This window comes from Mustelus asterias, chromosome 1 (assembly GCF_964213995.1).
Source record: "Mustelus asterias chromosome 1, sMusAst1.hap1.1, whole genome shotgun sequence".
NCBI classification, from domain to species: Eukaryota; Metazoa; Chordata; class Chondrichthyes; order Carcharhiniformes; family Triakidae; genus Mustelus; species Mustelus asterias.
Window position 1 is genome coordinate 86,253,874 of NC_135801.1, and position 72,089 is coordinate 86,325,962.

The following is a 72,089-nucleotide window of genomic DNA, read 5'->3' on the forward strand; positions in this document are numbered from 1 at the left end:
CATTCTTATCCAGGTACTCTGCTATTTCCTCTTTAATGATGGACTCCAGCATCTTCCCAACTACGGACGTTAAGCTAACCGGCCTGTAGTTACCCGTCTTTTGTCTACTTCCTTTTTTAAATAGCGGCGTAACAGTAGCTGTTTTCCAATCAGCCGGCACTACCCCAGAGTCCAGCAAATTTTGATAAATAATTACTAACGCATCTGCTATTACCTCAGCCATTTCTTTCAGTACCCTGGGATGCATTCCATCTGGGCCCGGGGACTTGTCTACCTTCAGTCCCATTAGTCTATGTATCACCAGCATGCATTGAAATTGTGTTCTGTACACACAAGGTGTACCAACCTGGGAGACAATGGCATAGACCCAGGGTAATGCTCTGGAGACCTGGGTTTGAATCCCACCATGGCAGATGGTGAAATTTGAATTCAATAAAAATCTGGAATTAAAAGTCAAACTATGAAACCATTATCAATTGTTGTAAAAACACCATCTGGCTCACGAATGTCCTTTAGGAAATGAAATCTGCCATCTTGATCTGGCTTACATGTGACTCCAGATCCAAAGCAAAGTGTTTAACTCAATGCCCTCTGAAATGGGCCAGCAAGTGACTCAGTTCAAGGACAATTGGGGATGGGCAATAAATGCTGGCTCAGCAAACGGTGCCTACATTCCCAGGAATGAATAAAAAAAACACCCAAGATCTAGGTCATTAATATAAATCAGGAAGAACTGTGATTCTGACACCATTTCCTGGGTAAATCCTCCAAAACCTTCCTCCAGTTTGAAAAGCAACCATTAATCACTACCTTTTGTTTCCTGTCATTCAACCATTTTGTATCCATACTGTGCAAAACTTTCTATTGCTGAGAAATGTTGCTTTCACTGACAGCTTTAATGGCACCATTGCCAGCTAATCCTGTTTGTTTTTTATTCTTTACAGGCTAGATTTTATAGTTAGTTGTGTAAGTTGCACAGAGACCAAACTGAGGTGGAGAGAAATCAGGAAATTGGGACAGCAGACCTTTAGGTGTATTTCTCGTCCAATTCCTTTTTGTGAACAATTTTCCAGCCGGCTGCATTTTGTGTGCTGGAGGGCTTCTGCATATTTCATGTCAGAGCCTTTTTAATATCAATGTTCCTGCAAACATGTTTAAAGGAATACCTTGTTTCATTTCTGGAGACAAACAATATAATCCTGTGGAAAAGCTGATCGTCCCTGTTGGTTATCTCGACTTTTCCACAAAATTGTATTGTTTGCTTTTTAAAGCTCGTTTTGAAAAAGGTTAGGACAGCCTCATTTGTAATGGAGTTCTGAGAGATATGTTTATGTTCCAATTGTTACAGTGTAACTGGAGCAATTCACACTTGCAGCAAGGAACCAGCTTTTGCAGTGTTGTAGCCATATCTCTGACTCTGGTTCTCATGAAGTATATATCCCCATTGGGAGCAATGATCTTACTCTTTCATTTTTAGCACGAATGCTTTCAACTTCAATATTTCAGTACTTTTAAAAAATATTTTTTGGGAAAATCTGGTTTATTTTACTCATTGTGCTCTACATTCTTTTAACAAATTGGTTCGTACAACAAATTGCTTACTCACTGAAACAGGATGACAAGTGAATTGTTGACAGACTTCACAAGGACAGGAACAAGTGAAAAGAGTACAAGAGTACAAAATTAAAATGATTGTCAAAAGCACCAGAGAAACTAAGAGCTTTTTAAAAAACATAACAGCTTGTTATGATCTGGAAAACACTGCCTGAAAGTGTGCTGGGGGCAGATTCAATAGCAATGGGAACATAAGAACTAGGAGCAGGAGTGGGCCATCTGGCCCCTCGAGCCTGCTCTGCCATCCAATAAGATCATGGCTGATTTTTTTGTGGACTCAGCTCCACTTACCCGCCCGCTCACCATAACCCTTAATTCCTATACTGTTCAAAAATGTATCTATCCTTGCCTTAAAAACATTCAATGAGGTAGCCTCAGCTGCTTCACTAGACAGGGAATTCCACAGATTTACAACCCTTTGTGTGAAGAAGTTCAAAGAGAACAAAGAACAAAGAACAGTACAGCACAGGAAACATGCCCATCGGCCCTCCAAGCCTGTGACGCTCATTGGTCCAACTAGACCATTTGTTGTATCCCTCCATTCCCAGACTGCTCATGTGACTATCCAGGTAAGTCTTAAACGATGCCAGCGTGTCTGCCTCCACCACCCTACTTGGCAGCGCATTCCAGGCCCCCACCACTCTCTGTGTAAAAAAAGTCCCTCTGATATCTGAGTTATACCTCGCCCCTCTCACCTTGAGCCCGTGACCCCTCGTGATCGTCACCTCCGACCTGGGAAAAAGCTTCCCACTGTTCACCCTATCTATAACCTTCATAATTTTGTACACCTCTATTAGGTCTCCCCTCATTCTCCGTCTTTCCAGGGAGAACAAGCCCAGTTTACCCAATCTCTCCTCATAGCTAAGGCCCTCCATACCAGGCAACATCCTGGTAAACCTTCTCTGCACTCTCTCTAAAGCCTCCACGTCCTTCTGGTAGTGCGGCGACCAGAACTGGATGCAGTACTCCAAATGTGACCTAACCAGCGTTCTATACAGCTGTTCCTCCTCAACTCAGTCCTAAATCTGCTTCCCCTTATTTTGAGGCTATGCCCCCTAGTTCTAGCTTTACCCACCAGTGGAAACAACTTCCCTGCTTCTATCTTATCTATTCCCTTCATAATCTTATATGTTTCTATAAGATCTCCCCTCATTCTTCTGAATTCCAAAGAGTATAGCCCCAGTCTACTCAGTCTCTCCTCATAAGCCATCCCTCTCAACTCCGGAATCAACCTAGTGAATCTCCTCTGCACCCTCTCCAGTGCCAGTATATCCTTTCTCAAGAAAGGAGACCAAAACTGTACACAGTACGCCAGGTGTGGCCTCACTCCATCCCTCTAGCAATGAAGGACAAAATTCCATTTGCCGTCTTAATTACCTGCTGCATGTGCAAACCAACTCCTTGAGATTCCTGCACAAGGACACCCAGGTCTCTCTGCACAGCAGCATGCTGCAATTTTTTACCATTTAAATAATAGTCCATTTTGCTGTTATTCCTACCAAAATGGATAACTTCACATTTACCAACATTGTACTCCATCTGCCAGACTCTTGCCCACTCACTTAGATTATCTATATAATCTAAGTGGCACACTGGTATTGTCACTGGACTAGTAATCCAGAGACCCAGTGTAATGCTGTCGGGACCCAAGTTCAAATTCCATCATTTATTGAACAAAAACCCATCTAGTTCACTAATGAAGGAAATCTGCTGTCCTTAGGATCTGGCTGATATGTGACTCCAGATCCACAGGAACGTGGTTGATTGTGAAATGACCCAGCAAGACACTTTCCCATCCTGTCCCATCAGCAGAACAGACCCAGCAGAGATGGCAGTATTGTTCCTTGTATTTGGGAGGGAGTTGCCCTGGGGATCCTCAACATCGAAGTTGAAATATGGGCAAGGAAATCTCCTGCTGATTGCCGCATACAATGAATCAGTACTGCTCCATGTTGTACACCACTTGGAGGAAGAACTGATGAGTGGTAAGGATGCAGAATGCACTCTAGCTGTGGGACTTTAATGCTTATCTCGAGTGGCTCGGTAGCACGACGACTGACTGAGCTAGTCGAGTCCTAAAGGATAGAACACCAGATTGAGTCTGCATCAGATGGTAACTAATAAGAAGGGAAAACAAAGTTAACCACATCCTTATCAACCTGCCTGCATCTGTCCATTACAGTATTGGTAGACGTGACCACCACACAATACTTGTGGGGACAAAATCCCATCTTCATATTGAAGATGGCCTCTGTTATGCTATGTAGCACCACCACCGTGCTAAATGGGATAGATTTCAAACAGATCTAGCAATTCAAGATTGGGAAACCATGTGAGCCATCAACAGCAGCAGAATTGTAATCAACCACAATCTATAACTTTATGGCCTGGCATATCCCCCACTCAACCATTACCACCAAGTCAAGGGATCAATCCTAGTTCAATAAGAGTGCAGGAGGGCATGCCAGGAGCAACACCAGGTATATCTAAAAATGAGGTGTCAACCTGGTGAAGCTATAACACAGGGCTATTTGCATGCAAAACAACCGAAATAGCGACTAATGGACCGAGTTAAGCGATTCTACAACCAACAAATCAAATTAAAGTTCTGCAGTCCTGCCACATCCAGTTATGAATGATGGAAAATTAAACAACACACTGGAGGAGGAAGCTCCATAAATATCCCCATCCTCAATGATGGGGAAGCCCAGTACTTCAGTATATCAGGAGTTCCTCAGAGCAGTGTCCTTGATCTGACCACCTTCAGCTGCTTCATCAATGATCTTCCTTCGATCTTAAGGTCAGAAGTAGGGATGTTTGATGACTGCACAATGTTCAGCACCATTCATGACTCCTCAGACACTGAAGGAGTCCATGCCCAAATGCAGCAAACCTTGGACTATATCCAGAATTGGGGTGACTACTGGCAAGGAACATTCTCGCCACACAAGTGAGAGAGAGAATCTAACCATCATCTTTTGACATTTAATGGCATTACCATTGCTGAATGACCTAAGTAACCTTGGGGGTTACTATTGACCAGAAACTGAACTGAACTAGTCATATAAGTACTGTGACTACAAGAGCTGGTCAGTGGAACCTCCTGACTCCCCAAAGCCTGTGCACCATCTACAAGGCACAAGTCAAGAGTGTGAAATACCCTCCACTTGCTTGAATGAGTGCAGCTCTAACAACAATCAAGAAGCTCGACACCATCCAAGACAAAGCAGCCTGCTTGATTGACACCCCATCCACAAACATTCACTTCCTCCTCCACACAGTGACAGCAGTGTGTGCCATCCACAGAATGCACTTTGCAGGTAAACTCATGAAATTGTAATATTTTTCAGTTGGCAATATTCTTGTCATTTTTTTTAAACTGTTGGGGTATGCATGTGGTAACCAAAGCAAGAGTGATTGTGTGAATTTAACCTATAGGTTTGATATGATAATGAGCCTACATTAGGTCATTTAGCAAGGGCTTTTACCGAACAGGAGTAGTTTTGAATGGGTTTTGTGATTCAAAGGAGAAAAGGTGTGAAGGCAATTTGTCACAGATAAGTAAGGTCAGAATGAGTTTTTTAAGTTCTAAAAGCTGAAGTAAAGAATTGAAGTTTAGTCAATTCTGGGAGAGAGCATTTCTAAAGACTTGATGAGACAGCACGGTGGCACAGTGGTTAGCATTGCTGCCTCACAGCTCCAGGGACCTGGCTTCGGTCACTGTCTGTGTGGAGTTTGCACATTCTCCCTCTGTCTGGGTGGGTTTCCTCCGGGTGCTCCGGTTTCCTCCCACAGTCCAAAGATGTGCGGGTTAGGTTGATTGGCCGTGCTAAATTGCCCCTTAGTGTCCCAGGATACGTAGGTTAGAGGGATTAGCGAGGTAAGTATTTGGGGTTATAGGGATAGGGCCTGGGTGGGATTGTTGTCAGTGCAGACTCGATATGCTGAATGGCCTCCTTCTGCACTGTCGGGTTTCTACGGTTTCTATGAGACAATGGAGAGATTGAAGGGAAATTTAAAACTATGGGGGTAGCTATTTTAGATCTCAGCAGACAGTAGGAATAGCTGGTCAGCTTATCAAATGCATTGCAAATGAAGACCGATTTTGATAGTCAGCTGCTGTTAATCTCAGAGGGCACCCATGTAAAATTAAAGGCACTGTGTGGTAAAAGTTGCTGAATATCTATAGATTTTAAAATCTAAAAGGTGTTTCTAAACAGATATGTGGAAGGTTAGCTTTGAAGGTAGTTAAATTTGTTTGGAACTGTTTTAAAGTACTGTGTGAAGCCATTTTTGTATCTTGTAATTCAAATTTTTTATTTTTTATTTTCCTATTAATCAAAATTTACCTTGCTATAAAATCATCACTTGTAGCCAGGAACATCATTTTTGGTTTTCAAAACCTCTCTCCATACTATACAACTTGCAAAAAAAGCAAATCTGAGGCTGTTTTTTCAAGTTCCCCTTCTGGGATTTGAACAGCATAGCATTTATCAGCAATCATGCCTTAACACACGACAGGAACTCACCAAAGCTCTTGGGCAGTACCTTCCAAACCCACAACCTCTGCCTTTTGGAAGGACACTTGGAAACAGCACCACCTGCAAGTTCCCTTCCAAATCACACACCATCCTGACTTGGAAATATGTTCCTTCACTGCCAATAGGTCAAAATCCTGGTATTCCCTCCCTAACAGAGACAGCATGCCACCACCTTCACAAAGACAATTAGGAATGGGCAATACATGCTGATCTTGTCAGCGAAGCCCACATCTCATATGCAAATGAACAGAACTTCCACAAAGGAATTGGATATGTTTGAAAAAAGAATGGAGATCATGGAGAAAGGGGAATGGGACTAATTGGATAGCTCCTCAAACTGCAGTCTGAGGCATGATGTCCCAAATGGCCTCCTTCTATGCTTTGAAGATCTATAAGAAGAAAGTTGTTCCAGTCATGCTGCTCCAACCAGTGTTAAGCAGATTACATATATTCCCCAGGCAGTCTCATCAGCATGGGCTGCTATTTACGTGGACTGTTGTTCTGCAATGGTATCAATGTGAGCAATGCAGCCGGTGGCCCAATACGTCATCGGCCCATGGAGAATCAGTACATGCCTGCTTGGTGTCACTAGAAGCAATGCCAGTCAAACAAATTACCCCCTCTGATTTTGAAGAGTCCTGTGAAGAGGAGTTTTCAAAGAACAAAGAACAATACAGCACAGGAACAGGCCCTTTGGCCCTCCAAGCCCATGCCGCTCCCTGGTCCAAACTAGACCATTCTTTTGTATCCCTCCATTCCCACTCCGTTCATATGGCTATCTAAATAAGTCTTAAACGTTCCCAGTGTGTCCGCCTCCATCACCTTGCCTGGCAGCACAATCCAGGCCCCCACCACCGTCTGTATAAAATATGTCCTTCTGATATCTGTGTTAAACCTCCCCCCCTTCACCTTGAACCTATGACCCCCTCATGAACGTCACCACCGACCTGGGGAAAAGCTTCCCACCGTTCACCGTATCTATGCCTTTCATAATTTTATACACCTCTATTAGGTCACCCCTCATCCTCCGTCTTTCCAGTGAGAACAACCCCAGTTTACCCAATCTCTCCTCATAACTAAGCCCCTCCATACCAGGCAACATCCTGGTAAACCTCCTCTGTACTCTCTCCAAAGCCTCCACGTCCTTCTGGTAGTGTGGCGACCAGAACTGGACGCAGTATTCCAAATGCGGCCGAACCAACGTTCTATACAACTGCAACATCAGACCCCAACTTTTATACTCTATGCCCCGTCCTATAAAGGCAAGCATGCCATATGCCTTCTTCACCACCTTCTCCATCTGTGACGTCACCTTCAAGGATCTGTGGACTTGCACACCCAGGTCCCTCTGTGTATCTACACCCTTTATTGTTCTGCCATTTATCGTATAGCTCCTCCCTACATTATTTCTACCAAAATGCAAATTTCCTACAACAACTTCCACAGGATCAGTTTCTGTAGATTCTTGCGATCCACATCATTGGGGTCTGTCAGTCCAAATTCATTCTGAATTTGAACCTGTTTGTGAGTTGTGACCAATGTCTCGGTGCTACTCCCCCTCCCTTGTGTGTAAGAATGTTTCCAACTTGCACTCCAACTCAATGACTCTGAGCCAGACAGACAGCTACTGTAGAGCTCTGGACAATCTCAGTCCACATACTCCCACATAGTGCACTCCAGATGCACAAATTTAGTTAAGATTATTTATATATACTTTTTAGTTTCTTAAGTTTTTTTTTGCTGAGCACTCACTTTCACTAAGAACTAAAACTCTGGATGGAAATGATAAACACTTATTGCCTGAAGCTTATATGAGCCATTGCAACTGTTGGAGCAAAAAGCGAAGCCTCTTTCCTTTTCACTCAATTCTCACTCTCATCAAATTCCCAACTTCTGCAATAATGAAAAAGAAATGCTTGAAATGCTCAGCAGGCCTGACAACACCTGCGGAGAGAGGAACACAGTTAACGTTTCAGGCCCGTGACCTTCCATCACAGAGCATTATCATCCCAAGTTTTGTAATCTTTGGTTTCTGATGTGCTCCAGTTGCAAATATTCTGAGTGAACAAACTCTCCACCAGCAGATGCTGTTTACTTTATAAATCTTTGAGTCTCACCCAAGTTGGAAGTGCTCACTCAACTTGGGCGGCACGATGGCACAGTGGCGAGCACTGCTGCCTCACAGCCCCAGGGACCCGGGTTCAATTCCGGCCTTGGGTGACTGTCTGTGTGGAGTTTGTACATTCTCCCCGTGTCTGTGTGGGTTTCTTCTGGGTGCTCCGGTTTCCTTCCACAGTCCAAAAATGTGTGGGTTAGGTTGATTGACCGTGTTAAGTTGCTCCTTAATATCAGGGGGATTAGGAAGGTAAATACATGGGGTTACGGGATAGCATAGTAAGAAGTCTCTCAACACCAGGTTAAAGTCCAACAGGTTTATTTGGTAGCACAAGCCACAAGCTTTTGGAGCACTGCCCCTTTTTCAGGTGAGTGAGGAGTTGTGTTCACAAACAGGGCATATATGGACACAAACTCAATTTACAAGATAATGGTTGGAATGCGAGTCTTTACAGGTAATCAAGTCTTAAAGGTACAGACAATGCGAGTGGAGAGAGGGTTAAGCACAGGTTAAAGAGATGTGTATTGTCTCCAGTCAGGACAGTTAGTGAGATTTTGCAAGCCCAGGCGAGTCGTGGGAGTTACAGCTAGTGTGACATGAACCCAAGATCCCGGGTGAGGCCGTCCTCATGTGCGCAGAAATTAGCTATCAGTTTCTGCTCAGTGATTCTGCGTTGTCGTGTGTCGTGAAGGCAGCCTTGGAGAATGTTTACCTGAAGATCAGAGGCTGAATGCCCGTGACTGCTGAAGTGTTCCCCAACAGGAAGAGAACACTCTTGCCTGGTGATTGTCGAGCGGTGTTCATTCATCCATTGTCGTAGTGTCTGCATGGTCTCCCCAATGTACTATGTCTTGGGACATTCTTTCCTGCAGCGTATCAGGTAGACAACGTTGGCCGAGTTGCAAGAATATGTACCATACACCTGGTGGATGGTGTTCTCACGTGAGATGATGGCATCCGTGTCGATGATCCGGCACATCTTGCAGAGGTTGCTGTGGCAGGGTTGGGTGGTGCTGTGGTCACTGTTCTCCTGAAGGCTGGGTAGTTTGCTGTGGACAATGAGGTTGTGCGGTTGTTTGAATGCAAGAAGTGGGGGTGTGGGGATAGCCTTGGCGAGATGTTCGTCTTCATCGATGACATGTTGTAGGCTCCGGAGAAGATGTCGGAGCTTCTCCGGTCTGGGGTAGTACTGGATGACGAAGGATACCCTGTCTGCCGTGTCCCGTGTTTGTCTTCTGAGGAGGTCGGTGCGGTTTTTCGCTATGGCGTGTCGGAACTGTCGATCGATGGGTCGAGCGCTATACCCTGTTCTTATGAGGGCATCTTTCAGCATCTGGAGGTGTCTGCCTTGATCCTCCTCATCTCATCTGAGCAGATCCTGCGTACATGGAGGGCTTTTCCGTAGGGAATGGCTTCTTTAATGTGTTTAGGGTGGAAGCTGGAGAAGTGGAGCATTGTGAGGTTATCCATGGGCTTGCGGTACAGTGAGGTGCTGAGGTGACCGTCCTTGATGGAGATGCGTGTGTCCAAGAATGCAACCAATTCTGGAGAATAGTCCATGGTGAGTCTGATGGGATGGAACTTGTTGATGTCATCATATAGTTGTTTCAGTGATTGTTCACCATGAGTCCAAAGGAAGAAAATGTCATCAATTTATCTAGTGTATAGCATCGGTTGAAGGTCCTGTGCGGTGAAGAGATCTTGTTCGAACCTGTGCATGAAGATGTTGGCATATTGAGGTACGAATTTGGTCCCCATGGCCCCATGACAATCACCAGGCAGGAGTGTTCTCTTCTTATTGGGGAACACTTCAGCAGTCATGGGCATTCAGCCTCTGATCTTCGGGTAAGCCTTCTCCAAGGCGGCCTTCACGACACACGACAACGCAGAATCGCTGAGCAGAAACTGATAGCCAAGTTGCGCACACATGAGGACGGCCTCAACCGGGATCTTGGGTTCATGTCACACTATCTGAAACCCCCATGACTTGCCTGGGCTTGCAAAATCTCACTAACTATCTTGTGTGGAGACAATACACATCTCTTTCACCTGTGCTTAACCCTCTCTCCACTCACATTGTCTGTACCTTTAAAACTTGATTACCTGTAAAGACTCGCATTCCAACCATTATCTTGTAAATTGAGTTTGTGTCTATATATGCCCTGTTTGTGAACACAATTCCCACTCACCTGATGAAGGAGCAGTGCTCCGAAAGCTTGTGGCTTGTGCTACCAAATAAACCTGTTGGACATTAACCTGGTGTTGTGAGACATCTTACTGTGCTTCCCCCAGTCCAATGCCGGCATCTCCACATCATGGTTACGGGATAGGACAAGACCTGGGTGGAATTGTTGTGATGTGCAGGCTCGATGGGCCAAATGGCCTCCTTCTGCACTGTAGATTCCATGATTCCTGCTCACAATAAGAATGGATAGATATTCAAGTGATTTGTACACAACTGTGATGGGGGCTTTGTTCCTTTAAGTATACTTGAGGTTGCTTTGGGTTGTGTAAATCCATAGTTCACTCCTGTTCTATGTTCATCGAGAGCATGGCTGAAGACCAGGGAATTAGGTCAGGCTGTGTATGGTGGATCCTGGCATATTCCTGCCAGATCAAGAAGATCTTATTTGGGTTAATATCACCATCCACACCAAATAAGGTCACTAATAGAAAAAGTGGCGGACCTGGGGGAATGTGACTCACATGTTTTCTTGTCTCTGGCTGCGTGAAAGAGGATATGCTGGTCAGCAGATGTGTATAAGTGTGAAACAGATGTGATTCAAAGACTGACTCGTTGCCTGAATGTTAACTATTCTTTTTTACTGACAGTTTGTGCATATAGTCCAGTATTTGAGGGCTCTTTCAAATGGCACAGTGGTTAGCACTGCTGCCTCAGAGCACCCAGGACCCGGGTTCAATTCTGGTCTTGGGTGATTGTCTGTCTGTGTGGAGTTTGTACATTTCTCCCGTGTCTGCATGAGTTTCCTCCAGGTGCTCCGGGTTCATCCCACACTCACAAGATATGCATGTTAGACGGATTGTCCATGCTAAATTGCCCCTTAGTGTCCCAAGATGTGTAGGTTAGGTGGATTAGCTATGAGAAATGTGTGGGGTTGCAAAGATAGGACGGGGGAGAAGGCCTGGGTAAGATGCTTTCTCAGAGTTGGTGCAGACCCAATGTGCTGAATGGCCACTTCTGCACTGTAAAGATTCTATGATCCCATTCTTCATATGGGAAATCATGACATTGGGCATTTACAGTACAGAAAAAGGCCATACAGCCTATCTTATCTGTACCAACTCTCTGCAAGAGCAATATACCTAATGCCACTCCTCTGCCTTTCATCTTTAAATAATAATCCAATTCTGCCTCCACCACACTCAGGCAATGCATTCCAGATCATAACCGCTCTCTGTGTACAAACATGTTTCCCCATGTCAGCTCATCAGATATTACTCACTGGTGTCATAAAGCCAGTGGGAAACAAAATCAAATTTCAGGAAAATAACTTAGCATGATTTGGACAATTTGATTCTGCTGAATATTTTGATAAGCTGGAGGTAAGACAATGTCTCAGAATCCATGCTATGTATATTTTAAGATATCCCAAGGGCTTCAAGTTTTGACAGTAAATTGAACTTTCCCTTTTGCGGCAAGTGTCATTTAGGTTGCTTAAAGGGATGTTAAAATATAAAAAGGTAAAATATAAAGAGAGTAGGCACCTCCTTACGCAGATGTCTAGATTATCTTGAATTGTCTTCAATCTTTTTTGTCTCTTAAAGAATAATAATGGAAGCAGGATATTTCTTTGTCTTTCTTTAGACTCCTCTTAGTTTCTCCTTTGTTAGTTAGGAGAGGGTTTTGCTTTTAGCGCAATTGTAACACCACTATTCATGATAGGAAGGAGAAGGCAAATGGGAAACTATAGGCCAGTTAACCTTCTGGAAAGAAAATTACCTGATTGAATTAACTATCTAGTCAGTAAAGGGGAACCAGTGGATGTAGGATAGCTGTATTTCCAAAAGGCATTTGATGAGCTGTCACACAAAAGATTAATTGGCAAGATAAGAGCTCATGAAGTTGTGTGTAATATGTTAGCATGGAAAGAGTATTGGTTAACGGATAGGAAGGAAAGAGGAAAAAATGGGGCATTTTCAAGTTAAGTTAAAATGCTGCAAGGATCGGAGCTGGGGCCTCAGCTATTTACAATCTAATCCACCACTGGTGTCATGGAAAGGTAAGTGAGGGGGTGACAGGCTGCAAAGGATATAATAGGATAAGTGAGTGAATAACAAGATGGCAGATGGAGTATACTGTGAAAAAATGTGAGCTGGGTTACCTGTGTAGGTAATAAGAATAGAAAAGCAGAATATTTTAAAAGGTGTGAAACTTGTAAATGTTGATGTTCAGCGAGAATTGGTTGTGCTTGTACAAGGAATGCTGAAAGTTAGCATGCAGCAATATGGAAGGCAAATGCCATACTGGGCTTTATTGCAAGATGATGGGAATACAGGAAGAAAGAAGTCTTGCTACAACTGCACATGGCTTTGTTGAGACAACACCTGGAATACTGTGTGCAGTTTGCTCTCCGTGTTTAAGGAAGGATATACATGCATGGGAATTTATGGTGATTGTCCCTTTTTAAGGGCGTCACAGCAGAGTTAGGGTAACCTGGCTTGGGGGACCAATTGGGACAGAGTGGGTAATTACCGCAAGGAGTGGAGCCCTCTTTTAAGCAGAAGGCTTTTAGGGAAATAGGGCAACTGGGTGGCTGCTGTACAGTTTTTCTTATTAATAAATGTGTTTTATGTTTCTAACGAAGTCTGTGAAAGTGCATCATTACAGAAGCAGTACAGCTATGTTCAGTAGATTGTACTGTGCGATGAAAGGGTTTGAGAGGCTGAGTAAATTGGGTCTACATTTCCTGGAGTTTGGAGTCTCCTTGAAACATACAAGGGGGGCAGAATAGATACGAAGGGCAGAATTTTCCATTCTGGAGACTAAGTTTGGTGGTGGGTGGAAAAGTCAGTATGACCCCTGTTGGGTGATGGGATGGGTGAACATGGGCGATCTTCCGCTTTTCAGTTTTATAACTATGTATCTGCAAGGAGCTTGGTGAATCTCATGGTGGGGGCCGGCAAGAAATAGCTCTCCCTGCTGTTACCTCATGCGATCGGATGTCCTGGCACCATATTTAAATTGCATCGGGACAGACATTTACTTATTGCAGGCCAGGAGCTCTGCACTAATTCTCCAGAGTCCTTGTGGCCAAAGCTTATACCAGAGAGTCTGGCAAATGTGAGCAGCTACATCTCAGGTCATATGAGGGCATTGCCTTTCATTCAATTCGAGTTAAGAATTCCTCCTGTGATTCACCCAAGATTAGGCCAATGCTTGATGTTGTCGTGGATCCCTTTCGCCAGCATCTTGACCTTTATCAAAGTCCCACTGCCTCTTGCTGCTCAGGCCCTTGCTCCTACTGGCCCTGTGCCACCGGAAATGGGCCCTTCTCAACTGGATGAGAACTGTTACCAAGGCAGGGATGCCTGAAGCCTGCATCATCTGTGAACAAATTGAAATGATAGATCAAGTGAGCATGTCCTTTACACGTTTCCCTCCATCTCAAAGCCAGCGGACAATTGCTAAGCCCTTCATTTGACCTCTGGCTAGACATGGCCTTCCCCACCTCACCTCACCCCTTCCAGTTAAGAATATCCTAGCTGACCAGAGATGGGAGTTCCTCCCATTCATACATGACTGCGTATGGAGACATTGCTCTTTGACCAGAGTGAGAGAGTTATGTGCAAGAAGCTTCAAGTGGACACTTTTCTGCTTGTCTCCACTACCTTCGTAACTCTATAGAGAGATGATTGCCTTGACAGCATAGAAAGACTAACCACATGATCTCTTGCCCGTGACAGCAGCTGATGGAAAATGGCACAGAACAAATGGTATCCCCACACCACGCTGAGATCTCGATGTTATGCGGCCGAAGAGTTGGGAACAAACTTGCTGCTATGAGGTCTGCAGTATAGACAGGAGAACATAGTTGAGTACGGACATCTTTGACATCCAGTTGCCTCATAATTGTCAAAGAACAAAGAACAAAGAACAGTACAGCACAGGAGCAGGCCCTATGGCCCTCCAAGCCTGCACCGATCATGATGCCTGCCTAAACTAAAACCGTATACACTTACGGAGTTCGTATCCTTCCATTCCTATCCTATTCATGTATTCATCTGGTTGTCCCTTAAATCATACCTGCTCCCACCACCTCCCTGGGCAGCGAGTTCCATACATTCACCACCCTCTGTGTAAAAACAAAACTTGCCCCAAACATCTCCAGGGTGTCCTTTTAGTTGGCTGCTTGTGCTGACCTGGATCTCCATCCACCTGAACAGACCCTCCTCCCACTTTGAAGGATTGCACTGACTGACTAACTTTGACAGGCAGCGAGAATGGTGACACGGGAGCAAACTCTGGAGAGAATGTGGGTGACATAAATCCTGGCCATGAGATCATCCAGTGAAACCAGAAGGTCACGAACCTCATTTATATACATTAACATGTCATTAGTGAGCCCTCCTGTTGGGACTTCCTGGAAGATGAGCTGGCCCAGCCATCCCCTCCGCTGTAGGCACTGGTCCTATCCGATGCAGCCACATTGGGGATTGTCGCAGCTCCTGTTTGATTGCAGTCAAAAGAATTGCCAGCTCGAGTGGCTCCATGATTGTCCGGAATCATTCACTTGAAAGGAACAGAATATCAAAGTGAGCGATTGAGGAGTCCTGATGATGCCCTGACCCACAGACCTCTCAGGATCGGGGACGTCCATCCATGCGCTTCCCTCTGTGTGAGCGCCTTTCCAATGATCCTCACTCCCTCCCCCGACACAGCCAATTCCTCACAGTTGCTCCTTTCAACTCCACCTGAATAAAGCGCTTTGACCCTTGGGAGCCTCAGCTCCCAAGAATGAAGAATGAGGACAAAACAAGTGACTGATGAGCGCATTCACCATAACGCCATGCATTGGGAGCCACATCTGTGTCCTCTCTCTGTGATGGAGACATGAGTATTAGCCTTGAAATTCAATGCTTGGGGACTAAGCTTCCAACTCTTGAGTTAACCAATTAAACTATATTAAATAAACTGAGGGATAAAGCAGCCCTTTTAAAGGGGACCTACCCGAAACAAAAACAAATCACAGATGAAACTTAAAACATAAAACCAAAAGGTGATTAAGAGGGTTAAAAAGGCAAGCTAGGCACAGCTGATGGATGTGAAGATTGCAATTTATATTTTGCAATTTAGATGGCACCATCATTCCCTTCCAGCATGAACAGCCAGCCACCCAAACACTAATCCCTGACAAGTATATCTCCATTACCAATGCTTCCGGGCAGCGCATACCCTCAAACTGCCCTCAAGTACAGCGTGAGGATGGGAGCTCATTCTAACTGCACTCTTCCTCCCCCCTGTGTGAAGGTCTTCAACCCTCATGAGGCCTGGGAACCACCCCTTGTCAAGAGTCTTCCACTCTGCCCATGCAGCCTGGCATCTCAAGGGACCCCATCCAGGGACCTCGCAGTCGCCCCCTGTGCTGACTCTGTGAATTCACCTGCTCCCACCCGCTTTCCAGCTACTACTCTGGAAGGGTAATCCCTCAGCGATGATATCACCGCAAGACAGACACAGGAAGCATTGCCTGTATACCAGTCCCCCTTTTAAACCAAGGATCTCAGCCATGAAGGACCGCTAAGGTCTGCGAGTGACGCCACCCACCGAGATGCAGAGACTGAACCCCGGCGCCAGATTGCATTTATCTGGGTGCCCTGCGTCCTCTACGGTGCCCTCTCTGCAATTGGCATCCTGGAGGGTGATGCAGTCCTGAGCGCTCACCTCTGATATCCTCTACGGAGGTGATGTTGCTACATTCTCAGTTTTATACAGCTGCTGTAAATGTCAGCATCCAGGGAATATTCAGTGATGGTGAGGGGAGGTCCTGGCGGGAAGGCTTGCTCATGATATGTCGATGTATTTAAGTGAGATTCCTGACCGGTGGGAGGCTCTGGAAAATTGGGAAACACGATTCTCACTGGATTTTAAGCCCACGTCAGCGTTTTGCTCATGGCTAATACAGGCTCAAAATTGCAGCCTCCGTCACGCCCCAACCCCTTGCATGCAGATACTGAGATGTTCTGAATTCTTGTCAATTAGGTTCAGCAAAAAACAGTCCTGTTCCTCCAAGAACTTTCCGTCCATTGTTTCTTCTCCTTCCAGTGGGCAAAACACCTGGATTGTCAGAGAGTGAGGGCATTGTGGCTGTTTCTTGGATAAAGGCCACTGGCGTAATGATTCTGCAGTAAGATACCACTCAACAGTCATTGAGTGCAAATGCTTTCTGTTCATGTAGGGTTGAGGTTGATATAACAGCTGTTAGTTCATATGGCTACCATCTGAAATATCTTATATTCAGGAAGATATGTAACTCAATAAAGGGTGTGTTGTTGCTTCCTTTCCACAGGAAAATTGATTGGAGATGTTGTGCTTTGCAAACATAGGGGTATATTCCCCCCCCCAGTGCAGTTTTCAGTTGGCCAGAGCCTGCCAATTGATTGTTTGATAGTGCCGATGGGGTGGTGGGAATTGGGCCCATTGTAGCAGCAGAGGCAAGAGGAACCGTCCTGCTTCTCTGTCCCACAATATAAATTACAACTTAAATTCTGGGCTCCTGTTTGGCTGGCTCACCAGTTAATTGCAGCATGTACAGTACATGCTCTCTCCAGTTTTGTGCAAAATGGACATCTCTTTCGAATCTAAGTCATGCACCGTGTTTGGAAGCTACCAAAGGAAATTGTTTCTTCTTGCCTGGGGATCTGGGCTGAATGATAAACCAGCGATGGGTGTTTTCCTGAGTCCTGGTGTATCTGACCATGCTTCTCATCTGTCGACCAGCATTTAGCACCACAACTGTCCTGCAGAGTCAATGGGACAGATTTCATTGCACTGGATACCAAGGTTTTCCAGAGAAAGCAGCTCTGAAATATAAATGCAACTTGTCAGGTATTGTGGATACCGTGAATATCCAGTGCAGTTGATGTTTGCACTGTGTCTGTCAATAAACTTGCTGCTTGCTTTGTTTGCACAACTATGAGATGTTTTTTTTCTCAGCTTTCATGCCCCTGCAGAAGCAATCAACTTATCTTCTTCCTTCAAATGTACAGTCAGTATTGAGCAGTAAAAACAGGCTTGGAAAGAAAAGCTCCAACAGATTCAATTTATGATGTCTAAGTGCTAAAATTAACCCCTATTTGTTTGCTGGGGTTCTGTTGAATTTTGAATTGGGAAGGTCGCCTCTCTACTCAGTATGTAGAGACAGCACTCTAATTGTACTTTGTGTCTGCTAAATTGAGGTGTGCTACAGTGGAAAGCATTAGAGGAAGCCTTGAGTTAGAAACTGAACAAAAGATAACTTTAAGTTGGTGTGAGTGAATGGTTGGCTGTTGTATCTTTTCTATATTCAACTCACCAGCAATTACGTTCTGGAATATAAAATAAAAGTTCATTTTCAATTTTTAAAAAAAAATGTAACATTAATATTCTGCTATTGGATCAAATGCTGCTTATGTGCAGAATTCCAATTTTGCAGAATTGCAAAGGAGCAGGCAGTGAGCAGTGTGTTTTTATAGAATTTGGAAAATTGTACATTGAAGTCAAAGTACTGGCATGGAAGTAGTTATTCATCGTAAAGCAAATATGTAAACCAGAAAATGTTTAATCTTTTTTCTGTCCTTTTAATTTGTTTGCGTTTAATTCCCTTCTCCTCTGACACCCAAGGTTCAGTTCATGGACCAGGACAACAGTCTGACGGTACCTCAATACTAGGATGTACTCACTATGTGATTCATGGGTCCAGACACTGCAGCTCTCAAAATCCAGGTAACTTGTCCTATATGTGATGATATTTCTTATTTGCTTCTTAGCCTGGTTGAGTTCTGTAGATCTGGAAGAAATAGCTTTCTTTATATCGTCATCTCATTGATTGATCTCTTAAATCAGAACACCCAGATCTGCAGCAATTACTTGATATACATGACAGTTAATGGGAACAAGTTATACGTCATGAGTGATCCCGAACCTCCATTCTATGCATTTGTAGGTTCCACAAAGACACCCTTACTCTAAGTGGCATTATTACTTGTGATTTTGAACAGTTTGAATGAGATTTAAATCCAGAAACAGACCTATCAGTTTAACATCAATTGTCGAGAAGCTACTGGAATCATCAGATGTAGAGTGACTAGAACTTGAACAAATGGTAGCATTCAAAGAGAGTGAGCATAACTGCGCAAAGGTTAGGTCTTGCCTGACTAACCTAGTTGAACTTTTCTGAGGAGGTTAGTAATAAGGTGGACACGAGAATGTCTATGGGTGTTATCTAAACCATTGTTTTTTTCAAACTTTTTTTGGCGACTCACTTTTACCAAATGGCCGTCCCACGTGATCCATGCCACAATCACTTACTATTTAATGTGACAGTTGAATCTGCTTGATCCTCACCATTTCATAGATTGAGAGTAAGAGGGGGAAAGTTTAAAAGAGATGTAAGGGGCAAGTTTTTAACACAGAGGGTGGTGAATGCTTGGAATATGCTGTCGGAGGAGCTGGTGAAAGCAGATTCTGTAACAACATTTAAGAGGCATCTGGATAGATAAATGAATAGGCAGGGAATAGAGGGATATGCACCAGGTAGAGGCAAGAAAATATTAGAATTGAGAGGCATCTGTGCCAGCCCAGACCTGGTGGGCTGAAGGACCTGTTCCTGTTCTGTACTGTTCTTTGTTTTTTATTTCACTCCAATCAGATTCACAGGCTTGTTAGTTTATTGACTGTTTCCTTACATTCAATGTTAAATTTCTGCTAAGAACTTGAGCTGATGATTTCAGATCTTGCTGCATCCCTAGAAAAAACTCCACAGGTTTTTTTCTCGAGATCGCCATTCTTAGTCTTCAGATGTCTTTGCAGGTTCAAGGGTTTTAAACTCTCATTCACCAATATTTCCCCATATATAACACACATGGGGTCTGCATCCTGATTTGCATTCACACAATTGACAAAACCATATCTCAAGAAATCATCTTTATACTGCTATGTTCCTGAATTCAATTCTTTTGTTGCAGGCTGTTTACCGGAGACCCTTGCGCTCTGTTCACAGCTAACATCAGTACTGTTCTGTCCTCTTGTGGACTCGAAGGAGCAGCTAATGCTCTCTCCGTCAGATTCGGATGCGAGGTCCTGGCCAGTAGGTTTATCAGCTATTGGTGTCTCTGGCCCTCTCTTTCACGTAACAAAACAATCCATGTCTACAATTGACTTAATAAAAAGGAAAAGAAAATTGGCAGCAAGTGAATTGGCGCTAAGTGCATGCACATACAGGAAACTGGCACTAAATACATGTACAGGGTGTGCTGACCTGTTTATTCTTGCCTCATGTGGTCGTACTCTGTACGGCAGCGAGAAATTATCCCGAGAGAAAATGGAATAAAAGATCAGGCCGTTTTAGGGGTTCATTTTTGGCAACCCATTTTTCAACATTGCATGACCCATCCACGAACCGCGAACCTCCACTTTGAAAAAACACTGATCTAAATGGATTTCAGAAGTCATAGAATAGAAGAAGTCACTTGACAAGGTTTTACACAATAGCAAAAATTAAAACACACGGGGCGGGATTTTCTGGCCACACTCGCCCCAAAACTGGAAAATCCCGCCAAAAGTCAACAGACCTTTTGCATGGTCCACACCATTCCCCCCCTCTCCCCCCCCCCCCCCCCCACCCCCCCACCCACCCCCTCGCCCACTACAATTCCCAGGAAAATTCTGCCCTTAGAATTGGAAATGACCTTATGACATGGATTTTATAATTGGTTGGCAAATTTGAGGAAAAGGGTAGGGCTTGGAAGGGAAGAATATTGACAGCAGAATATCCCCAGGATCTGTACACAGAGCTCTCAACTCTTTGCCATATCGAGTTATATGTGGCTTAAACGATTGTGAAATTAAAGGGAGAAATCAGCCATGCTTGTAACTGTAAAATACCTAAATCTGCTCCGTCTTTTACAGCTATCAATCGAACTCTCTATCTGAATATATATGCTCCTTCAAACCAGACCATTCTTCTAACGTTCAAATGTGAGCTCCTTCAGTTGCCACAAGGTTCTCTTAAGTTTTAATAAACTTAAGTTTTTCGGGCACAGCAGGAAACAAAATAATTTTTCTGATCTTTTAATTGCAAATTTTAAAAGCGATTTTAAAACTATTTACCCTCCAAGATCTGTTCTGCATTTGTTGGTTCTTAGAATGGATTTTGTGGCATAAGTATAAGTCACATTAAAAATGAAAAGCTTCTCTAATTGATAGTTCTTGAGCATGCTGTGTGTGACGTACATGAATGGTAGTGAAATGATTTGAATTTTAAATTTCAAAAATCAAAGAAATATCCAGCCGTGGGTTCAGCAATTCCTTGGGACCTGATTGTTTACACTGATTTATGCCAATTTAAAATTTGGGTGTATTTGAACGTGATTGGGAAGTGGCTTTTCTGCAACTAGATGAATCGCTGCAGTTTTGGGCACTTAAAAGAATTCATTTACAGAATGTGGCTGTTGTTGTCGATGCCAACATTTATTGCCCATTCCTAATTGCCTTTGAGATGGTGGTGGCGAGATGTCTTCTTGAAATGTTGCTGTTCATCTGGTGTAGTTTAAAGTTTTAAAGTTTATTTAGTAGTGTCACAAATAGACTTACATTAACACTGCATTGAAGTCGCCACACCTCGGCACCTTTTCGGGTACACCAAGGGAGAATTTAGCATGGCCAATGCACCTAACCAACACATCTTTCGGACTGTGGGAGGAAACCGGAGCACCCGGAGGAAACCCTCACAGACATGGGGAGAGCGTGCAGACTCTGCACAGACAGTGACCCTCACCAGGAATCGAACCCAGGTCCCTGCCGCTGTGAGGCAAGAGTGCTAACTACTGTGCTGTCAGGTAGATAGATGCCAGTGTTGTAAGTTGGCTGGATGCGTAGCTAATTCTGGAGTATAAATCTTCAGTACTACACCTGGGACATTATCAGGGCCTACTGCCTTTGCTTTATCCAGCACACTCTGCTGTTCCTTCATATGTAGTGGGAATTAAATTGGCTGAAAACTGGCATCTGTGATGTTGGTAGCCTCGAGAGGATCCACTCAGCACTTCTGGTTGAAGATGGTTAAAAATACTTCACTTTGTCTTTTCACTGATGAGCTGGACTCCACCATCATTGAAGATGTAGATGTTCATTGAACTTCCTGCTCCCATTAGTTGTTTAATTGTCCACCATCATTCATGATTGGATGCATTAGGAGTGCAGAGCTTTGAGCATACCCATTAGTTTTGGGATCACATGTTCTGTCTGTCTCATGCTACTTTTGCTGTTTATCATAGTTGAGGTGCTTTGTTGTAGCATCATCAGCTTGGGCACCTCATCTTGAGGTGCTGCATCCTGGCATACTCTTTTACACTGAACCAGTGTTGGTTTCCTCACTCAGTGGTAATAGTCGAGTGAGGGCTGTGCTGGGCTGTGAGGCTGTTGTGATATGCCTTTAAGGGATATCAACATGGTGGCTATGATTCTCCCAACACAAATGGACAGGGAGACGGGAGAATTTCCTGCCCGTTTTTTGGGCGTACTTACCTGAATAAATCTCCAACATTCTGTGCAATGCAGAGTGCCTTAGAGTGAATCACGCTGAAAAGTGAGGGGGTGAGTCCTCATTCAACTGAAGAGGCCGGCAGCATAGTGTTGAGCGGGCCACTGCGTATGCGTCAATCTGTCATGTGCACTGTGATCAGCGCATGTGCACTGGCCCCCCCATCGCCGGCCTCCTCTATGTTCCTCAACCACCGCCCACCACGCCCCCCCCCCCCCCCCCCGCCCACCCCCCCCCACCCCCTCCAATCACTGGTCTAGCCAGGCTAGCACCCAAGGGGTACCTCCCCCTTATCCCCAACCTCCCGGGCTGGGAGAATCCTGGCGGATATCATCAGAGGGTGAGGTATGTGGCAACCAGCCAAGGTGACAAGGATTTGTTTAGAACAAAAGTCCAATGGAGTCATTACACACACAAACACACTATGAGACATAACCAAGGACAAATCAGAGCTCGTCAACTACCCCAGAGTCTGATTACATCTAGGACAAGATCCCAAATGCAATCAGGAATGACAATTCCATGAGTCATGATGAGCAATTAGCATTCTCCAGACAAGGGTACCAGCACAAGTTCTCAGCGAGCCAGCAAATTATCTTTACACTTTTGAAACTCTTAAAATAAATCTGTTCAGTGCACTTATGTAATGATAACTAAACATGAACATGTCTTGTAAATAGTTATACATCTGGGAAGAGGGAAATTATCTTTAAAAAGAAAGGAGGATCTTACAATATCCTTTATGGGACATCAGCATGACATCATTAAAAGAGAAAGGTGTCATGTAATCCACTCTTAGTTTCCTTTTTGTTTTGAGCTGAGCACACACTCACACAGCTCTGATGCCATCAAAGCTTTTTACCTCTGTGTAATTGTCCTCATCTGCATAGTTTTAATAAATGAACCCACAACGATTTAACAAATTCCTTCTGAGCGTTTGGCACATTGTGTACAGTAAATAAGCTCAGGGCATTATATCATTATAATAACATGACAGAGGTTATAGATCAGTTGAGTACAATTCTACAGCTGCTGATGGCCCACAGCACCTCATGGATATTCAGTTTTGAACTGCTATATATCACCTACAAATACATAAGGGCTTCTACAAATACATAAAAGGCAAAAGAGTAATAACGGAGAGAGTAGGGCCTCTTAAGGATCAACAAGATAATCTATGTGTGGACCCACAAGAGATGGGTGAGATCCTAAATGAATATTTCTCATCAGTACTTACTGTTGAGAAAAGCATGGGTGTTAAGGAACTTGGGGAAATAAATAGTGATGTCTTGAGGAGTGTACATATTACAGAGAAGAAGGTGCTGTAAGTCTTAAAGCGCATCAAGGTAAATAAATCCCCGGGACCTAATGAAGTGTATCCCGGGACATTGTGGGAGGAAATTGCGAGTCCCCTAGCAGAGATATTTGAATCATCGATAGTCACAGGTGAGGTGCCTGAAGGTTGGGGGGTGGCAAATGTTGTGCCTTGTTTAAAAAGGGCTGCACGGAAAAGCTGAGAACTACAGGCCAATCACATCTGTGGTGGGTAAGTTGTTGGAAGGTACTTTGAGAGACAGGATCTACAGGCATTTAGAGACGCAAGGACTGATTAGGGACAGTCAGCATGGCTTTGTGAGTGGAAAATCATGTCTCACAAATTTGATTGAGTTTTTTGAAGGGGTAACCAAGAAGGTAGATGAGGGCAGTGCAGTTGATGATGTCTACGTGGACTTTAGCAAGGCCTTTGACAAGGTGTCGCATAGTAGGTTGTTGCATAAGGTTAAATCTCACGGGATCCAGGGTGAGGTAACTAAATGGATACAAAATTGGCTTCATGACAGAAGACAGAGGGTGTTTGTAGGGGGTTGTTTTTCAAACTGGAGGCCTGTGACCAGTGGTGTGCCTCAGGGATCAGTCCTGGGTCCACTGTTATTTGTCATTTATATTAATGATTTGGATGAGAATATAAGAGGCATGGTTGGTAAATTTGCAGATGACGCCAAGATTGGTGGCATAGTGAAGAAAGTTATCTCGGATTGCAATGGGATCTTGATCATTTGGGCCAGTGGGCTGACGAATGGCAGATGGAGTTTAATTTAGATAAATGCGAGGTGATGCATTTTGGTAGATTGAACCAGGGCAGGACTTACTCAGTTAATGGTAGGGCATTGGGGAGAGTTACAGAACAAAGAGATCTAGGGGCACATGTTCATAACTCCTTGAAAATGGAGTCACAGGTGGACAGAGTGGTGAAGGCAGCATTCAGCATACTTGGTTTCATTGGTCAGAACATTAAATACAGGAGTTGGGACATCTTGTTGAAGTTGTACAAGACATTGGTAAAGCCACACGTGGAATACTGTGTACAGTTCTGGTCACCCTAACATAGAAAGGATATTATTAACTAGAAGATTTACTAGGATGCTACCAGGACTTTGAGTTATAAGAAGAGGCTGGATAGACTGGGTCTTTTTTCTCTGGAGTGTAGAAGGCTGAGGGGTGATCTTATAGAGGTCTATAAAATAATGAGGAGCATAGATCAGCTAGATAGTATAGGTTTAAGGTGAGAGGGGAGAGATACAAAAGTGTCCTGAGGGGCAGTTTTTTCACACACAGGGTGGTGAGTGACCGGAACAAGCTGCCAGAGGCAGTAGTAGAGGCGGGTACAATTTTGTCTTTTAAAAAGCATTTAGACAGTTACATGGGTAAGATGGGTATAGAGGGATATGGGCCAAGTGCAGGCAAGTGGGACTAGCTTCGGGGTGTAAAAAAAAGGGCTGCATGGACAAGTTGGGCCAAAGGGCCTATTTCCATGCTGGAAACCTCTATGACTCTGACTATGACCTGAATCAAACCCTTTTAGCATGGTGGGTGTCCTCAGTTTAAAGATAGGATTTTGGCATCATAAACTGGCATATTTTCGATGATACCAAGAGGAATCTTTAAGCTCAAAACGATTTTCTCAAGTGGGGGAAATCTAGAACAGTTGGTCACACTCTTAAAATCAGAGCCTAGCCATTGAGGAGCAATTAGGAAATACTTCTTCACAGATAAGGTTCTGAAAACCTGGAATTTTCTGTCCCAAAAGATTTTGGATATTGGGTCAAATAACATTTTAAAGATTTTTATTGGCAAACCTTTATTATTTACAAGCATTATGGAATAACAATCAAAGACAGTTAAATGGAATTGAGGTACAGATCAGATATGCATTGATTGAGTGACCAAAACTATGTTAGTTGGAGTTTAATTTGGGACAATGTGAGGTCATCCAGTTTGGACTCCAGAAAGACAATTGAGATTTGTTTTAATAGTGAAAAGTTAGGAACTATGGAGGAACAATGCATTAAAATCTATTGCACAAGTTTAAAAGTAACCAAAAAGGCAAATGGAATGCTAGCTTTTACCTCAAGGGCTTAGAGTACAGAAGTGAAGCTTTAGCTGTACAGGGCTGAATTTTACTCTGGGGTTGGGGCAAGGTTCCCTCCTCTGTTTGGTCAGCTTGTTGGTGGCTATCATTCTGTTAATTGGCTTGAGACGTGACCATCACCACCATCAGGGAGGATGTCCCATCTTTGAGCACTGCCAGCCAATTAAATGGTACCAGAAGTCCACAGGGACCGGTGACCACTGCTGGCACAGCAGCAGTCCCCGAGGAAGGCCTATAGTGATGGAACATGCACAAGATTAAGGCTGGAGTCTCTCGGGGCCAGGCTGGCCACCTCTGGTGAGTGTAGTGGTGAGTCAGTTTTTATGGGACAATGGGATGGGGGTGAGCATACCTGGTGAGGAACCTCCATTTGGCACAGGAGGCTTAGAAAACAGGTAACCCAATCAGGCACCACCAGTCTACCAAGTTTCACTTGACAGGCTGAAGACTTGGTGCCAACCTTCCACGCTGCGGGTAAAATCGCAGTAAGGGAGGAGGCCCTTAAATTGCAATAAGTTGCATTAATTGGTCTCTTGATATTCTCAATTGGCACATGGATGAATGGACACCTGATCCCTGCCCTGACTCCAGTAGAATTGTAGTGGGGATGGGTAGTTGGTAGATTGTGCACAATCTTACATGCCCAGGCTACTATTCTGTTTTCCTGAGTTTTGACAAAGGGTCATCTGGACTCAAAACATCAACTCTTTTTTCTTCTCCTTCCAGATGCTGCCAGACCTGCTGAGATTTTCCAGCATTTTCCCTTTGGGTTTCAGATTCCAGCATCAGCAGTAATTTGCTTTGATCTAATATTCTGTTGCTGGGGGAGCTGTAAAGTTTTGGTCACAGAATCTTGGTCACCCTCCCTTGTTTATATGTTCCTATGTTTATATATGATTTATTCAACAGCGGATCCAAAATATCTCTTTTAAAGTTTGTAATCAATCAACATTTCTATATAGTGCAGAGCAGTGACAAGGCAATTTCCATACAGAAAATCAGAGATTGGTGGCACAAATGTAATTACTTTTCCTTAACACCGACCGAGAGTCTAGAAAATTTACCAAGACATTTGGGACTGTGCAGTAACAAGCTCTTGAAAATGTAAGAGCACGAAATTATGCTTTTCCAAAGCTGGAAATGGTTATTTAGCATCATCTAAAAATCTAGCCCAATATGTACTGATTGAAACCGCAGAAGAACACCGCTAACTGCACCAGTATGACTTTTCCCAGAAAATGTTGGCCTCTTTTCAGTGAAGTTGACAAATTACTACCAAATGCGTGTGAAGGGACTTTTGTTCTGCAAGTTGAGTCCACTGAAAACTGGCATGAGGCTGCCTACATTTTACATTAATTAGGATCCGAAAACTTTCAGTTACATTCAAACCTGGCTCCAGAGGAAAAAGCACTTTGTTCTAAACCACTTCCACCCAATCCTGTGACTGAGTTACTTTGACAATGTGCCAACAATGTGTAACTGTTTCACTTCACCCTGGAGTTACTGCTTCTTAGTAACTAATCTATGCATAAACAGCCCAGACAGAAGGTTCACTGGCATGAATGAAACAAAAGATTAGGGAGTAGAATTTCTGTTTGAGCGCAGTTGAGATTTTGGTTGTTAGGTTATAGTTCAAATCCCTGTAAAAATTCTTTTGTATACTCACAATGTTAAAATCTTCTCATGAGTAATGAGATAATTTAATCATTTATTATTTAATTTCCATTAAAAGTAATCCATGACACATTAAGAATTATAACTGGGTTCTGTTTTATTGATGTAAATAAAAATGGGTTTATCAGCAAAGATGCACATTGGTATTAAGGGTGTCCAGTGCACCACCAGTGATTATGTGATTAAAAGTCGCTAAAAATGACTTAAAAATGCTAAACTAATTAATAGTTTAATTATATTGTTCTGACCTGTAAAGACAACTCATCTAGTCCCACCCCTCCACCCCTTTTCCGTCTCACCCTGAATTATTTTCTCTTCAGATAATGGTCCAATTTTCTTCTTGGACGTCCTCATTTGAATCTGCCTCCATCACACTCTCAGACATTGAGCATGCGAGCAAATGTTCACCAGGCTGATTCCTGGGATGGCAGGATATCGTATGAGGAGAGATTGGGTTGACCAGGCCTGTATTCATTGGAATTGAAAAGAATGAGCGGGGATCTCACTGAAACATATGACATTCTGCTGGACAAACAGGAAGCGGCGATGTTGTTTCCTGTGACTGGGGGATCCAGAGCAAGGATCAGTCTCAGGATATGAGGCAGGCCATTTAGAACTGAGATGAGGAGAAACTTCTTCACTCAAGAGTTATGAACCTGTGGAATTCTCTACCACAGAAGGCTGTGGCGGTCAAGTCACTGAATATATTTAAGAAGGAAATAGATTTCTAGACTCTAAAGAGGAAGGAGAGAATGCGGGAGTATTACATTAAATAGGGAATTAGCCATAATCATTTTGATTTGATTTATTATTGTCACATATATTAGTATACAGTGAAAAGTATTGTTTCTTCCATGCTATACAAAGTATACCGTACATAGAGAAGGAAAGGAGAGGGTGCAGAATGTAGTGTTAAAAGAGTTAGAATAGAGTTTTAAAAGCAGAGAATGAGAGTAAAAAAAGAGGGTATGCTGGGCACAGCTTGCAAGAAGTCGCCACGCCATGCTTCTCCTTCAGCCTTGTCTGGAGGAATAGCTAAGCAGGACCGAAGGGCTGAATGGCCTATTGCTGTTCCTATTTTGGGTGCTTCTATGAAATTGTGAGCAGTGCTGTCATGGATAAAACTTAAAGGAACAAGTTAAAACTTCCAATAATCAGACGTTATGAAGTATAAGCTACTGAGTGGTTTATTTGGTGTCATAATCTATATTGACAATTTCAGCGTGTGCTGTTCACTGTGAGTTAAATTAACAAAATGATGTAAAATTAGTCATATGGTCTTTGTAAATATGGTTGCTTTTAACTACATTAATTGATGCACACATTTATATCAAATGGAGGATGACAATTTATTGGCAATTCAACTGACATTTTTAAGATGAGAATGGCATTTAAATAGTCTATCTAAATCACCTGAGGTTCTGAGTTATTACAGCCTCTGTATACATTTCCAGGCAGTTTTGTTTCTTAGATTGCCCATGTCTGAATATGGGTTATTAGAAAAGCTATTCTGGAGAATGTGGTGGCATTATGGTAATGTCACTGCAATAATAATCCATCAGGGACAAGCTCATGCTCAGGGGACCAGGGTTCAAATCCCACCACAGCAGCTAGTGGAATCTGAATTCAGTTAAAAAAAATTCTGGAATGGAAAACTAGTCCCAGTACTGTAATGGTGACCATGAATCAATTGGTGTTAAAGCCTATTTGCATCACTAATGCCCCTCCCTTTATCAGAAGAAATCTGCTGTCCTTTCTGCTCTACGTGTGAGTCAAGCAACTGTTTGATTCTTAAATGCCACTCAGTTGTATCAAACCACTACAGGAAATGATGATAAGGAGTGAAACCAGAACTGGGTGGACCTCCTGGCATCAATCAAGGCACTGGAAATGACAACCCAGCTCTGCAGGCCATGCAAAGTACTCCTTACTAACATCGGGGGGGGGGGGGCTTGTGCTAAAAGTGGGAGGGCTATCCCACAGACTAGTCAAGCAACAGTCCGATATAGTCATCTCCTTCAACTGCACCTTCTAGATCTACAAAGGACAAAGGCAGCATATACATGGGAACACCAAGTTCTCCTCCAAGCCACACACCATCCTGACGTGGAAATATATTCGCCATTCATTCATTGTCACTGGGTCTAATCTTAGAACTCCCTTTCTAACAACACTGTGTATGTATCTAAATTAAGCTTCAAGGTGGCAGCTCACCACCTTCTCAAGGGCAAATAGGGATGGCCAATAAATGCTGGCCTAGCCAGTGACATCCACATTCTGTGAATGATTCTATAAGAGTTTTAACAACACCAGGTTAAAGTCCAATAGGTTTATTTGGTAGCAAATACCATTAGCTTTCGGAGCGCTAAATGTAGAAACTTGATGTCTGTGTCGATATGCGCGATCTTCTTGGAGATCCTCTCCACATGGAGCCGGCAGTTTGCGGTGTCGATGGTAGTCATGATGTGGAGATGCCGGCTGTGGAGATGGTATTTGCTACCAAATAAACCTGTTGGACTTTACCCCAGTCCAACGCCGGCATCTCCACATAATGATTCTATAAGACAGTGAGCAGAATTTAATGCCTTTTCCTGTGGAAGTTTGTTGGGGAGGGATGGGGGGCATTTAATTAGCCAGGAGAGAGGTGGGTGAGGAGCTTGCCCCCTTCCTGCCTTCAGCCTGACTGAGTCTGTGGTGAGAAGGCTTGTGTTGGCCCCATCAACAATTGTGGCCCTTAAGTGGCCAATTAATGTGATGGGCTGGCAGCTCTAGCAGGCAGTACTCTCTCAAGTTGTGTTCTTGATTCTGGGCAAGGCCTGCCACTGTCCAATTAAGTACCTGAGTGGGCCTTTCTTAAAAGAGGCAACACAGGGCTTTCACCAGCTCCCAACATCTTCAGTAGATCCGGGAAATGTCACCAACCACTCCTGTATTTGGACCTCATGTCCCCGACAATCTGGAATGCACGTTAACTGCACAATAACTGGATGAATATTCCTTTAGTTCAGGGACCGTAAGAATAAGCATTTAAAGTTTAAAAGTTTATTTATTAGTGTCACAAATAGACTTATATTAACACTGCAATGAAGTTACTGTGAAAATCCCCTCGTCACCACACTTTGTTACTTGTTTGGGTACTGAGAGAGAATTTAGTATGGCCAATATACCTAACCAGCACGTCTTTTGGACAGTGGGAGGAAACTGGAGCACCCGGAGGAAACCCAGGCAGACACGGGGAGAATGTGCCGACTCCGCACAGACAGTTACCCAAACTGGGAATTGAACCTGAGTCCCTGACGCTGAGAGGCAGCAGTGCTAACCACTGTGCCACCGTGCAACCCGTTTATTCTGTACTACTTTCTTAATGGTGAGAGCCTCAAAGCTGCGAAGGAGAAAAGAGGTTGGGGAGTCTATATACACAGATCATTGAGCCTTATGGACAGACACAAAAAGGTTAAAGGTTTTATCTCAATGTGGTTGACTTTCATAGAATCATAGGATGGTCATGGCACAGAAAGAGGCTTTTCAGCCTATTATCTCTATGTCGGCTCTGTGCAAGAGCCACTTAGTTGATCCCACTCCTTAGTGATTTCCCTGTTGCCCTGCAAATCTTCTCTTCAGGTGCTTATCTGATGGGGTACGGTGGCACAGTGGTTAGCACTGCCACCTCACAGCGCCAGGGACCCGAGTTCAATTCCGGCTTCGGATCACTGTCTGTGTGGAATTTGCACATTCTCCCCATGTCTGCATGGGTTTCCTCTGGGTGCTCTGGTTTCCTTCCACAGTCCAAAGATGTGCAGGTTAGGTTGATTGGCCGTGCTAAATTGACCCTAGTGTCAGGGGGATTAGCTGGGTAAATATATGGGGTTATGGGAAAAGGGCCTGGGTGGGATTGTGGTCGGTGCAGACTCGATGGACCAAATGGTCTCCTTCTGCTCTGTAACAATTCTATGATTTCCTTTTGAAAGCCACAATTAAATCTACTGCTATCTCACTCTCTGGCAGAGTATTCCAGATCCCAATCACTTGCAACATAAAAAAGCTCTCCCTCGTGTCTTTTATTCTTTTGTCAATCGCCTTAAATCACTTTCTTCTGATTCTCGGTTCTTCCACTAATGGAACAGTCCGTCTGTCTAAGCCCCTCATGATTATGAACATCTCGATCAAATCTCTACTTTCAAAAGTGAAAAAGGCATAATAAATTTAATAAAGAGCCTCGGTTAGACACCACCTGGAGCATTGCATTTAGTTCAGAAAAGATGTACCTTGAAAGGAGAATGGTACAGCTTCTCAAAATGAAAGAATGAGTACAGGCTTCACAAACTTTGCACTCTTTTTGAGTTTAAAACTAAAGGGTTGGTCTAATCAAGATCTTCAAATGGTAAAGGGTTTTGATTGTGTCGATGCAGAAGGGCCAATTTACTATGAGATGGGAAATTGCATAAGGCATCAGACTCAGGAGGTTTGAACTTCCAGGCCTTATTAACATGCCCCAACTCTGACAGGAACCCAAAGCTGAAGGGAACAATGCCCACTGTCAATGGACGATAATAAAAATTGGAAGAAGGTTAGGCCACCATAACAGATGCACCAAATAAGTAAGAAGGGCGTGAGAGTGTGACAAATCTACAATCTGAAGTAAGGGCCAGTGCAGGCCAAAGGCCCAGTTGGTGGTTTCTGTTAGGCGCAGAGAGAATTTAAAATGGAGGCAGGACAGTTAGTTGCCAACTTTCCCTCCCCATGTTAGTCTCAGATTAAAATTAACATCTGAATCCAATCTGCAGATCGTGTTCAGGTGGGAGTCCAAATCTGATTTATAGAAATGAAATCTGGGAGTTAAAATCTTTCCAGGCCTCAGTATGCAGGCTTGTTAGTGGATGCAGTTTCTTGCATGCGCCAATTCCACCCAAAATTTAAAAAAGTTAAAATTGAAACAAAATACTTCAAACAATAAATTTTTAAATGTATCTTTGATGAATGAAATGTGTTCAGTTTTGGAATACATGTTTCCCTATATATTGGAATATATAAAACAATAAATATATCACTCTCTTTCTCTTCAGACCTGAAGTAGAAATCCAGTTACTGTAAACTTTATTTGGTTTAACTCCATCCTGGCTAAACTGCCTTAACCTTGTAGAATACAGGCTGCAAGGTTCACAGATACCAAGTGTTCTCACTCCAAAGACTGCTGAAGTAACTTTACAAGATGAAGTCTCTGCCCACCAAGCTGTCAATTAGAAAGTGTTCTAGTCAATAAAGGGCTCTGCCCTTCTCAAGTATCCCAGAAATAACTGTCAAATCCACTACTTCAGATGGGAGGCCACGCTTTGAAGTGTGGCTGGGGGACTTCATGTCATGATAGGCAAATTGAATACAGCAATATCTTAAGCAGGAATAATGTGGGTCATATTTGACAATACGTCAGATGTTTGGGATGGTAAATAATGGCTTCTCATATTGATTAACTAATTACACTTAGGGCCACCATTGTGAGGGACAAAACAAAAATTTACCTTAAAACAAACCATTAGTCTAAAGCCGATCATTTTCTGTTGACGTGATTCCTATGTGACCTTGAGTCTTAATTCCTTACATGACACTTCAATTTAAGTGGGTGTGTGGAGTACTTTGGGAGTTTGTGAGTGTAAGACTAGCACTATACAAATGAACGGCACTATATAAATGCATGTTCTTAAGTTACTGCTGGCAGTGCAAAATATCTATTCACACCTTGGAGAAGGTGCGGCAGCATCACCTCTGGCAGAAGAGTGTAATTACAGTGTGACAGCTTTACTTCAGAAGTTCCCATTATCAGTGTGGATCTAGAAATTTATAATGAAAATAGAAAAATAAAGGACAGTGTGTAAAATTTTAAAACTGAGACTGAGCTATGTCTGTATGCCCTGGTTTAATTGCACCCTGGTCTCTAACACTGTTTTCATCCGAAGACCACATCTGGTTTACAAAGTCAAGGGAGGACATTCAATGATTTAGAAAACTGAGTATCAGCAAATACCACAACTCAAAACGCAGATGACTAAATTTTGTCTGGGGAAAATTGTGGAAGGGGAGATGGTTATCAAACAGTCTGCACTTTGTAATTTAAGGGACTACATAATTTCATAGTATCATAGAATCTCAACAGTACAGAAGGAGGCCATTTGGCCCACCGAGTCTGCACCGACCACAATCCCACCCATGCCCGTAATCCCACGTATTTACCCTACTAATCCCTCGGACACTAAGGATCAACTTAGCCTGGCCAATCCATTTAACATGCACACCTTTGGAGTGTGGGAGGAAACCCACGCAGACAAGGTGAGAATGTGCAAACTCCACACAGACAGTGACCCAAGGCCAGAATTGAACCCGGGTCTCTGGTGCTGTGAGGCAATTTAGAAGCAGTAAAATTACAAATGAGACATCATGATTTCAGGAATGTGAAAATGAATGCTCACTAAAATGAGTGTCCGCTGTTGTTACTCTCAGTCGCCTGATCTTTAATATTGCAAACGTTCTGCCAGAAAGCTGTTTGCAGCCTCTGTAAACATAATATTGTAGTTTTGATTATCATTCCTGATGTACTTTATGGGTTCCTGTGAGGTTTGGCTTAGGGGCAAGGCAGTCAGGAAATGCATTACATGTTGAGCAGAAGTCATGGTGTTTGATTGGCAGGCCCCTGGAGGAATAATTGCAGATGCAAGAATACCTTCTTTTCATCCCACTCTCTTCACCCTCTTTTACTTCCTCAAGCCTGACTTCAATCCCATTTTTTTCCCTCTGCATTCTCTCATTTGCTTTCTTCTACTAATGACATCTCAATGGATAAAATTTGATGCTTAAATTTTACTGGCGTTCCATTCTGCAATTGCAGGCATTGTGTGACCATGGAAATGAGAAGGGAAGTGCCTACTGAGGCTTCCTGTCTATTGTCCCTTAGGGTTCACTGAATCATGACCTATCTCCTAAGTTCTTTTGCTGTCCACACAAGAACAAGCTCAAGGTAGACCATGGGCCCGATTTTACCATTTTCATTCTCAGTGCTGAATCTGGGCGTAATGCAGATTCGACTTGGAAATCTGCTTTCAGGCGCCCCCATACGCACTCAGCCTGAAAAAAAAAATCGCCAGTCCCATTTGTGCTGTGGGCGGGGCTTAGCGCGGCCGAAATGATCAGAGCTCTGAACTGCGCATGCGCAGTTAGAAAAAAAATTTGATAAAGCGCGCCCGTGTCAGATCACTCCCGGGCCGCAGAAAGCGGAGAAAGCGACCCGGGAACCAAACGCAGGAGCGATGGTGCACACATACATCACTGTCCCCCTTATCCACCCCCCCCTCACTACCCACACACATCACTGTCCCTCTTATCCACCTCCCCCTCACTACCCACACACATCACTGTCCCCCTTATCCACTCCCCCACTACCCACACAAATCACAGTCCCCCTTATCCACTCCCCCACTACCCACACACATCACTGTCCCCCTTATCCACCCCCCCACTACCCACACACATCACTGTCCCCCTTATCCACCCCCCCACTACCCACACACATCACTGTCCCCCTTATCCACTCCCCCACTACCCACACACATCACTGTCCCCCTTATCCACCCCCCCACTACCCACACACATCACTGTCCCCCTTATCCACCCCCCCACTACCCACACACATCACTGTCCCCCTTATCCACCCCCCCCACTACCCACACACATCACTGTCCCCCTTATCCACTCCCCCACTACCCACACAAATCACTGTCCCCCTTATCCAACCCCCACTACCCACACACATCACTGTCCCCCTTATCCACCCCCCCCCACTACCCACACACATCGCTGTCCCCCTTATCCAACCCCCAACTACCCACACACATCACTGTCCCCATTATCCACCCCCCCACTACCCACACACATCGCTGTCCCCCTTATCCAACCCCCAACTACCCACACACATCACTGTCCCCATTATCCACCCCCCCACTACACACACACATCGCTGTCCCCCTTATCTACCCCCCCACTACCCACACACATCGCTGTCCCCTTTATCTACCCCCCCACTACCCAGAGACATCGCTGTCCCTCTTATCCACCCCCCCACTACCCACTCACATCGCTGTCCCCCTTATCCACCCACCCGCCCGCTACCCAGACCGATCATCACCTCTGCCCCCCTCCCCCCCGATCGCCTGCAGAGTGGCAGCGGACCCCCCTGCCCACGCCCCCACCAGAGATCCATCTGCCCCCCTCCCCCCACCAGTGAGCGATTGCGCCTCCCCCCCTCCCCACCAGAGCTACATCTTGTCCGCCTCACTCCTCCCCACCGCCCCAGACAACGATCTGGCCTCACTCCCCCCCCCCCCCCCCGAGAATGATCTGGCCTCACTCACCCCCCCCCCCCGCCCCCCACCCCCCATCCCCAGACAACGATCTGGCCTCACTCATCTCCCCCCCACCCCCCAACCAGGGAATGATCTGATCAACTCCCCCCCCCCCCCCCCCCCCCCCCCCGTTCCCCACCACTGATCTGAGTCAGAGAGCCATTGGAAACTCTGAACTTGCTCTTTAGCAGCTGGAGTGCCCGATTCAGACTCTTATTTAGCAGGTCCATTACGGCGCGGTTCCGGATCGGCGAACGCTGCCCTAAAGAGGTAAATGCTGATAAAGTTGGGCGGGCAGTTCATTAATTCAATTGAAATACATGCAAATGCATTTAAATCACCGTTACGCCCATTTTGGGCGCGAAGCGGATCGCCGCCATTCCCGGGTTTCGGTAAAGTGGCAATATGCGCGGACGCGGGTGCGGATCGCGTTAATGGTCTCACACATGGCTTTACCACATATTCGTGCCCGAATGGTAAAATCGGGCCCCATGTGTCCAGTTCCCTCTTAGATTCAAGAAGGCAGACAGCAAGTACAAGGAGATCTTTAGGCTTTGAATGCCCCTAACTTGAGTTGGAAAGTTTAGTGGGTACCCATCAGATACATTCAGTAACTTCTCCCCATTCCATGTGCTTCAATGCTAAGTGGCTCAATTATAGTGCAGCTTCTGTCTGATCAACTGACAGCACTTTCTGATTTCCATGTTTAATTATGCATGTCCACTCACCAGATGTTGCTGTCCATTTTACTTTTTTTACCAATGATGTGTTGATAGACTTTTTTTTAACTGTCATTGGTAGAGTAGAACTTTAGCATTGCTGAAAAAAGAGACATGCTATTGAAGTTTTTCATCTTGCACTCATCAGAACTGATTACCAATTGTAAAGGGAACAACAATTTATGCTCCATGAGAAGAGAATGCTGATAGGTTGACAAGTGGACTCTGACATAGGTGCTGCTAAGCAGAATGCGCCAGGGAACAGTTAACTGCCAAGTTCCTGTTTAAATTTAAATCAGGCAGGCCAACTCTGATTGTTCAAGGTGTTGCCATGGGGAATGAACCAGGGAATGGCTATCCTCCAAACTTCTGTTTAGTTAAGAAAGGCACGGTGCATGGTCATGCTTCTTCAGCTTGCAACAGACTGTGTCGGAATATACATAATCTCTATAATGCATAAATGAGCCATACTCCAAGCCCGTCTGATGATCTGTTGGTTGTCAGTGTAATTCTTAGCACTTCTTGGACTTTTTAGCAAGTGCTGTCCAATTGCAGAATCACATCTAATATTGGACACTATGGATGGGATTTGGGTGGGATTCTCCAGCCATTCACACCAGCAGGATTCTCTGGTCCCATTGCAGTCAACGGCGATTTGGCTGAGTGCCAAATTCTCTGTTCTCACTAAGCAGCGATGGCGGAGCATGAATGGCTGGAGAATTCCGGCCTATGTTTTGAGTTTTGCAAGCAAGGACTGATTGGATACAGTCTGCACTGGGATGTAAGGCCTATGTATCTGTCCTTATACCAGCACTGAAATTCATATACCACATTACTCATCTGTAAGTTAGACAGGACATCTTTTTGGCTTGATGGCAACATCCTGTTAGTGATGAATACCACTTGTGTTGCTACTGCATAGTAACAGTGTGAAATGGCTGGCTTCATCTGTTACTTTAATCTGTCCTGATGAGTGCAAGACGAAAAGCTTCAACAGCATGCTCAGAATTTTCCAACCGTTCCCGCCAACAAGATCTTCAGGTTCTGCCAATGACAAATGCCCGCCACAGGTTTCCCAGTGGTGGTGGTGTTGGGGGGGGGGGGTGGGAGGGGGGATTGGGGGGTGGGGGGTGGGAGGGGGGATTGGGGGGGGGGGAGGTGGGAGGGGGGATTGGGGGGGGGAGGGGGGATTGGGGGGGAGGTGGGAGGGAGGATTGGGGAGGGGGCAGGTGGGAGGGGGGATTGGGGGGGATGGTTGGGGGGCGATGGTTGGGGGGGAGGTGGGAGGGGGGATTGGGGGGGATGGTTGGAGGGGGAGTGGGTTGGGGGGGGTTGGGTGGGAGGGATTGGGGGTGGGGTGGTGGTTGGGGGGGTGGGAGGGTTGGGGGGAAGATCCCTCCGCTGACCAATGGTGGGCCACCTCTGCTGTTGCAAGACATGCCACGGGGAAGCACAGAAAATTCCACCCTTTGTCTTTTTTGGCAATGCTCAAGTTATTTTTACTGCAAAATCTAGGTTAATATTTTAGTCTATAATGCTACATGTATTTTTAAGTTGGATTAGAACTTGCAGAAACTGAAGTGGCCTACAAAGAATGATGGGATAATTAGTATCTAATGGGAAGTGAAACAGCACATGTACGTGTGTTGAAACATCCATGAACATCCATGAACAAACCAGATAAGAGTGAAAGAAGATAGAAAGTTGATATGCAGTTAAGATATTTTCTGGTTAATCACAACATTCACCAAAAATATGAACAGATGTATAGATTAGATTGAGTTTTCATTAATGTAAGAATTGACTCAGTTTACGGGAGATAAGCTAGCGTGGGGATAATGGAAAAATACAGAGAAAGAAAAAAGAATGAGCAGTGAATAGTGAAAGGAATGGAATGTGACAAGCTTGGGGATAGATAAGACTGGAACCCAGTAACTCAGTGGCACGAATGGAAGTTTAGCGGGAGTTGTTTACTTATGGGTTTAAATATGGCAAATCTGAATATGCTCTGACACCTTAGGAGTGTGGCTCATACCATCTTGATTGCCTGACCCAGCTGAGATGTCCCAGATTGTGAGTATCATTTCTGTCCTTGTGATCTGTTGCAAGGAAGTTCTATAGCTTTAATTTCTAGCTTATGTAAGCTTTTGGAGTAATGAAGTTACACTTAAAGCTATTATGCATTGAGATTTATTGAACATATCAGGTGAAGATATGCACCCAGACCAGCTGAGTGAGCTTCATGTTATTTATATTCTTCTCTCTGGGAAATCTTTGATCAACATTAATTTCAATTTTTGGGGAGATGGTGCCACAGTGGTAATGTCACTGGACTGGTAATCCAGAGGCCCAGGCTTGCTCTGGGGGAATGGGTTCAAATCCAACCACGGAAGCTGTCACAATATAATAAATACAATTTTATGTTTATTTAGCAAATGCAAACTCCCTAATCCAGCAGTTTCTTCCGGTCCTGCTGTGTTGAGTGCGGTTAGGCTTCCATTGAGTCTGTGGATTGAATACTCTTCTATGATGCGGGGCACAGTTTGCTCTCTCCCACAGGCACATGGGGGGCTGGCACTAATGCCCCACCTGTGGAGGTTGGCCAAACGGGGGCTGTGGATTGGTTCTGAGCCTGTTGAAGGTGGACCACTTTTTCCTTGGAAGATTGACACCAGGCAGCTGTTGGGTTGGGTTTGAGATCAGGTACTTGTTTGTCATGTCCAATGATTCCCATTCATTTGTCCGGGTGGAATTTATGTTGAACTCCTGTGGTGGGAGGATTTTTCCAGATCAGCGTTCTTGATGGGAATGGTAATTTGGGAGGGCTGAATAGATTAGCATGAAGTGATAGGTGGGGGGGTATTGTGAACTTTTTCTATCATGTTGTGGGTTGTTGCAAGTCGGCGGATTGTGGAAGAGTGATGTTTGTCAGGAGAGGGAGTCAAGGGAATGGTGTTGAGCGGAGTGTTCCTGTAATGATACACATGGTAACATTCAGCTGGGTGTCATGTGTGTGCGGGCATTGTATTCCGTGACTGGATATAAGAGTGTGATTGTGAATGCTGAGGTTTGGAGGGCGGTGGTAGCAGCATTTGATTTGAGCAATCAAGTTGTTTCTGGACTTGACCTTGGCCGCAGTTTTTTTTGGGTGTTCTCAGAAGGTCAATGTCCTGTCTAGGATCGCTCCAAAGTATGTTGAAGTTGGGTGGTGCTTTAATTTGTAGCCACTCATTTGGATATTGAATTCTTCATCGACTTTTGCATTGTGAAGCTGGGTATTTCAGGGTTTGGCTTGAGTTCCTATGTGTTGCAGCATTGTTCAAGTTTTGACAAGTCCTCGTTTAGGATCCAGTCAAAGGTGTCAAAGTCAGGGGCTTGAGTTGAGAGGCAGATGTCGTCAGCATATCTGAAATTTCAGAAGGGAGTTTTAGCAAGATCATTTGTGTACAAGTTGAACAGAGTTGGAGCCAGTACTGAGCCTTGAGGGAGTCCATTGGATTGTCTTTTATGCGTACGTTTTGCCTGTCCAAGGTGAACTTTGAACCTTCGATTATTCAAAAATGTGCCAATGCCCAGGCTATTGCAGGGAGGGCCCATGACAGCTTCAGGAGGAGGCCAGCGTGCCAAAGAGTGTCATAGGTGGTTGTGAGCTCGAAGGGAGCAGTAGATCTGCTTTCATGCCTCGCCTCGCCTCCTGCTAGTACCCAGGCTTGTCTGTGAAAGCAGACTGCATTCCAAAGAAAGCTTCATGAGAAAAGACCACACAAAGATTCCTCGTCAAAGTCTCAAAGCTGAAACAAACAATTAAAAAATGCAAAATTGTAAGTTGGCCTCGGTAAGAGTGATCATGAAACGACCGTCGATTGTCATCAAAACTCATTTGGTTCACTAATGTCCTTTAGGGAGCAAATTCTGCGCTCACACTTAGTCTGGACTATATGTGGTTCTACCTGAATGAACGCCACCAATCATAAAGTTCATAAATACAAATCAGAAGTGATCATCCAGCAAAAATAGGAGCTAAAATTTCCTCTAGGCCTATTGTTACCTAGTGCATTTCACACTGCAGGCTCATGCCAATGGTTCCCTGGTACTATTCTAGTTAATATTCTGGTTATATTATTATTCTGGACCCTCTCTAAGCTCTTGACATCTTTCTTAAACAGTAAATAATCTAGCTGAGCTGTATTATAAAAGTTTATCATAACTTTCTTGCTTTTTCACTCTAATTTTCAATTAATAAATTCAAGTATTCCAAATTCCTTTTTGACACAGCCTTTTTTGGTATTTCAGTGGCTTGTGTATGTACAACTATAGGTATCTCTGTGCCTGTGCAACCCCTTTAAAAACGTACCATTTCATTTACATTGCCTCCCCCCCTTTATACCAAAATGTATCATTTCACAAATTCTTCATTAAATTTCATCTGCCATGTGTCCACCCATTTTACCCGTCTGCCTATCCATTCTTTTGAAATCTGTTACTACGTTCCTCCATATGTATTACATTTCTGAGTTTCATGCTTTCTGCAAACAGTAATTTTGCCCTGCGTAGCCAAGTCCGGATCATTTATATCAAAACACCACGGTCTACTTCTCTCCGCCTGAGAAAAAACCCGAAGTTCATCACTGCTCTCTGCTGTCTGCCTCTCAGCCAATTTCATATTTATGCTGTCACTGAACCTTTAATCTATAATCTCATGAGCTTTAATTTTTGCTGATAGGTTTATTTTGAGATGCTTTGCTAAACAGCTTCTGAAAGTCCATTTCAACACGTCAACCAAACTACACAAATCAATCCTCCTGTAATTTTGGAGACTGCTGCATCACCACACCTTGACTTATGTTCATGCTTGTGGGGTGGTGGTTGAGGGGGGTGGAGGGTGGCACTGGGGCACCTGATTCATGGCTGTAACATCCAACCCATGATTATTTTGCAGAAGGGATTGATATTTTAAGTTTCTTTAAAATAAAAAAAAATCCATGCTCGGAAGGAAAATTGTTCTTACTGACTGAGAGAATCACTATGCGAAAGCAGGCAGTACAGATTTTCTTATTTGAGGTACTTCGAGTATTGTATATGAACATTGCGCAAGCATTATTGAATAAATAATCCACTTGCAAAGTGTGTTAGCCCTCAAAATGCAATGATAGCTGTGAACCTCGAGATGCCTAGTTTGTTATTTTGCTAATACCTTCAGGGGAGATGAGTTTTTCCAAGGGAAGGAGGGTTCTGCATATGAACCACAGAGATATTCTGCCATAAACTTGCTGAAGAACAGCACGAATAAAAATTTTAAAACAAGTAGCGGATGCCGGCAGGAGTAAAATCAGTGCAAAGCACAGTCTCTGCAGGTCTGCCACAATTCAGCACTTAATTGTCAATTTTACTGAGGGAAGCATTAAAAGACAGTTAACATAGGAATGGAAATGTCACACATGGACGCTTACTGATGCTTTCCTGAGAAAGAAGCAAATAACAGACTGCATATTTATAACACCTCACACATTCTCTGAACATCCCAATGGGTTATGTGAAGTTGGATTCAAACAAATTTATAGAAAATTCTCAAGAGCTTTAGTCTGTATATGTTCCTCAGTTATATTGACTGGGTGTGCATTGGACAGGCACTAAATACATTGCATTGACAAATGTTTTATTTAATGGAATGAATACCCATCAGTTTGGGCATTAATAATAAATACATAATGAGGGGAAGAAGGAGGAAGAAGAAAACACGGTTGAGTTGGGTCTCGGACTTGCTTGACCGTCGTATGTAGTCCGTATCCAAATGATACCAGGACCATAGTCAATTACTTTGTGGTAATCATGACCAAAAACAAATTTCAATTATTTAGTGGCAAAATATCTGTATAAGTATAAAAAGAGATTACTGTGCCAAATGAGAACTGACTGCCTCAATATCGACAATGTTATATCCTCAGAAATATTAAATAGAAAATGATTAACAATGTCTATTTTAATGCAAAACATTTCAAACATACTCTCTGAAAATGGTAAGGATTGCACATTTCATAATCATTCTTCTTGCCGATCCATTTAGACTGTTAAAGCAGTGATGTGTAATCATATTCTAATAATCATAAAAAACTGCTTACTTTTTTCTTATTTTAAAAGGCATGAATTTCTGTAGATTAGGGAAGAAAGTAAAATATGGGATCAAGTTTTCTCTTTTCATAAATTGCATTCAAAATCCAAAATAATACAATCACCATTGTGCAGTGCAAATAGAATCATAGAATCCCTACAGCACAGAAGGAGGCCATTCAGCCTATCGAGATTGCTCTGACAACAATCCCACCCAGGCCCTATACGCGTAATCCCACAAATTTATCTTGTTAATCCCCCTGACTCCAAGGGCAAATTTAATATGGCCAATCAACCTAACCCACACAACTTTGGAGTGTGGGAAGAAACCAGAGGAAACCCACGCAGACACGAGGAGAAGGTGCCAACTCCACACAGTCACCCGAGGCCGGAATTGAACCCGCGTCCTTTGCGCTGTGAGATAGCAGTGTTAACCGTTGTGCCACCAAGCCGCCCATATAATGTTGCCAAAATGGATTATAGAGTGGGCAAACCAATGACATTGAAAATAATCCTCATTAAAACAATTCTTAATACTCAATCAAATTATCACTTTTGGTGCAAAATCTTTGCAATATTTCGCAGTTTCTTTTTCTGCTCCAGACCTATTATATTGTTGCTGATTTTCTCCTTGTATTCTTCCATAGGATGTTGGTTCTGCTGGTAAGGCCAGCATTTGTTGCCTAATTCTAATTGCCTTTGATTTGAGAGGCTTGCTAGGTCATTTCAGAGGGGCTTCTGAATTACTTTTCTAGTGACGTTGTCACTCTGCTACCTGCTTATCAGTTGATGTCCTTGACCTTTGCATTGGTTCTATTGAGTCAATAGACTTTGTTGACTAATGTTGTCTTCTATTGGTTGTTACTTTGGATTTTGGAATTTGCAAGCTCTACCATCACCATGGAATGTTACATTCTTGAATGTAGATCATCTACTTTATTCTCACCCACTAATTGATAAGCTAAGATAATGCACGCAAAAAATAGTTTTGTGTTCCACCTTGATTTCCAATGAATGTCCATTACGTCTCTTTGGGCCTACAAGGCTTGCTAATTGTCTGAGTTCAATCCAAGGCTCAATAGAAAGAAATACAAGCACAGCTTGGGAGTCAACAGTAAATACCAGAAGTTCAGTCAGAGAATCAGCGATAAGACATAGGATTAGATTGGCATTCAGTGTCAAATGCAATGAACCCAGACTGACAATAATTATAACAAACAGAGTCTGAAGATCAAAGTAAGTTCATGGAGAGAAAGAATGATAGAATCCCTACAGTACAGAAGACGCCATTCAGCCCATCGAGTCTGCACTGATTCTTTTACAGATTAATTTATCCTCTCCTCCACCCGATCCTTGTAACCCCACACATTTACCATGGCTAATCCATCTAACCTACGCATCTTGGGATACCAAGGGGCAATTTAGCACGGCCAATCCACCTAATTTGCCCACCTTTGGATGTAATCTAGAAACAAAAGTAACATCTATTAATTCAATACCATAACTTCTTAGTGAAAACAACAATCTCAATTTGGTGCTCAGTACAACAACCATTATGGGTGTTAGCTTTGAATACAATGAATCCAATAAACTGAAGTCAAGGCGCCAATAAACATAAACCCAGATAGCTAATGTAGCAGATGGAAGCTGAGATAAATGTCTGACTGATTAATGTCACATATAAAGATATAATAGTCTGGAAGTTGCAATTGTTGCACTAATCATTGGTTTAACAGTGCATTACAGATGGTTTCTTTGAGGCGAAAATGTTAACCCTATGTTAAGTTTCGAGTTGAAGCTCATTCTTCTGCGCTCCCACCTGCACAGTATACTGGGGTGTAGAGAGGTCACACTTACTAAGCTGCTCATCAATGGTTTGCATGGCCATTTAAACAATTATATTTACACATGAAGGAAAAAGACATCAGGCAGAATTTTGTACTGGATGTAGACTGAGTGGTCACGTGATGATGCGGTTACAAAAAGGCTAACGTGCTGGTAGCATAGGAATTCTTCCCAGGACAGCGGGCTGTGTAACTGCTCAGCTAGTGAAAAAAACTAGTATTTGTTATAAGTCCTTGTCAGTCTTTCGAGAACCCAACACATTTACATGGGCTGGAACTATCTGAACTTTTACGCCAGTGGATCTTCTGGCCTTGCCGATGATGCATCCCCACTGTGGGATAACAGTGGTGAGGAATGCAATCAATGGGAAACCCCATTGGACCAGAACATCCCAGCACCAGCTAATGGTGGACCACCTTCCGGTTTCGCGACTGGTGGCATGGTGTCAGAAGTTGGCAGTAAGGCACAAGGACTTTATCGCATGGAAGTGTTCATCTTTGATAAAAACATTGTGTACTGTTGGGAAAAATGTGAGAAGGAGTAGTGTATTTCCTGTGCTGCTGCATTATCTGACAAAAGGTGCAGGTTTATCCCTTATTAAACTTAGTGGGCTCCAAAGTCATCAAGAAATTCGAGTCATTTGTTTTCAGATGGAGGAGAAAAAAAGAGGACCCTGAAATAATTCTAAAAAAGTGTGTCTTCGGAAAAAAATTAATCCTTGGTAGAGAAGCATTTAATTCAATAAACCAAAGGGCAGATGAATCAATATAATCTTATATGGTCATTTTGAAAATCTTAGTAAAGAAATGTGCATTTGGAAACTTCACTGATGAGCTAGTCAGAGATCGAATAGTCTGTGGGATCCACAATCAGTTAGTCTGCAAGCAGCTGCTGGAAGAGAAAGATTTAACATTACAAACAGCCATTACTATTTGCATGTTAGATGAACAACCAGAAAAAGGAAGCAGGGATTTTAGGTGGGTACAGAAGTATTCTCAGTACAGGGTATGCCCTACTCCAACTGCAGTAGCCACCACCTTCAGGACAGAGCAGCTAGTGTCACATATGGTAAAATATATAACAGATGTGGAAAGTGGAATCACTTCACTAAATGCTGCAGATCGAAACCACAGCAGCCTTCCTCTGCCATCAGTAAAATGACACGTGGTTGGGCCTCCAGAGGTAGGTGCCACAGCAAAGCTATAGAACCTCCAACAACACTCTGGGCCTGATTTTACCATTTTGAGTCTAAGTGCCGAACCTGGGCGTCAAATAGATCTGAGCCCGGAATCACCTTTCCAGCGCGCCCATACACGTTTTGCTGGCTCCGGTCCGATCCGCACTGTGGGTGGGACTTAGCGCTGCCGGAACGATTGGAACTGTGCATGCGCTGTTCGAAAAAAATCTGAAGCAGTGCGCCAGGGCACGAAAGAAAAAAGCAGAGAGTGCGGCTCTCTGACACAGACCATCTGGGGTGGGGGGTGGGAGGAGAGGGGGTGTGACTGATCATACCCTGGGGTGGGTTCCGCTGCCACTCTGTGGCCGATCGGTGGGGAGGGAGGGGGCAGGGGGTTCCGCTGAGGTGAATAATGACAGTCGTGGTGTTTGAAGTATGCGGCCACTCTGGAGAGGAGGGATTCGTTCCTCCGGTGGGGGAGGAGGGATCGGCCGCAGAGTGGCAGCGGAACCCCCCCAGAGGATGATACGTCACACCCCCTCCCCTCCCACCCACCCACCCCACCCCAGGGGATGATCGGTCACACCCCCTCTCCTTCCACCCCCCCCCCCCCCCCGTAGGGGATGATCGGTCACACCCCTTCCACCCCCTCATCCCCCCCCCCCCAGGGGGTGATCGATTACACCCCCTCTCATCCCACACCCCCCCCCGCCCCCGCTAGGGGATGATCAGTCACACCCCCTTCCCCCCCACCCCCCCCAGGGCATGATACGTGATACCCCCTCTCCTCCTCCCACCCCCCCCTCCCCCCCACCAGAGGAGGAGCTGGGTCAGAGAGCCGTTGCAGTCTCTGACCCCGCTCTTCGGAGGCTGCAGCGGCGACTTCAGATTTTTTATTCGGGAGGTCGATTAGAGCGCGGATCCGCATCGGACCAGAAGACGGTAAAGTGGGATTTGGCGGTAGAGTTGGGCGCGCAGTTCATTAAGTCGATTTAAATGCATGCAAATGAATTTAAATCGTTGGGCCGCCCGATTCGGGCGAGGGCCGGACCCGCACCCGAATTGGGTGTCGGTAAAACCGCGATCTGCTCGGAATCGGGTGCAGATCGCGGTATGGGCCCAACGCCCAACTTTACCGTGAACAGGCACGAAGATTTGGTAAAATCGGGTTCTCTATTGTGAGAATGTTGACACTGTCACAGAAAAGGATGAGATCTTCTCCAACCTCAACATGATATGCAGTTGCAAGACTGAAGGTAAAGATTGACACCAGAGCAAAATGTAACATCGGCCTGCTGACTGTTATGGAAACCAGACCCACAGGCAGCACCAGACCCCAGTATCCAGGTGGACCTTGCAGCTTATGGAAGACAACCCATCTGCACCAAAGGCGTAGCCACTGTGCACTGCACACAGGGCAGTTTCAGGTTTCAAGTTGACCAAAATATAAGGCCACTATTAGGTCTTCAGGACATCATTACATTGGGGTTCATTCAAGTTTTAGAATCATAGAATAAAATCATAGAATCCCTACAGTGCAGAAGGAGGCCATTCGGCCCATTGATCCTGCACTGGCAACAATCCCACCAGGCCCCATCCCCGTAACACCACGTATTTACCCTGTAAGTCCCTCTGATACTATTGGTTTAGAGAGAAGCATGGATAGAATTTCAGAGTCTTTTGCCCAAAACTGGGGGAACATAGATTAAGGTAAAGGAGGAAAGTTTAAAGGTGATATGAGAGGCACGTTTTTATGGAGTATGGTAAGTGCCTGGAATGCGCTGCCAGAGGACATGGGAGAAGCAGATACAATTGCAATGTTTAAGTGACATTTTGACAGATACATGAATAGGCAGGGAATAGAGGGGTCCAGGCCACGTAGAGGCAAAAGATCTTTAGTTTAGAAAGGCGTGGTGGGCCGAAGGGCCTGTCCTGTGCTGTACTGTTCTTCTTTGTTCTTTGAGAGGCTGGCTGGCCAGAGTCCTCAAGGGTGCTTCCCCATAAGCACGTTCATCGCCATCAGAGATAAACTTACCATACAGATGGACTGCTACTGTGTCATAGAGTCATAGAGATTTACAGCATGGAAATAGGCCCTTCGGCCCAACTTGTCCATGCCGCCCTTTTTTTTTAAAAAGCCGTAAGCTAATCCCAATTGCCCGAATTTGGCCCATACCCCTCTATACCCATCTTACCCATGTAACTGTCTAAAAGACAAAATTGTACCCTCCTCTACTATTATCTCTGGCAGCTTGTTCCAGACACTCACCATCCCCTGTGTGAAAAAATTGCCCCCCTGGACACTTTTGTATCTCACCCCTCTCACCTTAAACCTATGCCCTCTAGTTTTAGACTCCCCTACCTTTGCGAAAAGATATTGACTATCTAGCTGATCTGTACCACTCATTATTTTATAGACCTCTATAAGATCACCCCTCAGTCTTCTACGCTCCAGAGAAAAATGTCCCAGTCTATCCAGCCTCTCCTTATAACTCAAATCATCAAGTCCCGGTAGCATCCTAGTAAATCTTTTTTGCATTCTTTCTAGTTTAATAATATCCTTTCTATAATAGGGTGATCAGAATTGCACACAGTATTCCAAGTGTGGCCTTACCAATGTTTTGTAGAACTTCAACAAGATGTCCCAACTCCTGTATTCAATGTTCTGACCAATGAAACCAAGCATGCTGAATGCCTTCTTCACCACTCTGTCCACCTGTGACTCCACTTTCGAGGAGTTATGAACATGTACCCCTAGATCTCTTTGTTTTGTAACTTTCTCCAATGCCCTACCATTAACTGAGTCAGTCTTACCCTGGTTCAATCTACCAAAATGCATCACCTCGCATTTGTCTAAATTAAACTCCATCTGCCATTCGTCAGCCCACTGGCCCAATTGATCAAGATCCCGTTGCAATCGGAGATAACTTTCTTCACTGTCCACTATGCCACCAATCTTGGTGTCATCTGCAAACTTACTAACCATGCCTCCTATATTCTCATCCAAATCATTAATATAAATGACAAATAACAGTGGACCCAGCACTGATCCCTGAGGCACACCACTGGTCACAGGCCACCAGTTTGAAAAACAACCCTCTACAACCACCCTCTGGCTTCTGTCAAGAAGCCAATTTTGTATCCATTTAGGTTCCTCACCCTGGATCCCGTGAGATTTAACCTTATGCAACAACCTACTATGCGACACCTTGTCAAAGGCCTTGCTGAAGTCCATGTAGACAACATCAACTGCACTGCCCTCATCTACCTTCTTGGTTACCCCTTCAAAAAACTCAATCAAATTTGTGAGACATGATTTTCCACTCACAAAGCCATGCTGACCGTCCCTAATCAGTCCTTGCATCTCTAAATGCCTGTAGATCCTGTCTCTCAAAATACCTTCCAACAATTTGCCCACCACAGATGTGAGGCTCACTGGCCTGTAGTTCCCAGGCTTTTCCCTGCAGCCCTTTTTAAACAAAGGCACAACATTGCCACCCTCCAATCTTCAGGGACCTCACTCGTGACTATCGATGATTCAAATATCTCTGCCAGTGGACCCGCAATTTCCTCCCTAGCCTCCCACAATGTCCTGGGATACACTTCATCAGGTCCCGGGGATTTATCTAGCTTGATCAGCGATATCTCATCCCTACTTCTCTTCAGAGGTACTTCACCCAACAACTTCACCAGTGACACCCTGGGTTGGAAGCAACTAAACATAAGAACATAAGAACATAAGAAATAGGAGCAGGAGTAGGCCATCTAGCCCCTCGAGCCTGCCCCGCCATTCAATAAGATCATGGCTGATCTGACGTGGATCAGTACCACTTACCCGCCTGATCCCCATAACCCTTAATTCCCTTACCGATCAGGAATCCATCCATCCGTGCTTTAAACATATTCAGCGAGGTAGCCTCCACCACCTCAGTGGGCAGAGAATTCCAGAGATTCACCACCCTCTGGGAGAAGAAGTTCCTCCTCAACTCTGTCTTAAACCGACCCCCCTTTATTTTGAGGCTGTGTCCTCTAGTTTTAACTTCCTTACTAAGTGGAAAGAATCTCTCCACCTCCACCCTATCCAGCCCCCGCATTATCTTATAAGTCTCCATAAGATCCCTCCTCAACTAGATACAGAGTCAAGGAATCACTATCCTGGCCCTCCATGTACGCAGACATGGAATGAGAAGTTTCCAGATGTGCACCATGCAATGCACTCGAGTTGCATCAAACAAAAGAAGCTCTGCACCTACGTGAGGTCCTGCACCTCCCATGGTCATTCACATCAGCTGACATCTTCGAATGGAATGATAAACAACATTTAGTCTTTGTTGATTCATATTCCAGGAGGTTTGAATTTGACTACCTGCCAGATATGATGACTAACACCGTCATCATCAAGCTCAAGAGACACTCCATCGTGCATGACATCTCTTAAAGACGCATGACGGGCAACACTTGCCAAATTGTCTCCACTGAACTTTGAAACTTTGCACCCACATGGGACTTTGAGCATATCACGAGCAGTTCCTGCTACCCAGAGTCAAATGACCTGGCAGAACAACCAAGCATTTTGTAGAGAAATGTGCCCAGGATCACACAGACTAATATGCTGCATTCCTCAGCCTGCAAAATCTACCAAGACAGGGCTGCCATCGTCAGCATGATGACTCTTTTCCAGGCGCACCAGGATCACAATTCCTACCGACAAGGCTATGCTGCAGCCTAAACTGGAAACCAATATGAATGATACCCATTTATGCAATGCAGATTGAGAAGCAAAATGCACTATGACGGCAATGTCCACAGACCTGGCCCATTAACACCTGGTCAAACAGTTAGGATCCAGATCACAGGTGACCATGACCAGTTGGCAGTGGTACACAACCATGCCCCTCAACTGAATAGTTATGTGATAGTCTCAGACGGTGTTCACTACATATACAACCGGTGTCTCCTCCTATAGGTATCGGAACCAGCACCAGCAGCCAATAGTCATCTGGCCTATGATGAGGGGCAGGAAGGTGCCCAGGCCCCCACTTGCCAACCTCCTACCTCATTAAATATCTCCATTATCATCCAACCGTGTCACCCAGGACGGCACAAAATTCCATCTTCGTTAGTCTTGTGGAAATGTGAAGGAAATGGAAACCTTTTCCTGTGAACTGTGCATTTTGATGCTATACAGCAGCAAGTGCAGGAAGAGCAGTGATTCTACAAGTCTGGTAGGAAATGTTGGACAGGGGCAATGCCCTCTGCACTATCTAGAGGGCCTGGATACAAGACTGAAAGACAAATTCTCTGGAAAGCTTGACCTGTAGTTCATTTCCACTGTCCCACACACAGTATTCATGTAATTTTGTCTTTTACAGTCAAAACAGAAAACAGCACATTACAAATATAAGCAGCAACTTGGAACGAAACGCTTGACTCCAAAACTAACAGACTTTGGGTTCCGACGTAAAGACAGTGGGCTACCAGTGGACGGTTTAAGAGCCTGCCTGTTTCTGACAGTAGGTCCCATTTGAGATACAAACTGAGGGCTTCCAGGATGCATTCAACCCAATTATCATTTGAGGACATAATTGGTCACCCCCTGTGGTCTTTCCCTTTCCATATTGATAGCAGCAGATTTTGTTGTTAAGGCAGTCTGTGCAACCCCAAATGAAAATACCCTCAGTAGCAGGAATCATTATATTTTTTTATGCAGCTCTTTACTAAATGAGAACCCATTCCAAGTGTCACTTTAATTGCAATCCAGTTTTCATGCATAGTTAATAAGTGATATTTCAATTTGACAGTGCAAAGAACAATTGTTCTTCAATAAATAAATAGGAATTTGTATCAATAAAAAATTACCCTTGTACACCAATTTAGAACTGAGGCTAATTGGGTAAAATAAAGGCAAGACTATTTCAAAGAGAATTTATGGAGCAGTGAAATAACATGTCACTGATATTTTTCAGTAAATCATAACTGTAATTCTTATCTAAATTACTGAATAATCATGTTTTTACCAGCAATGAGTTAGATGTAGAAGTGGGCTGTTGTGCCATTTCCAGAGAGTAATAGGATAGTAATACAGGAGAAATTATGACACATTGTCCAGGATTTTGTACCCCGTTTTGCCGTGGGCGTAAATAGTGATGGGAGTGCAAAATTTCAAGAGAAGCTGAAAACAAGATTCATGTCAGTGTGATCCTGCAACGTGATTGTACTCACTCGCTGCCTGCGACATCGTGGGGATCCCACCATGCAATGGCAGGAACCCTATTTAAATACATTTCAATATCATTAGTGGGCTTCCCTCCTGTATTGCCCCCTCCCCCACCCGCACATTTGGATCTCCCCCCTTGCTGAGGTGACATCACGGCGGCATGGTTTACAACAGGTCTCGAGCAGGTAGAACTAGGTGGAGAGAACCCGCTGAGCGTACATAGGCAAGTAGGACAAGGGATGGGGCAGCACTAGTATTGGGGTTGGGGGGGCTCCCTCTGAGGATGTCCATAAGGGGGGGGTTTCCTGTATCCATTGAGGTCAGTCCCCCCATGTGTGGCGGGGGGGGGGGGGGGGGGGGGGGTTAGGGTGGAGAGGTTCCCCATGTATGGGAGGGGGCCCCCCTTTAAAAAGGGTGCCCCGATCTATGGAAGGTCGATGTTGCCAGCGGGCAGGTTGTTTCGGATGGTGTGGGACCTACCTCCAGCACTTTCTTTCTCAAAATGTTGGATAATATGTCGCGAAAAGCCAACAGTGCAGCCGGCAGTCTACAAACCACTTTTCTTGCCTGAGACACCACTTTGAAATAAAAACGGAAAGTTCCACCCATTACCTCCTGCCCTGATGCTGCTGCTGATTCACCCTCTGCCATTTTCATCTGGTCCTGGAAGAATGTATCCTGAAAGCTTGATTGTTGCAAGTGCGTGTTTTATTAAGGAATGTGAATGTTGATTCTATGCCATGTGTAGCATCTGGGCATACCGTTTTAGGAACTGCTGCAGCTGCTGAAAACTTGGTAAGTTTACATTTTTAAAAAATAAATGATTTTTATGGGATTAGGTGGGAAAGTAATGCTCTTCCTGACCCCACAGAAATCCTCTTCTGCATCCCAAGGAATTACAGCCTGGCAGGAAACCTCATTGATTGAGACCAAATTTGGAAATTCCATCATCAATTCAAATGGTTGGAAAATCATTCTCACCGCACTTTCGAGTTTTCAACAACTTTTTAAATTGGAAGAGCATCATCTATTTCAAAGTTGGAATGGACCATTTTGGAACCTGATCACCTTCCTCAAACCATTATGTGTAAGTTTTACACAGTCAACTGGATTGGCGAACTTTCATCAACTATACCCGTCAAATGGCATAAATAGGTATGAATGCAGAATTATCAAAGGTAAAAGATGATCGTTTGCTTTCGCCATTCCCATAATCAAAATCATGCTTCACTGACGAGAGCAATTTTTCTCAACTTTTTGATTGACAGCCATTAAAACAGACAGAAACCGTGGCAGGAATTGTCATCTGGTGGGGTTTGCAACCCTGTTCCCTGGGGGCATTAATTGGCTGGAGATGGAACTTTTGCCCGTAGACTAAGGGAGAAAGTCCTGCCTCACAGAGCTGCTGGCCAACCTGAAGGGTCAGTAGCTCTTTATTCCCAGCATCTTCAGTGGTAACAGTGACTAGGACTTTGTTTAAAAATTATTTCCTCGTGATGTGCGCATTGCTGGCTCGGCCTGCCATTTTTTTTTTGACCATTCCTAATTGTCCTTAAGTAGGTGGTGGTGAGCCACCTTCTTGAATCTTTGCCATAAATATGTTGTAGGTACACCCATGGTGCTGTTTGGGGAGGGAGGGAGCACCTGCGGAGGGCAGACCCTGTGGGTAGGGCACTTGAAATGGAAAAGGGGCAGTGAGGGAGGGTGTCTGTCCATTTCCCAACTGAGCCTGAGCAAAGTGACTTCCTGGGCATCGTCCCTGTCCCTGACATTCTGCCCCAGCCTCTAAATTGAGACTGGGCAGGAAACAACAGCTTAAGTGGTCATTAAGTGGATTTTAAGAAAGAGGTTGTGCTGGAATCTTTGAATGACATCAAGATAGATAAGTCGCCGGGTCCGGATGGAATGTACCCCAGGTTACTGTGCGAGGCGAGGGAAGAGATTGCAGAGCCTCTGGCGATGATCTTTGCGTCGTCGATGGAGACGGGAGAGGTGCCGGAGGATTGGAGGATTGCGGATGTGGTTCCTATTTTCAAGAAGGGGAATAGGGATAGCCCAGGAAATTACCGACTGGTGAGTCTAACCTCAGTGGTTGGTAAACTGATGAAGAAGATCCTGAGGGACAGGCTATATGAGCATTTAGAGAGGTTTAGTATGCTCAAGAATACTCAGCATGGCTTTGTCAAGGGCAGATCGTGCCTTACGAGCCTGGTGGAGTTCTTCGAAAATGTGACTAAACACATTGACGAAGGGAAGTCGGTAGATGTGGTTTATATGGATTTTAGCAAGGTGTTCGATAAGGTCCCCCATGCAAGGCTTCTAGGAAAAGTGAGAGGGCATGGGATCCAAGGGGCTGCTGCCCGGTGGATCCAGAACTGGCTTGCCCAAAGGAGGCAGAGAGTCGGTCACCAGTGGTGTGCCCCAGGGATCTGTTCTGGGATCCTTGCTGTTTGTCATTTTCATAAATGACCTGGATGAGGAAGTGGAGGGATGGGTTGGTAAGTTTGCCGACGACACGAAGGTTGGTGGGGTTGTGGATAGTCTGGAGGGATGTCAGAAGTTACAGAGGGACATAGATAGGATGCAAGATTGGGCGGACAAGTGTCAGATGGACTTCAACCCAGATAAATGCGTCGTGGTCCATTTTGGTAGGTCAAATGGGATGAAGGAGTACAATATAAAGGGAAAGACTCTTAGTACTGTAGAGGATCAGAAGGACCTTGGGGTCCGGGTTCATAGGACTCTAAAATCGGCCCTGCAGGTGGAGGAGGTGGTTAAGAAGGCGTATGGTGTGCTGGCCTTTATCAATCGAGGGATTGAGTTTAGGAGTCCGGGGATAATGATGCAGCTATATAAGACCCTTGTCAGACCCCACTTGGAGTACTGTGCTCAGTTCTGGTCGCCTCACTATAGGAAGGATGTGGAAAAGATTGAAAGGGTGCAGAGGAGATTTACAAGGATGTTGCCTGGATTGAGTGGCATGCCTTATGAGGATAGGCTGAGGGAGCTCGGTCTTTTCTCCTTGGAGAGACGAAGGATGAGAGGAGACCTAATAGAGGTGTATAAGATGTTGAGAGGCATAGATCGGGTGGATTCTCAGAGGCTTTTTCCCAGGGTGGAAATGTCTGCTCCGAGAGGACACAGGTTTAGGGTGCTGGGGGGTAGGTACAGGGGAGATGTTCGGGGTAAGTTTTTCACACAGAGGGTGGTGGGCGAGTGGAATCGGCTGCCGTCAGTGGTGGTGGAGGCGAACTCAATAGGGTATTTTAAGAGACTCCTGGATGAGTACATGGAGCTTAATAGGATGGAGGGTTATAGGTAGGTCTAGAAGGTAGGGATGTGTTCAGCACAACTTGTGGGCCGAAGGGCCTGTTTGTGCTGTAGTTTTTCTATGTTTCTATGTTTCTATTTACGGCCTCAGTTGAGGTAAGGGCAGGCGGGCCTGTCTAGGCCTCCCTCCGTCCCCGTACAATTGTGGACAGGTCAGATGGCTAATAGGAAGGTTGTCTGGGGAATTTAACAGGTCCAATCTGCCTGCAAACCTACTGGAGAAGGACAATAAAATTCAGCACCATGATTATAACTCAAAATTTTAAGAGGAGGAACTATTTTTGACTGCATTTTGTAAATCAGGCTGCAATTAATATTCTCAATCCTACATAAATGTGCATGGCCATTCTGTTCAGGCGTTTGCTCTGTTTCTACACAACTGTTTCTGGGAAAAAGAGTGAGTTTGAACAAGGAAGAGAATTGATTTTGGTTTGCAGTGATGGAGATTGGGCAGTTCCTGTTTCATGTATTTTGTGTTGCCGGCCAAGTTTTGTCTCATCAGGAGAATTTTGTTTCTCTCAATTTTCAGTTCCGCATTGTTGTATGGAACAAAAAAAAGCCAAGGGCAAGAACATTTGTGTATTTTTTAAAAGGAAAAGTCTGGAAGCAAAAACGAAAGGGTCGAGAGAATAGATTAGGGGGAAAAGGGTGGAAATGAAATGCCATGGAAACAAAGCAGTAGAGCTGGAAACAAATCGAGTCAAATCCGTAATAGAATAGGTAACAATACAATGTGATAGTTCAACAGGGAGGGGTAGTGAGAGGCACTCAAAGAATAAAAGCCAGTCACAGAGCAGTGGAAGTGACATTGATTAAATACTCCTTCAATCCTTTTGTGTCCTCCTGTTCCCGGACTAGTTAGCGAGACAAACAGACCTTTTGAAATGCCATTTGCAGCAAAGTATAAGAATATTTCTGACTCCACCTCCTCCGCCACCCATTGATACATTGTTCGTTGGCCCCCAGCATCTTCTGATTCTATTTAAGAACTTATAAGAATTATCAGAACTTATTCAACCAGGATGATATCAAAACTCAGAAGTTCGGCTGTGTGAGTAGTGTATTCATTCTACTGCCAAATTAACTTGTCTGTTCTGCTGGTGGTATTGATACCGAATTTAAAAGTATGCAAAAACATCCATATACTACTATCATACAGTCTTATTTCTGGACTAAATTTTCTGTAGCAGATTTCATTTGAGATATAAAACTCATATTAATATCACGACTGGTGATAGTACAAAGATGTGTGGGTTAGGTTGATTGGCCATGCTAAATTGCCCCTTAGTGTACTGGGATGTGTAGTTTGGGGGATTGGCGGGTTAATGTGTGGGGTTGTGGGGATAGGGCCTGGGTGGGATTGTTATTGGGGCAGACTCGATGGGCCAAATGGTCTCCTTCTGCATCATAGGGATTCTACGGTCTCTGAATGTTTTTGATTGAAGATACCTGGGCGTGGATTTTCTGCTCCCCTTCCTCTTGGTGATGGAAGTGGAAATTTGGTTTATGTTGGCGGGAAGTCTAACTGTGGTTGGTTCCCCCCATCCCCCACACCATCAATGACATAACTGGAATCCCGATGGTCATTATAGAGAACACTATGACTACGTCCAACAGTGTCGTCTTCCCCTTGTTATTTCTTACCTCCACACATGGATTCTACATGTTCTGATCCGAGACAATTTCTTACTCTCACACTTATTCCATCTTGCTACCCTACCACCCTTTTCTTCCTGCCTGTCTTTACGAAAAGTCACATATTCCTGAATATTTAGTTCCCAGTTTGATCTCCTTGTAACCATGTTTCCACAATGGCTGTAAGATCGTACCCATTAACCTCAACTTGTGTTGTTAATTCTTTTTTTTTTGTGTTGAATACATGGGTATTTAAGTAAAGCGCCATTAATTTTGCCTTGTTTCCATTTTATGATCCTATTTGCTGCGTTTTGCTATGTTTGTACACTCTGTCCCTTCCTGTCACACCCTGGGTATCATTACCTAAATATGTGCCTTGTAATTCCGTCATATCTTTTGCTTTGTAAGCCTACATACCCCCTCTCAAGAAACTTCCCCCCGCTATTAAGTTTAAAGCCGTCTCTACTTCCCTAGTTATGTGAGGTGGGATTCTCCCAGAAAAATTCTAAGTGTCAAATTTGTGTAAAAAACTGGAGTAAATCACGCTGTTTTTTTTCAGCGGGAGTTTAAAAATGAATCTCCCACGTTCTGTACACTGCTAAGTGCACTAGCGTGAATCACGTTAAAATTCAGAAGGTGGGGCATATTCCTGCTGGAGAAGCCGGCAGCATAGCACTGAGTGGGCTACTGCACATGCACCGATCTGTCAGTGCCGAGATCAGCGCCTGCATGGTGGCCCCTGTCTGCCGGCCTCTCCATCGCTGGCCGGCCGTGTGACCCTCTCCCCCACCCACAGCCCGATCGCTGGTCTCCTGGACATGTCCAGGCCAGCCTCAACTCCCCCCTGGCAGCCCTGACCTCCTGTCAGCCCCCCACCCCCCACCTGACTGGCAGTCCCAATCACCTCCCCTCCCCCCGGCTTTGCCGATTCCCCCCCAGCAGTTTGCCACTCCCCCACCTGGATGGCCAGTCCAGATCACTGTCCTTCCTCCATTTGGCCCCGCCAACTGACCCCATCTGCAGAGTGGCAGCGGGACTCGCCCCATCCCCACTGACTGTCCTCCCAGAGGCCCCAGCCTCCATAAGGTCATGTCCCATCAGGCACTGCCTGATGCCCAGTGGGTAGTGCCAAGGTGTCCCCTAGGCATTGGCACTTTGCCTCTTGGACAGTGTCGGGGGGCCCAGGCTGGCACTGCCAAGGTGCCAATACCCAGGGGGCAACACCCAGCCCCCGACCCTCTGGCGGGGGGTCTCGGTTGCCCCCCCTTCACTCCAGTAGGGTTGCCAGCTCCCGGCAAGTGGGAAGCTACTGTAAACCCCGCTGGAGTGAAACACTCCTGGCGGGAGTGGGATGCTTGCGGGCCCGGAAACTTCAGTCCTGGGCCCGCTAATGAGATTTAAAATATATGGAAATTAGGTGCTGCATACTTTATGGAGCTCCACGTTGGGAGACGCACTCAGGCTCCGGCGCCCAGCGGGGAGCCCACGAAATGGCTCCCACTCGAGTCTCCCGGCCCGCTGTGCTAAAATAGCAGTGCAGCGGGATGGGAGAATCGCCTCTGTGGTTTGCAAGAACATTGTTCCCAAAATCGTTCAGATGTCGGCTATCCCAAAGATATATTCCCCACTTTCCTGCAAATGCCTCATGAACCAAAAGCCACTTCTCCCACACCAATCTTTGAACCATGTAGTCATCTCTCTAATTTTCTGCCAATTTGCACACGGCTTAGATAGTTTAGTTGTTTAATTTAGTGCCCAGCTCCTCCTCTATGCAGAACCTCTTTCCTCGTTCTACCTGTGTCATTGGTACCTAAATGGATCACAACAACGGGATCCTCCCATCCCACTGCACGTGCTCTTCAGCAAATGTTCTGAACCCTGGCCCCAGGCAGGCAATACAGCTGTCTGGAGTCTGGCTCCTTGCTACAGAGAACACTATAATGTCCCCGACTACCAGTACCTTCTTATGTGCTCCCCCAACTTGAATGTTTTTCTGAGCCACAGTGCCATGGTCACTCAGCCCACCACCCTGCAGCCCTGACTCTCATTCAAACAAGCTGAGAAAACCTCAGACCTGCAGAACAATTGCAGTGGTTGAAACTCCTGCACTCTGCCCTCTGGGTCCCCTTACCTGCCTCAGCTGCAGTCACACCCTCCTGTTCCTGACCACTTTCCAAACCAGAAGATTCTATCCGAAGGTGCGTGACCGTCTCCTGAAACAAAGCATCCAGGTAATTCTCTCCTTCCCTGATGTGTCACAGTGTCAGCAGCTCAGACACCAGCTCACTGACTCTGGACCGAAACTCCTCAAACCGGAGACACTTACTGCAGATGTTCTTGCCCTGGATAACCATAAGCTGTAGCCTTGACATCACCTGTCCTGCCATTCTTATGAGCTTTAACTAATGACTTATTGAATTCAATTATTTATTTTCATTTAGGCATTTATTAATCTTGCCACAAACCGCAGGACAAATTTAAAACTTCGGAAAATAGAGCTTGACCACTTACCGGATATTCACAGATATTCATCAAGAGCTTACCCCCTCTCCTGTAGAACAGCAGAAGCCAATTTCTACAGGGTGAAAAAGTAAAGCAAAGGAGTACTGCCCTCCCCTCCTCACCGAACTTCCTCTTCCCACCAATCTTCCTCACTGTGCAAAGAAACACTCAGTGCATAGGATTGTATTTCCCAGCTTCTAGTTACAAGTGATCTGGCATTATCTGACATGTACTCTAGCTTTTTTTTTACTCATTCGTGGGACATGAACTTGATCGAGTTTTTCGAGGAAGTGACGAAGATGATTGATGAGGGTAGGGCAGTGGATGTTGTCTACATGGACTTCAGAAAGGCCTTTGACAAGGTCCCTCATGGCAGACTGGTGCAGAAGGTGAAGTCGCATGGGATCAGAGGTGAGCTGGCACGGTGGATACAAAACTGGCTCGGTCAAAGAAGACAGAGGGTAGCAGTGGAAGGGTGCATTTCTGAATGGAGGGCTGTGACAAGTGGCGTTTCTCAGGGATCAGTGCTGGGACCTTTGCTCTTGTAATATATATAAATGATTTGGAGGAAAATGTAACTGGATTGATTAGTAAGTTTGTGGACAACACAAAGGTTGGTGGATTTGCGGATAGCGATGAGGACCATCAGAGGATACAGCAGGATATAGATCAGTTGGAGACTTGGGCGGAGAGATGGCAGATGGAGTTTAATCCGGACAAATGTGAGGTAATGCATTTTGGAAGGTCTAATACAGATAGGAAATATACAGTAAATGGCAGAACCCTTAGGAGTATTGATAGGCAAAGGGATCTGTGTGTACAGGTACACAGGTCACTGAAAGTGGCAATGCAGGTGGAGAAGGTAGTCAAGAAGGCACATGGCATGCTTGCCTTCATCGGCCGGGATATTGAGTTTAAAAATTGGCAAGTCATGTTGACGCTTTATAGAACCTTAGTGAGGCCGCACTTGGAATATAGTGTTCAATTCTGGTCGCCACATTACCAGAAGGAAGTGGAGGCTTTGGAGAGGGTACAGAAAAGATTTACCAGGATGTTGCCTGGTATAGAGGGCATTAGCTATGAGGAGAGGTTGGAGAAACTTGGTTTGTTCTCACTGGAGCGACGGAGGTTGAGGGGAGACCTGATAGAAGTCTACAAGATTATGAGAGGCATGGACAGAGTGGATAGTCAGAAGCTTTTTCCCAGGGTGGAAGAGTCAATTACTAGGGGGCATTGGTTTAAGGTGCGAGGGGCAAGTTTTAAAAGAGATGTACGAGGCAGATTTTTTACACAGAGAGTGGTGGGTGCCTGGAACTCGTTGCCGGGGGAGGTAGTGGAAGCGGATATGGTAGTGACTTTTAAGGGGCGTCTTGACAAGTACATGAATGAGATGGGAATAGAGGGACATGGTCCCCGGAAGCGTAGGGGGTTTTAGTTAAGTCGGGTAGCATGGTCGGTGCAGGCCTGGAGGGCCGAAGGGCCTGTTCCTGTGCTGTAATTTTCTTTATTCTTTGTTCTTTGACATAGGCATCACTGGCTGACCAACATTTATTGCCCGTCAGTAGTTGCCCAAGGAGGGCAGTTGAGAGTCAACCATATTGCTGCGGCTCTGGAGTCACATGTAGGCCAGACCAGGTAAGAATGGCAGATTCCCTTCCTTAAAGGACATTCGTGAACCAGATGGGTTTTTCCGACAATCGACAATGGTTTCGTAGTCATCAGTTGATTCGCAATTCCAGGTATTTTGTTTTCATTGAATTCAAATTCCACCATCTGCCATGGTGGGATTTGAACCCAAGTCCCCCAGAACATTAGCTGACTCTCGCGATAATGCCACTAGGCCATTGCCTCCCCTTAATATGATATTAGCATATTAAATATTAAGCGTTTATACTACACAGTCAACCAGCTGACATGAAGGGAAAGGAATGAAGCCTTCATGGGATTTCCAATATCATTGTCCAGCAGTGCACTGACCAGACAGAGACAGTAATACACACATCTGCCTTCATTGGCAACCTATCCCCACTCCAATGCATTAGTCATATTAATCATAGTTACTTAAAAAATTGCAACAGAATAAATATCTGACTGGACAACCAAGGAACTCTAAGTTTACTTTTCACTCTGAGCTGGGTCAATCCTGTGAAATTTTCCCAGGCTGGCCTAATTAATTATTTACAGAGGCCTCGTGGCCAAGATTGAGCCTGGATGTCAGAGGTTTTATGCCTGGAAGTAACCGGCAAGTGCAGATCTTAAAGGTCACAACCATTATCTAAAGAAGTTGTTGCTGACAGGGAAGGAACTGTAGATACACAAAGACAGTAAGAAGTCTCACAACACCAGGTTAAAGTCCAACAGGTTTATTTGGTAGCACAAGTTTTCGGAGCACTGCCCCTTCATCAGATGAGTGGGAGTTGTGTTCACAAACAGGGCAAAGATAGACACAAACTCAATTTACAAGATAATGATTGGAATACGAGTCTTCATAGGTAATCAAGTCTTAAAGATACAGACAATGTGAGTGGAGAGAGGGTTAAGCACAGGTTAAAGAAGTGTGTATTGTCTCCAGCCAGGATAGTTAGTGAGATTTTGCAAGCCCAGGCAAATCGTGGGGGTTACAGATAGAAACATAGAAGAACTACAGCACAAACAGGCCCTTCGGCCCACAAGTTGTGCCGAACACATCCCTACCTTCTAGACCTACCTATAACCCTCCATCCTATTACGCTCCATGTACTCATCCAGGATTCTCTTAAAAGACCCTATTGAGTTTGCCTCCACCACCACTGATGGCAGCCAATTCCACTCACCCACCACCCTCTGTGTGAAAAACTTACCCCGAACATCTCCCCTGTACCTACCCCCCAGCACCCTAAACCTGTGTCCTCTCGGAGCAGACATTTCCACCCTGGGAAAAAGCCTCTGAGAGTCCACCCGATCTATGCCTCTCAACATCTTATACACCTCTCTTAGGTCTCCTCTCATCCTTCGTTTCTCCAAGGAGAAAAGACCGAGCTCCCTCAGCCTACCCTCATAAGACATGCCACTCAATCCAGACAACATCCTTGTAAATCTCCTCTGCACCCTTTCAATCTTTTCCACATCCTTCCTATAGTGAGGCGACCAGAACTGAGCACAGTACTCCAAGTGGGGTCTGACGAGGGTCTTATATAGCTGCATCCTTAACCCCGGACTCCTAAACTCAATCCCTCGATTGATAAAGGCCAGCACACCATACGCCTTCTTAACCACCTGCTCCACCTGCGGGGCTGATTTCAGAGTCCTATGGACCCGGACCCCAAGGTCCTTCTGATCCTCTACAGTACTAAGAGTCTTTCCCTTCATATTGTACTCCTTCATCCCATTTGACCTACCAAAATGGACCACGACGCATTTATCTGGGTTGAAGTCCATCTGACACTTGTCCGCCCAGTCTTGCATCCTATCTATGTCCCTCTGTAACTTCTGACATCCCTCCAGGCTATCCACAACCCCACCAACCTTCGTGTCGTCAGCAAACCTACCAACCCATCCCTCCGCTTCCTCATCCAGGTCATTTATGAAAATGACAAACAGCAAGGGTCCCAGAACAGATCCCTGGGGCACACCACTGGTGACCGACCTCCATTTAGAAAAAGACCCATCTATACCCACTCTCTGCCTCCTTTGGGCAAGCCAGTTCTGGATCCACCGGGCAGCAGCCCCTTGGATCCCATGCCCTCTCACTTTTTCTAGAAGCCTTGCATGGGGGACCTTATCGAACGCCTTGCTAAAATCCATATAAACCACATCTACCGCCTTCCCTTCGTCAATGTGTTTAGTCACATTTTCGAAGAACTCCACCAGGCTCGTAAGGCACGGCCTGCCCTTGACAAAGCCATGCTGAGTATTCTTGAGCATACTAAACCTCTCTAAATGCTCATATATCTTGTCCCTCTTAGTGTGACATCAACCTAAGATCCCGGTTGATGCCGTCCTCATGTGTGCGGAGCTTGGCTATCAGTTGAAACTTTAACCTTGTGTTGTGAGACTTCTTACTGTGCTTACCCCAGTCCAATGCCAGCATCTCCACATCATGGATACACAAAGAGACAGAGCACCTTCTGTTTTGTTGTGGCTTTTGGAAATGGTGCAGCTAAGGAGATGGCCTTCTTGGAATTTTTGAGAATGTACCTAACTCAGGAGAAATATCCAGGAAATTTAGGGTGAAGGAATGCAGTGGAAGAGCTACAACACTTGGGAAGGAAAAGGTTATTAACTGAAAGAAGTTTTCCAAGCTAAAGTCTGATTATACAAAGAAAAAGGAAAATGTTTCCGGTATATTAAGGGACTGATTTTCCTCAACCTCTATCCCGATATTAGTGTAGTGTGAGGGTGAGCAGAATGGATGTGCTAACATTGATGGTGCTGCATCACTGAGATCAGTCAATCATGTGTTAGATATGAGAGAGAAATTGGAAAACTATGCTCAGGAGAGACGTGTCTACCCTGTGACCTATTTATATGTAGGACAAATATTGAGCAAGTACCTGATTATGTTTACAGTCTGACTAAGGGAAGATAGGTTATGCATATCAATAAACAAGAGTCACGCTAGGGGTCCACCGATAGAGGGACCATCCAAAACACTTAGGGCCTGATTTTACCATTTTGAGTCTAAGTGCCGAATCTGGGTGTCAAATAGATCCGAGCCTGGAATCCTCTTTCCAGCGCGCCCATACGGGTTTTGCCGGATCCAGTCCGATTCGCGCTGTGGGCGGGGCTTAGTGCTGCCGGAACGATCGGAGCTCTGAACTGCGCAGCGCGCCCGGGCAGGGAGAAAAAAGCAGAGAGAGCGGCGCTCTGACCCAGATCATCTGGGTGGGTGGGAGGAGGAAAGGGGGCATAATGGATCGTCCTCTGGGGGGGGGGGGGCGGCGGAGGAGAGGGGGCGGGACCCAAATCACCCTCTGGGGTGGGGGGGTGGGAGAAGGAGAAGGGGCGGGACCCAGATCTCCCTCTGGGAGGGGTGGGGGGGGTGGGAGGAGGAGAGGGGATGTGACGGGTCCATCTGGCTCACCAAGTCAGTTACAATACTGCGTTCAGCATCTACTGAACCATCTTGGATATAAAGGATAATGGCATTAGGGTTCTGCATGTAAGCTTTGCTTATGCTAAAAATTATATCCTTGGTGTCGGCAGCCATTCCTGATGTTACAGTACTGATGGCACCAGGAAGATCGACCAGTACCATTCATTATCCTTTGTATCCAAGATGGTTTAGTAGATGCTGAACGCAGTATTGTAACTGACTTGGTGAGCCAGATGGACCCACAAGGCAGAAGGACCATCTTTGTGTTGACTAAAGTGGATCTAGCTGAGGAACATACAGCTTATCTTGCTAACGGAAGGATGGTGGAGGGAGACCAGCGATTGAGGTAGGTTGGGGGTGTGCTCTGCCGAGGGGGGCCTGCCTCCCAGGGGGGTCCGATCCCGGGGTGGGGGGGGGGCGGTGTCTGCCGGGGGAGCCTGCCTCCCAGGGGGGTCTGATCCAGGGTTGGGGGGGGTCTGCCGGGGTGGTTAGCGGGGGGGTCTGCGAAGGATGGTCGAGGAGGGTGGTGACTTCACAAGGGCAGAGAGGGCTTCGGAGGTTCCCCTGCAGAATAGAAATCCGCTTCGACTTTTATTCTGCAGGTCGCTAAAAGTGCGGATCCGGAATGGGCTGGAAGACGGTAAAGTGGGATTTGGCGGTAGGGTTGGGCGCGCGGTTCATTAAGTCGATTTAAATGCATGCTAATGCACTTAAATCGTCGGGCCGCCTGATTCGGGTGCGGGCTGGACCCGCACCCGAATCGGGTGTCGGTAAAGCCACGATCTGCTCGGAATCAGGTGCAAATCACGATATAGGCCCGACGCCCAACTTTACCGCGATTAAGTTTTGGTAAAATCGGGTCCTTAGTGGCCCTGCCTGGGCCTGTTAGGCAGGATGTGTCTGTACTTGAGAGTTCATGTTTTTGTCTCAACCAGCCGAGGAAATGCTTTTCGATGTAATAACTGATGTGCAGAAGAAGCAGCCAAAGTTTGATGGTATGTACTTTGGAAATAGTCGATTGATACAAGTGATAGAATCCAACACATTGGTGGAGCCAGCAATGCCAAATTGCTTTGCCTTTGCCCGGAGATCTTCCTTTGTGTTGCAGTTACATTAACAGGGAACTGCTGGTGATTTGAAAGTCTCTTGTTTCAATATTTTTAAGCAATTTCACGAGCAAAGAAGATCCAACACAAAATCCCCCCAAAAATCCCAATGTCCTGTCTGGAAATTAGGACTGCAAAACTTGAAAAAGCAAGAAAAATGTGGCCTTCACAATAAAGGAGAGTGAAAATCTTTGACATGGAAGAAGACTTTTCAAATCCATGTGCTATCCATTCGGCCTTGGAGCAAATAAAGTATTCCAGTGCTATTTTGAATTTGATTTATTATTGTCACATGTATTAGTAAACACAGTAAGAAGTTTAACAACACCAGGTTGACAAGTCCATTGTCAACTTGTCCGACTACACACTTCAACCAGATGAAATCGAATTGTTAACCTTCTTACTGTGTTTACCCCAGTCCAACGCCGGCATCTCCACAACATGTATTGGTATACAGTGAAAAGTTTTGTTTCTTGTGTGCTATACAAACAAAACATACCATTCATTGAGTACATAGGGGAGAAGGAAAGGAGAGGGTGCAGAAAGTAGTGTTACAGTCATAGCTTGGGTGTAGAGAAAGACCACCTTAATATATGGTAGGTCCATTCAAAAGTCTAATGGCAGGAGGGAAGAAGCTGTTCTTGAGTCAGTTGGTACGTGATCTCCGGCTTTTGTATCTTTTTCCCGACAGAAGAAGATGGAAGAGAGAATATCCGGAATGTGTGGGGCCCTTGATTATGCTGGCTGCTTTTCCAAGGCAGCAGGAAGTGTAGACAGAATCAATGGATGGGAGGCTAGTTTGTGTGATGGACTGGGCTACGTTCACAACCCATTGTAATTTCTTGCCATCTTGGGCAGAGCAGGAGCCATACCAAGCTGTGATACATCTGGAAAGAATGCTTTCTGTGGTGCATCTGTAAAAATTGGTGAGAGCCGTAGTGGACATGCTGAATTTCCTTAGCCTCCTGAGAAAGTAGAGGTGCTGGTGGGCTTGCTTAACTATAGCGTAAGTATGGGGGGACCAGGACAGGTTGTTGGCGATCTGTAAACCTAGAAATTGAAGCTCTCAATATTTCCACTTCATCGCCATTGATGTAGACAGGGGCATGTCCTCCACTACTTTTCCTGAAGATGCGAAGACCCCGATATAGAATCAAAATTAATGTTTAATGATATTAGAAAGATAGAAACGGTAGAGTTCAAGTGCCAGGGGAAAATACTCCAGGGGACTATCACAATAAATAAAAGCCACTGAATCAGTAGGTTGGACCTCCTATCAGATGTACTAGTGTTAAATGTTATTCCACTTGTTGGATGAGATTTCCTTACCAGAAATAGGAATCAGATCCTCCCTAAAATCTTGCTTGGTCTGGTCCTCCCTTGAGCAGATGATGTCACCCCATCTGCCTCCCCACCATGATAGTACCAAGCATAATGTTCCTGGATTTCTGTCTCATATTCTTAGCTTAGTTGTACTTTGAAGGTGACGTACAGTTCAGCATATGGAAATACAATGTGACTGAAGTATATTGCTCACTCCGTAATGGCCTTAATTTGCAACCCACAGGCAAAGAAACACTTAGAAACTCATACTGGGGACCTAAATCAACGATTACTTAATGCCTAGTTCTGCAGTTTTTCTTTGCAAAATGGCATGCCAGTGTCACACATACCCATGGGCTGAAAATCATCTATGAATTGGTGCCAGTGCAAAATATGCCGACCTGCAAAAATGACAGCAATGCATGTTTTAGCACTGTATTAAGGAGACATTGATTAAAACAAACACCTGTATGGGCTCATCATGCCGACTCATCAGCTATGCAAGCGTTCTAATGAATGGTGAGAGACCTTTTTATTGATTGTGTGACTCAATGGTGAAATCGAAGGGTGTTAATTATATTGTTGATGCATTCATCCATTGCCATCGCAGACTTAATTTCATCAGCTGAGTTAAGAACTCTTTTGCAAAATTGTTAATATAGAGCATATAATTAGCAGATATTGAGACACTTGATCAGTTACATTTAATTGAGCCATTAATAGATTCTTGTTCCTTTCTGCTGCCTACTCTCCATTCATCATATGTATCATTAGGAATCAGATAATCTGTGCTCGATCCAGGTCTCATTTACAGCTAACACCACAAATGATCTGTTTGCTCATTGGACCATTCCTTTTAATTAGCGTGCTTAGGTGGCTGTTCAAACTTTTTGTTTGTTTATTGGTTAGCTAATAAGTGTTCCCATTTTAAATTTTTTGCACAGTAATTACAATTTTTCAAGCTCCTTTGGTCTTCTAGAGCGAATTTCTGAAGAGGAGTCATATGGACTTGTAACGTCAACTTTGTTTTTCTCTCTCCACAGATGCTGCCAGACCTGCTGAGTCTTTCCAGCATTTTCTGTTTTTAGTTGGTCTTTAGGTAACTTGTTTATGTGCCTCGTGCCAATTTTGCTACAAATTATAACAAAATGCAATCGGGCAGTAATTCTCATTCCAAAGCTAAATTGAAAATTCATCATCGATTGTATATCTAGCCATATCCTGCTGTACCTGGAAAATCCAAGCCTGAAAGAAATGCTAGAAATTGCTGTTGGCGATATTAATAGATGATATTCCTCTGTCCTCTATCTTAGCAGAGTTATTAACTCATGTAAAATAATAGAGAGGAGCATCATATAAATGCATAGGATTTTGTCTGCCAATGGCCACCACAATAATTCCTAGCCTGCCTCCGCTGAGCAGCATTTGGTAAAGCTTTTTTTGTTTATTTTCCAAACTTGACATGAAAGTATTGCAATTCAGATGTGTCACTGTATCATGAAAATGCTATCATACGAATTGCCCATGAAATCACCGTGAAATTATTTTTCTCCCACCTACTCCCAAAATATTGTTCTCTCAGTACCAGAAGTGGTGTTATGTTAGACCTCTTAAGTGACTAATGTACCTTCTTGTCTCTGAAGTGCTGAAAACAGCTCCTGTAAGAATTCCATGAAAGTAAGGTCTCCTTGCATTGTGCTCTTCAAGAGCCTTTAGCTAACAGACTGGGTAAAGTTTTAGGAAGCAATGTGAAGAATTTAAATAATAATTTAATAACAGCTAAGCCTTCACTTTTCACTGACCTTTAATTGGACATTAAACAAATGTCAAAGCCACTACAAGTCACACTCGGTAGAATCTAGTACAACTCATTCCGCCACGTGTACATAAAGAAAGCTGCTTCCCAAGGACAAAATTATAAATGACATTTTATTGCTCTCAGTCTTAATAAAAATCTATATAGCTCTTCATCTTGAAAGCAATAACTATTGTGTTTGCTACAGTAACCTCCTGGACTTGTGTTTTCTCTCCATGCAGAGCACAATGATGGAAGAAGGAGTTATTTTACTGATCAGCAAGAGTCAATATTTTTGCTTGAAGTTCACTAAAATTAAGACTTAAGATAAAAACCAAACTGATGAGTAAGTTTGTGGATGACACATAGATTGGGGGAGCTGCTGATCGTGAGGAGGGTTGCCAGAGGATACGGCAGCACATAGAGAGACTGGAAACCTGGGCGGAGAAATAGACGGAATTTAATCTGGACAAATGCAAGGTGATGCATTTTGGCAGATCTAATGCAGGAAGGAAGTATGCAATAAATTGCAGAACCCTTAGAAGCATTAACATACAGAGAGATCTAGGTGTACAGATCCACAGTTCCCTGAAAGTAGCAAGTGGATAAGGTGGTCAAGAAAGTGTTTGGCATGCTTGCCTTCATCGAGTGGGGCATAGAGCATAAGATTTGGCAAGTCATGTTTAAGCTGTATAGAAGTTCAGTTCGGCCACATTTGGAATAATGTGTATAGTTCTGGTTGCCTCACTACTAGAAGGATGTGGAAGGGTACAAAAAAGGTTTACCATGATGTTGATTTTGATTTGATTTATTATTGTCACATGTATTAACATACAGTGAAAAGTATGGTTTCTTGTGTGCTATACAGACTAAGCATACCGTTCATAGAGAAGGAAACGAGTGAGTGCAGAATGTAGTGTTACAGTCATAGCTAGGGTGTAGAGAAAGATCAACATAATGCAAGGTAAGTCCATTAAAAAGTCTGACAGTAGCAGGGAAGAAGCTGTTCTTGAGTCGGTTAGGATGTGACCTCAGACTTTTGTATCTTTTTCCCAATGGAAGAAGGTGGAAGAGAGAATGTCCGGGGTGCGTGGGGTCCTTAATTATGTTGGCTGCTTTGCCAAGGCAGTGGGAAGTGTAGACAGAGTCACGGGATGGGAGGCTGGTTTGTTGCCCGGTTTGGAGGATATTCACTATGAGGAGAGATTGGACAACCAATTTGTTTTCACTTGGACATCGGTGGTTGAGCAGTGACCTGATCGAAGTTTACAAAACTATGAGAGGCATGGATGGAATGGATAGTCAGAGTCTTTTTCCCAGGATAGAAATGTCAGTTACCCGGGGACATAGAACCATAGAATCATAGAACATTACAGCACAGAAACAGGCCTTTTGGCCCTTCGTGGCTGTGCTGAACCATTTTTCTGCCAAGTCCCACTGACCTGCATCAGGACCATATCCCTCCACATCCCTCTCATCTATGTACCTGTCCAAGTTTTTCTTAAATGTTAAAAGTGAGCCTGCATTCACCACTTCATCTGGCAGCTCATTCCACACTCCCACCACTCTCTGTGTGAAGAAGCCCCCCCTAATATTCCCTTTAAACTTTTCCCCCTTCACCCTTAACCCATGTCCTCTAGTTTTTTTCTCCCCGAGCCTCAGTGGAAAAAGCCTGCTTGTATTCACTCTATCTATACCCATCATAATTTTATACACCTCTATCAAATCTCCCCTCATTCTTCTACGCTCCAGGGAATAAAGTCCTAACCTATTCAACCTTTCTCTGTAACTCAGTTTCTCAAGTCCTGGCAACATCCTTGTAAACCTTCTCTGCACTCTTTCAACCTTATTAATATCCTTCCCGTAATTAGGTGACCAAAACTGCACACAATACTCTAAATTCGGCCTCACCAATGTCTTATACAACCTCACTATAACATTCCAACTCTTATACTCAATACTTTGAGTTATAAAGGTCAATGTACCAAAAGCACTCTTTACGACCCTATCTACCTGCGACGCCACTTTTAGGGAATTATGTATCTGTATTCCCAGATCCCTCTGTTCTACTGCACTCTTCAGTATCCTACCATTTACATTGTATGTTCTACCTTGGTTTGTCCTTCCAAAGTGCAATACCTCGCACTTGTCTGCATTAAACACCATCTGCCATTTTTCAGCCCATTTTTCTCGTTGGTCCAAATCCCTCTGCAAGCTTTGAAAACCTTCCTCACTGTCCACTACACCTCCAATCTTTGTATCATCAGCAAATTTGCTGATCCAATTTACCACATTCTCATCCAGATCATTGATATAGATGACAAACAACAATGGACCCAGCACTGATCCCTGTGGCACACCACTAGTAAGGAGTCTAACAACACCAGGTTAAAGTCCAACAGGTTTATTTGGTAGCAAACGCCACTAGCTTTTGGAGCGCTACTCCTTCGTCAGGTGAGTGGGAGATCTAGTCACAGGCTCAGAGAAGCAATCCTCCACGACCACTCTCTGGCTTCTTCCATTGAGCCAATGTCTAATCCAATTTACTACCTCTCCATGTATACCTAGCGACTGAACCTCCCTAACTAACCTCCCATGTGGGACCTTGTCAAAGGCCTTACTGAAGTCCATGTAGACAACATCCACTGCCTTCCCTTCATCCACTTTCCTGGTAACATCCTCGAAAAACTCTAATAGATTGGTTAAACATGACCGACCACGCTCAAAGCCATGTTGACTCTCCCTAATAATTCCCTGTCTATCCAAATATTTGTAGATCCTATCTCTTAGTACTCCTTCCAATAATTTACCTACTACTTTCGTCAAACTTACCGGCCTATAATTTCCCGCATTACTTTTTGAGCCTTTTTTAAACAACGGAACAACATGAGCTATCCTCCAATCATCCGGCACCTCACCCGTGGATACCAACATTTTAAATATATCTGCCAGGGCCCCTGCAATTTCAACACTAATCTCCTTCAAGGTCCGAGGGAATACCCTGTCCGGTCCTGGGGATTTATCTACTCTGATTTGCCTCAAGGCAGCAAGCACCTCCTCCCCTTTAATCTGTATAGGTTCCATGACCTCCCTACTTGTTTGCCTTATTTCCATAGACTCCATGCCAGTTTCCTTCGTAAATACGGATGCAAAAAACCCATTTAATATCTCCCCCATTTCTTTTGGTTCCATACATAGCCGACCACTCTGATCTTCAAGAGGACCAATTTTATCCCTTACTATCCTTTTGCTCTTAATATACCTGTAGAAGCTCTTAGGATTATCCTTCACCTTGTCTGCCAAAGCAACCTCATGTCTTCTTTTAGCCCTCCTGATTTCTTTCTTAAGTAGTTTCTTGCACTTTTTATACTCCTCAAGCATCTTATTTGCTCCCTGTTGCCTATACATGTCATATATCTCTCTCTTCTTTATCAGAGTTCCAATATCCCTCGAGAACCAAGGTTCCTTATTCTTATTCACTTTGCCTTTAATCCTGACAGGAACCTCCAAGCTCTGCACTCTCAAAATTTCTCCTTTGAAGGCCTTCCACTTACCAATCACATCCTTGCCAGAGAACAGCCTGTCCCAATCTACACTTTTTAGATCCTTTCTCATTTCTTCAAATTTGGCCTTTTTCCAGTTTAGAACCTCAACCCGAGGACCAGATCTATCTTTATCCATGATCAAGTTGAAACTAATGGCATTATGATCACTGGAACCAAAGTGTTCCCCTACA